Consider the following 72,089-nt stretch of genomic DNA (forward strand, 5'->3'; position numbering starts at 1 on the left):
AATTGATACTCAAGGAGCATTTTCAAGGTTTTTGGTAACCTTTGAAAATGAAATGGAATTATTATTTACTCCTTGAAAGAGTAAAATGTGCCTAATGGTGAAAAATTGATTTTATCTTAAAATGGCATAAATTAGGAAAACCTAGAGAAATACCAAGTTGGGATTTTGGTATTCTCTTAGAAATTTAAGGCAATCCGGGCCTTGATTTATGTGATTACTCTTGAGGAAAGATGGAATATGCCAACATTTGAGGATATGCTTAATTTTTAAGTGGCATAAACAAATCAAGAGAAATAGAAATGTCAATTTAGGTTTTGGCATTTCTTTGAAGCATTTAGGGCAATATAGGCTTAACGTTTTAAGTTAAAACAAGTGGTAAATTTTGAGTTAGCTAAGTGGTTAAGAATACTTAGATAGGTAATCTAGGTATATTTTATTTTACTTATGCTAAACCTTGCCATGATTGTTTGCTCACTATATGCCATGACATCATATTTAGTTTTGTATTTTGCACTCATGCCTTATTATGAAAACATAAAAAAAAAATATCATGTCATGACATACATACATCATGTAGCTATAGGAATCTTTCTTTTGAAAACTATTTCATTTTGATGTATGCCATAACATTATCATGCATTATTTTTAATTCCTTAAAATTAAGGACAAATGGCATTTACGAAGTGTATCAACAAGTGACATCCTAGGTGGATGTCCAATATCTACAAAATGCCTAGATAAATATGCATGATCCCTAGATTAGGGCAAAACCAAACTTTACATCTCACAAAGACCTATAAGATGACTTGTATGTGTTTTGTACACAATAGATACAAGTGAGATGTTAGGATGATGAACAAAACTTAACATGTTGATTTAGTGCATTTCTTTGAGTTTTAAGTTCATCAAAACACATAGTTATATGTTTTCCCATCATTGGGAAAGCTAATGTACAAGTCATGTGCATTAAGCCCAAGGAATGTGATGGGATATTGGTTTTGAAAATTATTTTAAAATGCTTTTGGAAAACCTTGGTGAAGGCTATCTTTTGCTAGTACTCACCATTGAATAGTTAGACACAAACTTGAAGAAAACGCTAAAGTTTTAGCAAGTTTTCAAGCTTGTGTCAATCTTTGAAAATATGATGTATTTTCATAGAAAACTATTTTTCCATGATAAAGTATGCCCTAAATAATTTCTACACGAAATTTCATGATTTTTGGATTTTTTTAGAATTTTCTAGGGGTTTCTGAAGTTGGCTGAATTTGAAATTCAGCAACTATCAGAGCTCCGATCGATCCATGGATCGATTGGAGTGCCTGAATCGATCAGCGGATCAATTCAGAAGGCAATTCTCGCGAGCAGAAGCTCGCTGGATCGATCAGCCGATCGATCTACACATCCTGAATCGATTAGTGGATCGATTCAGATAGGTTCAATCGATTAGAACTCAACTCCAATCGATCCAGGATGCTGATTTTGGCTGAGAAAGTCTGATTTCAGTATTTTGAATCTTATTTAGTCAATGTAACCATTCCAAACCCCTCAAAATACATTTGTATACATAAAAAGGGTGTTCTCATGTTGAAAACAAGGATGGATTGGTTAAGGAAGACTAAATTAAAGTTTAGGTTGAGGTTTGTTTCAATTTTTGAACATTTGAACCTCAAAACTTCTAAATTTGGGTTCCTAAAGGTTTAGGGACTCCAAGTCATTGTTGGTGTAATGACAGAAGTTACGGCCATGTCTTTAGGGGGAGGGACTCGTTAAAGACATGAAACATTATTTTTTCATGAACCTTGGAGGGTGGTTAACCTTCTTTAGAGAAAATGCTCATAAATGAGCATTTGAACTTGAAATGGGGAGTGGATATCCTCATTATTTCATGTGGTATTTCAAGTGGTTGAAAAATACTCAAGGTTGGGCATTTGTCTACATTGCGGGAGAATGTAGGGGAAATGAAGGGTATGGGACCTTCATTATGATGTTGATTACAACCTTGAGAAACTCTTCAGGGGGAGAGTTTTAAAAAAGGGATAAAGGTTCAACGAGTGCAGTTGTAATCAATGATGAGTATCTCTTCAGGGGGCGAGATAGTGTTTGTTTGATGTGTGCCAATAGGGGGAGAATGGGTGGTTTAAGTTATGCCTTCATTACCTATGGGGGAGGTCATAGGGGGAGAATGAAGGGAACCAACATTCATACTTTGGCATGAAGAGAGTTAAGGCTATGGGATTAGCTTAACTCAGAGTGGACCTAACTTAAAGGTATTGTCAAACATCAAAAAGGGGGAGATTGTTGTTGCAATATCCCTTAGGTCAAGGTTGACTAAGTTGACCAAGCTTGAGTCTTGGTCATAGTTTCGATGTTTGACAATACATGTAGACATATGGACAATGCAGGTGCAGTGTTTCATGTGGGGAGATTCTGATCAGGGACTGATCAGTGTGGATGAAGAAGAGTCAAGTAGATCAAGGATGATCGGATACCTGACTGGGAAGTCCTAACTGGAAGCTAGGCAGATGGAAAATCCTGGTGAGTGAAGCCAGGTGGAAGTCCTAGTGAGTGAAGCTAGGCAGATGGAAAACCCTAGTGAGTGAAGCTAGGTGAAAGTCCTGGTGAGTGAAGCCAGGCAAGGGAAAATCCAGATGGATCAAGGATGATCGGACATCTGGTGTTGGGAAGTCCAAGTAGGTCAAAGGATTGACTGGATACTTGGCACGAGGAAATCCAGATGGAACAAGGTTGACCAGACATCTGGTGGAAGTTCAAGTAGGTCAAGGGAGTGACCGGATACTTGACACGAAGAGAAAAGTCCAAGTGGGTCAAAGAGATTGACCGGACACTTGGTGGGGAGTCCTGGCAGGTCAAGGGAGTGACCAGATGCTAGGCATGATGTACCAACAGGTCAAGGTTGACCAGATGTTAGTTTGAGAGGCTTGGGACTTGGTTTTGGGCAAAAACCAGGAGCTGGATCGATCAGTGGATCGATCCAGGCCTTTCCCAGCGAACAGAAAGCCTCTGGATCGATCAGTGGATCGATCCAGAGGTCCCAATCGATCAGTGGATCGATTGGGACGCTGCTGCTTCGCGCAATAAGCGCTGGATCGATCCATAGATCGATCCAGGCGTTTTTCCATAGCACAGAGGCACTTTGGATCGATCCGTGGATCGATCCAAAGCCTCCCCGATCGATTGGGAATAATCAAATCGATTGGGATCCGACCGTTGCATCGTATTTGAGCCGCAGGCGAGCGTTGTCTTCGGCACTTCTTCACCGATTCATTTCAGATCTTCACCAGCTCCTCCACAGCTCTTCTCAAGCTCGAGATCGCCAGTTCTTGAAGGTTCTTGGAGGTTCTTCCAAGTCAAGAGGCGGATCAAAGCAAGGAGAAGAAACTAGGGTTAGGGTTTTTGCACTCATTGTAAGCTTGTAAGCTTGTATTTCATTACCTTTCCCTTTCTTCTTGTATTGAGTCTTGTAGGGCTTCTCCGCATTTGGTAGTTACCATAAAGGAGAAGTTTTATTAGTGGAGGGTGTGTGTGTAGGTGTGGATCCTTGGACTAGTCACCTCTTGTGAGGTGGATACCAAGTAAACCAACCGTGTTAGCGTTGTATGTTGTTTCTTTGTATTTTCGCTGTGCATTCTTGAAGAAACAAGCAACGACAAGCACACGACAAGCGTGAAGAGCTATTCACCCCCCCTCCCTCTAGCTACTTTTCGGTCCCAACAGTAAAACCCTAATAGAGTCTCCAAAGTTCAGAGCAATCTAAGAGTTCTTGATTGAGTTTATGATGAGGTTTCTCCATCGATAAGGAGGATTTAACTAGCCGGAATTCCAAGGACTAATCCATCGATGGATTGAGGGGTCGTCCATCTTACGGATAGTCGTAGAGTAGGAGTATCATCTCTGAACCATGTAAACAAATATGTTAGGGTTTGTTTTCTTTCTTCTTATCTCTAGGATTAGCTTTCATATTTGGTTGTGTGTATTTTTGTTGTACTAACAAGTATAGGAAAGCGAACAAAGTGGATGACGCCCCACACTCATAACCTCCTCAATAATGAGGCGTTACTTAATGTCAGATGTCTGAATATGTCGAGTAGTAGAGGATATACGACAACCTTCCTCTAAGCAGAGGAAGGTTTCATTGTGTGTATATGTCAGTAATGGAATATTCTCTGATAGGTTATTGCGATTATTTGACAATGTTATCTTTTAGAGGGAGCTCGATTAGCTTGGAGGTGACCAAGTTTAAGCTGAGAATCATGCCCGTGTGCTAAGTGGGGGTTGAGCCCCGTAGGTCCGATCGGCTATGTGGTCGTCTAGGTTTATGATGGAAGCCCTGTTCACAAGGAATGAGGAGCTCAGCCCCGTAGGTCCAACCGGTTCTGTGGTCGGCCTAGTTTATGCTGGGAGCTTTATTCATGAGGAGTGAAGAGCTGAGTCTCGTAGGTCCGGCAGGCTATGTGTCCAATCAGGTTTATATCAGGAGCCCTGTTCATGAGTGAGGAGCTAAGTCCCGTAGGTCTAGCCAGCTATGTGATCGACTGGGTTTATGCTAGGAGCTTTGTTCATAAGGAGTGAGGAGTTGTGTCCCATAGGTTTGGTCGGCTTTGTGGTCGCCCGGATTTATGCTAGAAGCCCTTTTCATGAGGAGTGAGAAGATGAGTCTTGTAGGTCCAGCCGGCTATGTGGCCACCCGGATGTATACTGGGAGCCCTGTTCATGAGGAGTGAGGAGTTGAGTCATGTAGGTCCGATCGACTATGTAGTCGATCGGGTTTATGTTGAGAGTCATGTTCATGAGAAGTGAGAAGTTGAGTCCCATAGGTCCTACCGGTTATGTGGTCGTCCGGGTTTATGCTAGGAGACATGTTCATAAGGAGTGGGGGAGCTGAGTCCTGTAGGTCTGGTCGACTACGTGGTCGGTCAGGTTTATGCTAAGAGCTATGTCCATGAAAAGTGAGGAGATGAGTCTTATAGGTCCGGTCAACTATGTGGTCGTCCAGATTTATACTGAAAATCCTGTTCATGAGGAGTGAGGAATTGAGTCCCGTAGGTCTAACCGGCTATATGACCGCCCAAGTTTATGTTAGGAGCCCTACTTCTGAGAGGTGGTTCATTCGGATATGTACACTCTAACTTTGACTACCACCTTACCTTGACTTTAATTGTGACATCATCTTAACTATCGACCCTATATTACCTTTGGGACCATTCATAACACGTTGTATCAATTAGGATTAAGAGTGGATCCTACAAGGCGAAAGGAGGTCCCTTTGAACTGAAGAAGCTACAAGTTGTTGTCGCCATGACACCAAAGATCGAACCTTTCCCATTTCTTCGTCAAGATCAAAACGACACTAGATCGAGCAGGAGAGCTCGGAAGGAATGGATAAGGGAGGAAAAAACATAGGGGATGGGGACTTGCAGGCACCCGACGACAAGAACGATGGGAGGGATTCGTGCCAGAAGCGAGAGAGCGATGGGAGAGGCAGAAGAGATGTGGTCACGCAAAGATAGGCGGGGATCGTGGTAGGGAGATGAACAGAAAGGGATTTGGGGATTTACATAATTCCTGTTCTGATTAATAGAGATTTAGATATTTAAATAATTAAATTAAATTTAAATTAAATGTTAGGTTTTTTCAATTTAACTGAATAAATCAAAATCAAACCAATTAAACTGATATTGTTTATAAAAATAAATAAAATTTTAAATTTACTGAACTAAATTTTTAATTTCCATCGGTTAATTCGATTTAATCGAATTTGTACTCACTCTTATCCATGACATCTTAAATAGTCATTTACTGATGACCAATGAAAAACGTCGTCCGTGAGACCTGATCGATCGCCCCAGATTCGACATTACCTAACTTGATTAATCATTTTTCATACGCTAATCACTATTCCAAAATCTAATAGTCATCCGTAATTTATCTCCTTCGTGTTGATCTTGAAATAAATTGACAGAGACACTAAGGATAACTTGGATAGTCATTCCTATCAGTGGTGTTTTGTTGTCAAATCTTGCATGATCCAAAGGATCAAGAGAAACATCAAATAGACATGGTGGTTAACACAGCATTGAAAATATGCATCAGCGTTCACCAGTGGAGTGTTTGATATCTCACTGTCTTCTCTTTTTCCCATTTGATCATTTCAATCCTTTTGAAATGGACCCATCGGAGCATTTGTTACGGTCACTAAGTGAAGAACGATATCGTTAGTTGCAAAGTGAAGAATGATAAAATTATAAAGAGTACAGAAGCAGACATCACATACGTATTGTTGGTAACAGGAGGCAAGTTGTCTATGACAATGAAGGCAGGCCAACATTCTCACTCTGATACAACTAAAAAGATCAGATTGAACAACATTCTTTCCACACTTCATGCCTACCTGTTAGTAATATTTCTGTGCAGAAAATAGAACATGATAACACTTATATGCCCACATGATGGGAGTATTGAACATCAATTGATAATCAGCGGATACTAAAAGGGAAAAAGAAAAGAAAATTGAACATCCTAAACATTTACAGACCCCTGTAGCCTTCTAACCACCGAGGCCTATCCAATGAAATAAATCGCAGATGACTGGCTGAAACAACGATGTTCACCCAAAAAAGTGATGTTCTTGCAGCAGCCTCACTTGCTCAGAAGCAGTTGAGTTTCACTAGGAAAGCAGGAATTTGAATACATCACTCAGTGAAATTATTCCTTCCACGCGCTTGCTTCCAGCCTCAACAATGATAACACGCCTCACCCCTGCAATCATGGGCATAAGATAGGAAACCAATTTGGTGAACTCAGACAAAACAAAAAAGAGAAGAATGCCGCTAACAAACAAAATTTACCAGGATTTGACAATCTTTCCATCACTTTCAGCAAAGGATCAGTGCGGAGGCACATCTGGCATCGCTGGCCATCAAAACCCCCTTGAGAAGACGGTGCATCATGCCCAAGTTGTAGTGCCTGATTTTGGCATAAGGATAAAAAAATAGTAAAAATCATTTAACATGTCATATATGTCTTGGAAAATAAGAGCAAATATTGGATTGAAATTATATATGCAATACAAAGCTAGATCTTCAATTTGACACCAGCTACCAGCAAGAGAATACCATCATACCACATCCCAGTTCAATGAGAAAACAGAATTGATAGGTCTAAAGCGGGCTAAAGCTTCACTAGGCATTATGAAACAACCAATTAGGTTCGCTGTTACTAACGTGTACCTTCAAAATGTCACAACAATCTTGCTCATTATGGCTTGACGGTCCCATCGAGCATTAATACACTAGTTCAGGCCTATGCACCATAACTTGCCCACCACTTGCATGAAAGCAAGGTTAGGGGTGTCAAATCCTCAACAATATACATATGGATTTCCAAGATAAAAGAGCCCCTCCTAATCCTATTGCATCACTCCCTTAGAGGACTTTTAGCTTTGAATTCAACTACATCTAAATATGGCCCTTAATTTCTCCAAAGATCCGAAGCTCTCAAATGGAAAGTCATTGATAAGATATGTATCTAGTTTAAATCATATCAGTCCTCCATAAACAAGACACATAATGTTGTATTGCAACCAAAGTTGTTGTTAGATCACTTGAAAAAATGTCCCTACTTAAGAGTAGCTAGATCATGGAAGGCGTATAAGAAAAGCTAGTCATAAGCATTTAGTCTTTTAGGTTAATAAGTACAAGGCCACTTTAAAATAATGGATGACAATGAAGTGTGATTGTTAGATTATCAATACCAGCTTTATCACACAATTGAATAGTATAACTGAGTGGTTACATGAATATCTATTCCAAATTAGAATTAGCACAGTTGTTGATAATTCATAGTAAATTAACCAAGTTGATTCTTTTGATAAATAAAAGTTCTCATTCATTACCTGCTGAATACTCATTTTATCAAGGTGTATTTGCGCATAAATTCTGTCTTTAGCTAATGCTGTGATATCACTGCAGATAAAAGTCATAAAAAAAATTCTGAAGTGCACTGGGAAGAAATGGGAAGAAGGTTGGCAACAAAGAACAGAAAGTCAGCTTACCTTCTGGAATATATATCCATGAAGGAGTCATTTTCATCAACTATGGGGATTGAACTAACCTTAGCTGCAGATAAACAGTAGTTATTTTTGTAAAACATCAGACATGTAAATGAAGCACAAGCAGTGTAGAAAAAGAAGATAGTCTCTGGTAAAATATTTTAACTGAAGATTGGAAGCGACATACAAAACTTCCAACAAAGGTACAATTGAAGAGAAAAGGCAAAATATCATCAAGGGCAAACATAGTTGGACAAATTAGAAAATATTATGATTCACATGGGCAGTCCTCAAAAGAAGAAAGTATAAGTTTGAAGCAGAAAAATATATGTTAAATTTTCAACAAAGACCCCAGAAAGTATTTCATTCCTCTTGAACTGATTTTATAAAGCCTAAGAATCAATTAAATAATTTTGTTTCTCTGCTTTGGCACTTTTCAATGCACTCCCAGCTTACCTGAATGCAGAATGCTAATTATTCCAGGCAAAAATTATGTCAACTGCATCAGTTTAAGATCTACAAATATGCACTGTTTGGATCTAGAGTAAATGATAGGCTAGAACAGGAATGAAGATGTCAGAACAGTGAGTTCCCAAGGTTATATTCACCCTCACAGAAGGGAGAGCATATTTTTCAAAGTCCTCTCCTTCATTTACCTTGGTAAGAATCCAGGTGGAAGGAGAAATGGCAGCATTCTACAAAGCAACTTGGGAGCTAAATCGCCAAGTCAACATGGGCTTTGAATGGAAATTGTGACAAAAAAAGTCATCTTTGCCCTTCATGGCCTTGGGAGGAAAGCATGATAACACAATATGTAGCTCTGACAAGGGAGGTTAAGGTTGACAGTGCTATGAATGCATGCAAGGTTAACAAGAGTGAAAGTGCTAGCTCAGTGGAAGGCAAGATAACCTTGACAAGGTAGCTCGAATAAAGGTGGTAAAGATCAATCAGGGAGCGGAAAGATTAGAAAAGATCATTAGGGGATGCAGGCTCAGACAAAGTTGACAAGAGGCAACGAGCATGAGCAGTGAGCTCGGACAAGGTCGACAAGGGTGAGATGCACTTGAGTGAAAATGCCATTAGACATGAATAGACCCTAAAACCTATTTTTGTACATTTTGGATACATGACATACCACTTTTACTTATCCAAAAAAAAACTTGAGTGAAAATGCCAATATGGTAGATTAGACAGGCTGATCAAGGTAAACAAAAGGTAGAAGACTTGAACAAAGTTAACGGAGGCGGTGAGCAACAATCATGGACCAGAGAGGGTGGTGTGGGAAAAAGGCAACGGTAATCCTATCATCCATCTCCTTTTCTACTCCTCTCCTCTACTTTCCATGAGGATAAACCATTGAGAGGATTTGTGTGACAGGGCAGGGGGGCAGGGCTGCAGGGCTACTGGAAATGGTACGAGAGGTATCTTTTGAGAGGATTTGTGCAAGAGGATCAAGGAGAATGTCAAGACCCATCAGGGTGCTCACAATAAAAGGGTACCCATAATAAGGATATTAGTGACCTCGCAACTAATAGTCCTCCTCACTAGAGTTTTAGCAATATTCACCAGCATAGAGGACAAATGAGGGAGATTCAAACTCCAGGTGGACGATTTGGTTGACAAAATGATGTGCAAGAGGCTCGGGGAGGCAAGATTGTATCAAGAAAAGCATAATGATGGACCCCACAAACAAGGATGGATGGTGAAAAGGCTTTTTTAATAATGTGAGGGATGTTATAGATGATGAGGATGAGATAGATTTTATTAGTGATGGATTGAATGATATACACAATAGGAGTGTCTTGAAGAATGGCAATGTAGGGATCAAAAAGGGCATCATCAGTGTTGTTCATGAGGTAAGTACCACTTGGATTATAGGAAGCAACTTGGCAACGTTGAGACAACTGGTACAGTAGCCATAGACAAAGAAGTAAGACTAGCCCTACACGTGGTAGTACCCTACTTGGTGATGTTAGTGATAAATAATTGGAATGTGAAAAATTATCACTGTAAAATGTAAAAATATAATTGTATGCTCTATTAATGAAATTAATTTTTTTATTTATGAAACTAGTTGAATTTGTGCAAATAGTAGACTGTAATAAAAATTCTAACATCATTAGTACTTCAGTAATACTGCTTCAGTGATAGATCATTAGAGATGTGAGATAATCCTAAAGCATGTTAGTGATAAATAATTGGAATGTGAAAAATTATCACTGTAAAATGTAAAAATATAATTGTATGCTCTATTAATGAAATTAATTTTTATTTACAAACTCGTTGGAATTGTGCAATTAGTAGACTGTAATAAAAATTCTAGCATCATTAGTACTTTAGTAATATTGCTTCAGTGATAGATCATTAGAGATATGAGATAATCCTAAAGCATGTAGAGATGCTTTCGAAAGTATCCCGAATCATGGTGATCTTGAGAATAGAATATTAACTTCATGGTACAGCTAGTACATTCTGTGTTTCTGTTACTAAATAGAATGAGACGATCGCACAATGATAATGTTTAAACAAGCATATGAATCTTTAGACTTGAGATTACTACTTATTTTACATAGAGCAACATAGTGTGACACTTGTTTGATCCCTTCAAAGGATTGTGTGAACACTTAGAATTAACATCTTATAGAGATGAGTAAACAAAAACACTAGTTATCACTTTTAATAAAAGGGAGAATATATGATATGGCTGATTTGATGAGGAATATTTGACTTAAACCTATATAGAATGGAATCTAATTAAAAGAATTCTCAAGCTAACATTCCTTCTAATCTACCATGGCCTATTTAATGAATACTTAGATGCACAGTAAGATAGACTAATCATCCTAGGAACTATGGAAAAGAGTTCTTAAGTTGACACTCCTTCTAACGAGGCATGGTTGTATCGAATGAACACTTGAATGCATCCTAATAGGGTAGACACTGATCCAAATCTTGTTGTGAACAAGCATTTATGGAACCTTCACTTACAAAATGGTGGATAGTCTTAATGTTATATTATAGATCAATCAAATCTTTTGAACCTAAACCAATAAAAGTTTTAGTGTGGATTCAATACGTATAACCATTTATATACACACTTATCATGTCTGGGAGTCTACTGAGTCATATGCACAAAGCATGATCCTGGCTTATAATTATATAATTATCAATTAATTATATTGAGTGATAAAAATTAACTCAAATAAGTAAAGAGTGAATATATTTAATTAAGTTTTGCAAAGAGGTAGTTGTAAAATTATAAGTTAATTTGTTTAATTATAATTTGTGGGATCAAATTGAAAATTTAAATCTAAGACCCATTTAATTTTACAAAAGTTATCAAAATTAATTTATATCAAAAAATAATTTTAGAAATATTTTTACAAGTGTCAAATTTCTAAAACATTTGAAACTTTTTAAAATCCTCCAAAAATTAATTAACTAATTGAAAATAAATAGGATTGAGTCCTAATTAATCTCTACTAGTTAGTTAACATCTCTAGGTTAATTAATTAGTTGAGAATAAATAGAATACAATCCTAATTAATCTCTTCTAGTAAATTAAGCTTCAATTATTGGCATTATATTTCATGGTCTATGCATATGAGATCCAAATTGAAATTTAATGAGATATATAAACAAGAAATTAAGTGCAAACATTCTAGTTAGATTAGAACCTATTATACATTATCCAATCTCTCACTTCTTTTTACCACTGACCACCTCAATGTTGTTAGCACCGACCAAATCAACTCTTTCCTCTATGCGAGGGAAGCTAGCACTTCCACACTCTAACAAGAGATGAAGTAGGGTGTGCGCATCCTAACACATCTATAATTCTCATGAAGGTATGATGAATTAGATTTATTTTTCATTTAATATCACCACCCACCCGGTGTTGTTAGCACTAACCAAGTCAACTTCTTTTTCCTTGCAAGGGACACTAGCACCTCCACACTATGACAGGAGATCTTGCTGCATAGACAAAGTAGGGTGTGTGCATCCTAAAGCATTTACAATTCCCATGAAGGTATAATGAGTTAGATTTATCTTTCATTTTATTATTATTATTATTATTATTTTAATTTGATCTAGCATTGCACGAATAAGACTTGGTTGTTGTTGTATTGCACGAAAAGCACACAAACTAAAAGTTGACGACTCTGCTATGTCAGTATGTTATCTTCCATTGTCATAATCCCAAAAGGTGATAGAGAGGTGGATTTGAAGGAAGTGAATTACAACTTTTGTTGCATCTTAATCTCCTTGTCACTGTGTTGCCTTTGGTTGCTGCTTGCTGCTTGCCTCTAGATGTGCAAATGCAACAATAATTCTCATTCATGGTAAAAAAGACCATCCAACACAGAACGTTACTAGTGGTGCAATTAACATATTGGTACTAGAGGAATGATGGTACATTAAGGGGTATGTATTGTAGAGAATAAAGGAGCAGGCATGATGTTCTAGATGTAGATTAAAAAATTCGATTGAATGTCGTATGTGGATGGGGTGGGTAGGTAAGGGGAGAGATTATGTTGCCATATCAAATCCCAACTTCAAGGAACTAAAAGAGTAAGCTAATAAGAGAATCCACTGCATCAATATGCAGTGTTAGACCTAACTATTTGATGGATCTTATTTCTCCATTGAACCCAATGTATGCCAATGTCATTAGTAGTACTCAAATATATTAAATATTTTTTTATCATGTTAATTCAAGTTCATTATAATATCTCTAATATCTACACCTCAAATTCTAATTGACAAAACTAGCCTATTAAACATCTTCGTCATCTTTAATTCGGCTATGCTACATTAACATATTTTCTGATATGTCGAGGCTAGTTTTGTTTCTTAAAAAACATATACTGCTTGACACGTCCAAGTGTGCTCTTATAAAATTATCCTTTTAGCATAAACATCACATGGCAATGACATATGACATGCTTATATATGCGTACCATAAGCTTATAATATATAGTATCTCATTTCCTAAAATTAACTTGTCTAATAATTCCGTCTCCAATTCTTTTAACTCCAATAGCTTCATCTTTATAATCTTTATCAACCAAATGCTTAGTACATTTTTTATGTTTAATTTATCCACTATATAATATTTAAATTATCACTTATTTTTCTAACACATTTTTATTTCTTTTAAGCATATTATTAAACTCTTCTAATCATTGTATCTGACAATTTTGATCCCTTCCTCAAAAATGTTTCTTATGTTCTAAGTTCCTAACTTTGCGTTGTAAGCATGAACTAGCTTCTTTATGTGCACTTCTCGGCAAGAGTTCTTTATTATTTTGTGTCCTTGATAAAACTGGGCAATGGACATTGAGAATGAACCCAAAAGACTAATGACCAAACCAATGTAAGATTAATATTAATTCTAACACCCACATATAATAATGACCTCTAACAATTGTAATCCAAGAATTTAGATCCATAATGGCTTGGAAAACAAACTATACTGCTGATGGTAAGAAAGCTTAACAGCAATTAGTGTACAGAGCAATGCCACTTTAATTTAAAAATTATCAAAGGTTGAAAATGAATTTGGAAATACAACAAGTACAACTATAGTTACTTCTATTATTTTAAGTACCATGATAGATATTTCCAAGAAAAAATTTCCTCACAAATTCCAGAGTATCAAATGAAGGTGACAATTCCATTAACAAAATTCAAGAAGTTCAGTTCCACACACATAGATCTTAAGAGATATTAAAACTATCTATGTGGTAATGTTATTGAAGGCAGATATTTAACTAAGATGCACTTGAAACCAAGACTACTAAGAAAAACATTTAAAATGTTGCAACCAAACAGAATTCAAGCAAATAATGTGCGAGCTATGCCACCAAACTACATAAAATCAAACGAGGCAGTGCAACGACTATGAGCTTCCATTAATTCAGCATAAAAATAATCAGTAAATGTTTCAAACTCATAATAAGAAGAGAACAATAAGTGGAACTAGTTTAAGATTTATGAACACAGAATTTTTGGATTTGCACAACCAAGGTTGTATTGCCAATCAGCTATGATATTCAATTGAGTAGTATAAAGATCCCCATGAAACATAACAAACAAAAATGAATTTCAATATCTACAAATCCAAGATAAAATCAAGAAAACACAGAAAATTGCAATCGTAAGGTAAGGAGAAAATATGGTAAGAGTTAACCTTGAATCAAAAGAGAAAGGGCCAAACTAAGTGACCCGCTTCGCCTTAACATCACTAATGGACGGCCACTTTGGTCCTCAATTCGTGGATCCCAAGTACCCAAAGGTATTTTACAAATAGGTTGTTGTAGAATAGGTAAAGAACTAATAGAGTGCCTAAAGTGTCTGCAAATACCTGAAAGTTAAAAAGGTTAAAAAGTGAGGCATTAACAGCTTAAACAAATGCATACATAGTTTCAACAAAAAAAAGGAAGGAACAAATATACAAAGCATTCAACTTCATAAATATCCAGGCACAATGTTTACTTACATTTCAGAATCCCTGAAAGAGAAGCAAGATGCAATAATTGCGGGAAAGAACCATCTTGCGCCGATGGGTGCATAATTGGAACAGTAGATACTTCATTTTGCAGAATCGTTACGGCTACATCTTTTAAGGAATCATAAGGGCCAACCTGGAGAGAGAGAGAGAGAGAGAGAGAGATCACAATATCAGTCTATTAAGCATTTCCATCAAACAAACTAAAATCAGAGGGCCACATGGATTTTTTTTTTTTAAATATTCAAGGCAAACAAGTTCAGAATTCACAGATAAGGTACTTCTTTTCTTACATGAGGGAAAAAATATTAACCAGGGCAAGACATAGCATCCATAATCATATCACATGCTAATGATGTATATAATTAGACCATACCACTCTCGAAGGACTGTCATCTGAATCATGGAAATCAGTTAACATACACTATTGTTGCATCTTTATCATTTTGTATTTTGCATTTTTCTCCTTTACTCTGTATCAATATGTACCAGTTTAATTTCTTGCGCATGTGGCACAGTTTGGAACTCAACCATTCAAGCAGATATAAATCAAGGTTGTTGTGAAGCCTAAAGCAAAAGAGTAATCACACTCCATGGTGACTCAATCTGACACTGTTCCTGTGCTATGATTGGAAGGCTATAGAATGGGCAAAAATTGTGGACAAAATTGGGAGTGATGAGTAAGTGTTGCAATGCACATTTCTAGAAGTCTATGCAGAACAATCTGATCTGATTGCATCATCATAATCATCATGCCATGTTTGTCCTAGCTACTTGGGATAGGATATCCCTTCATTAAGCTCTATGCTACGGTATCAGTAATATTTAAAATAATTAAATCATTTTATCCCAAACCCCCTTATAGGACGGGATTCTCTTTGTCAACCAAAGACCTGATACTAATTCAGTCAGGAGGTCTCCCTCCTCCTTTAGAATATGTGAGCCCCCCATCATTTTATTGTATTTGACTGCGACAATCATATTTAAAAACCGGTCTAAAATCTCGAGTCAGAGTTTTTATCTCTGACCAGAACTTCCAAGTTCAATAATATATTTTGTCCTGTTGGTACACTTTCACTACTTTTAATTAAATTATTAATGACATAATTAATTTTTAATTTAAGTTGGAACTTTTAACTGTCCTTATTGTAATTAATTGTTAATAATTAATTAGTTGTGAGCTTCTGTCTATATTTGTTAATCAATTTGATCACCTCAGTTTTCAACAAACAATTAAGTTTTATTTTTAGAAATAGCTTTGGTCATCTGTAAATTGTATAGTCTTGTTTGTTTTATAATGGTTTACACTTACAATTTATTCAACTTTTCCAAGTAAAATGTTAAAATAAGTTATAATTTATTTTAAAAGATTATGAATTGTTTCCTTCCCCTCAACTACTCTCTCTGTGTATTCTCTCCCTCCCTAATTTCTCTCGTCCTCTCACCCATACACAAACCTCCCACCCACCCATCACCTGCCCGTTGTTCCCACTGGTCGTCACCTATCCATTACCCATTCTAGTACTCCTCTCCTCCCCTTTCCTCCCTTCTCCCCCTTTCTACTCTCTCTCTCTCCTCTCCCTTTGTTTCGCCATCATGTCGTGTTGTCTCACATGTTAGTCAGTACATAGAATGATAAATTTCAGTCATACCAACCAACGCAGGTCAACACTTCATTCCATGTTAGAAACTACAATCATAATAGGCATGTTTCCTATAATAGTCGTGAAGTGCATGGGCACTAAATCTTTGTAGCTAAAGTTTACTCCAACAAGCCAAAAAGCAGGTTAAAAATACACCAGAAATTAGGTTGCATCCCATCAAACCCCATAGGTGACTCAAGGATAGGAGGAGTATCTATTGATTGCTTTGTATATAAATCCTTTACCCAAGGATTCACATGGGTTTTGTTTTAAATCTTCTCTAAAGAAAAAAAAGGGTTCATTTTTTGTTTCAATATTATAAAAAAAAAAATGTAAGATGTTATTTGGGAACCTAGAAAATTTTAATTTTCCAATTTCGTTTTGAAAGAAATAGAAAAGGAGTAAACAAAATTTTTTTGTCATAAAAATAAATGTCAAAGTAAAAAGGAGTCAAAACTCAATTAGATTTTAGAAACTCTCTATTTTCTAAAAAACACCAATAACCATGTTAACAAAATAATTGCAATACTCCAAAAACTTCAAAGACATTGATGAAATTATCAATTGTTTTTTATGATTATTTATATACTATTCATATTGGATAATAGAAAAAAATTAAGGAATGAGATCATGATGACCGAAAATCAATTTGGGTAGTCGACAATAAAAGTTATACATCTATTCAAGCAACTAATTGAAAAGTATCGAGAACAAAAGCAAGATCTACATATGGTATTCATTGACTTAGAAAAAATTTATAATAGAGTCCCAAGAGAAATTATATAAAAAAAGAGAAGTGTTAGCCATGTATTGAACTAATTAAGGATATATACGAGGATATAACGACCAAAGTGAAGACTTCAAATGGATTAACTAAAGCATTTTCAATAAAGATAGGGCATTATCAACTCTAAATCCTTATCTTTTTACACTAATCATGGACAAATACCGTGGTGCATGTTGTTTGCAAATGATATTATTTTGGTAGATGAGACTTGTGAAAGAGTAAATGCTAAGCTAGAATCTTGGCGGAAAACATTAGAAGTAAAAAAGTTTTAAGTTTAGTAGAGTAAAGAATATATGAGATTTAAGTTTAGCAATATTAGATCTAATGAGACAATTATAAAGATAAGAGATGACGAGTTATCTCGAACTAAGAGCTTTAAGTATTTATGATCATTTTTGCAAAACGATAGAGGGATGTCTTACATAGAATACAAACACGATGGTTGAAATAGAGGAGAGCATAGGATGTTTTATGTGATCCTAAAATGCCTCTAAAATTTAAAGGAAAGTTCTACAAAACAAAGGTTAGACCTGCTATGCTATATGGTGTTGAATGTTGGACTATGACTCGAGCACATGAGTAGAAGATGAGTTGTAGAAATAAGGATGTTAAGGTGGATGCGTGAACATGCAAGGATGGACAGAATAAGAAATGAGAACATTAGAGAGAAAGTCGAAGTTGCATCAATTGAGGAAAAACTTCAAGAGACACGTTTAAGATGGTGCATTCATGTACTTAGAAGACCAATAAATGTTCCAGTTAGGCAATGTGAAACTATGACAAATACAGTCATCAAACGAAGAAGAGGAAGACAAAAAAAACTTACTTAGCAACAATAAAATAAGATAAAATTTATTTAAATATAGATGATAATATAATAGGGAAAAAAGTCTGATAGCGTAGAAGGATCCATATAGCCTTATAAGACTGGTTGTTGTTGTTATTGTAGTAGTAGTAATATTCATATTGGATGCTAAAGTTAATTATATGCTAAATATAGAAAGGTAGAGTAACAAAATTTACATATATAATTAACACTAGTTATTCAATTGTTTTCTCAAAAATAAAACTCTACTCTTCTAATAAATATTTAAAAATTATCTCTTTTTATTCATACTAGGAATTTGTATGCATTGCACTGGTTCCTATAAGGAAACTTTCCCATTTTATTGTCACTGTTTTTTGTCTTTTATAATGATCAAGGATGGATAATTTTTTCTGACTTTTTTGTTCTCAATAGCATGGGTGGACAGTGAATAACATAAAATATAAAATTTCACTGTTAATATTTGAGGAAATAATTGCAAGGACTAGAAGTGCGTATGTCACACCTTTTACCATTATGTAAGATAGTGACTACAAGTTGTGGATACTCTTTGCAGTACCAATAATTTGGCATGTCTTGATAGGAGAACACTTCTCAGTTTAAAATGAAGGTTTCTTAACAAAGATTGATCATCTTAGATAAAATAAGTAGGCCTATGATTTCCCATTTTAACATGCAGAGATGTAATAAAAGCATCTACCTTGAAAGGCAAAAAATGAAACAAAACTAGCACAAAAGTTTACATGGATTATGTGACTTTGAAGTGGCCTGCCATGATTGTCTAACTGCCCCAAAAGCTGATGCTTCCCCTCTTTCCAAGCAGATATTGTATGTGTCTCCAGTTCTTCCTCTCTAAGATTTGAGCCTCGATTTCCAAGCTGCAAATGCAGGAAGATTTCCCTTATATGATAATTAAGAAACACCCAATGTAGAAATTATTTTAAAAAAAAAAATTAAATCCCTACAAGACAAGGGATCAGCAAAGTTTCAGCTAATTAAAGAGAATGTGCAACCTAATTGATACAAAAAAAGATACCACTTTTTCTACAAATTATCAACCTCTACTCATCTAGTATAGAACATTTCCAACCAAAACTGTATGACCAGACAACCACCATTATCTGCTCTCACTATTAAATTTGATCTACTTCATCACAAGTGAACTAACAATATTTCTGAAAGTATTCACAGTTTCACCTGCAACTCCTTCCCGCGGAGCCAACCACAGATGAAGCAAAAAATATAAGTGACATGAAGATAACTTCTTTAGGTCGTATGGCATGTCTTTCTTAGTTCATGAGTTGATTAACACAAAGTTTGAAGAATTATTGCAAGAGATCTATTCAATTAATACACGATCTCACATCTTGTTTTTTCTTCAAATTTTCTGATCGTCGATTAACACAAAGTTTGGAGAATTATTGCAAGAGATCTATTCAATTAATACATGATTTTCTGACTGAAAACACAACAATCAAAGCAAATGCAACAATTGCAGCCATATATATTCAGCACAACCAAAAGGCATTTCTAAAGATAAAGAACCACTTAAAGCAACCAACCTTAAGCATAGTGATTATGTTAATCAGTTCATTCTAAAAAAAAAGAGGCAAGAGACATATACATACCTCTTGCAGAATTAAAATAAAATCAAGAGCACTAAGTACTCCTACAAATTGACACCTCAGGGAATCCCAGAGCGGAGCTACAGAAATTCCCTAAATATTCATGGCAGAAACTTAAATAAGATAGTATTGCTGAGAGGCCATGATTAAAATAACAAGGACAACAAAAAAAAAGCTTCATAGGTAAATGATTAATGTTAACATATGCAGACGGCCAATTTAATGTTAAAATGAGGAAATAATATGTAATGTAGACATAAAAGAGAGTTATAGACATAATTAGATGGTGATTCAAAAATATCAGGTGTGTAAGGAGAGGTAGGGAGAACCAAAAACCTTCATTAGTTACTAACAATAACACGAGATTTAAATCCCTGTCTTTAAGCAAATGGATTCAATAAAAAAGGACAGCACAGTGAGTGCACGAAGCTCCCGCCAATGTGATTCTTGGGAAAAGAACTATTATACGCAGTATTACCTGCTTTGCATGAGGTTGTTTCTGATACTCAAACATGTGACCTCTTGGTCACATGCACCAAGGCTCTCCTTCAAGAAAATGGATTTAATATTACATAAAAAAATATATACAATCAACCCAAAGGTCCTAAACTAGTTGTGACATTACAACTTATAGTTGACACTTAAGATTTTGACATAAAATTTAATTGAGCCATTAAAGTTTATTGGAGTAAGAGCTTATCCAAGTTAAACATGAAAAGCATATACAATACCAATCAAGATATAGCAACATTTGAAAGATATAGATATGTAAGAAATACAAATATCAAAAGTTTGGAAACCTAGCATTAGTATTCATCTAGTGATTTAAGACAACTAATGGAATGATATTATGACAAAGAAGTCTAGGGCATTTTTCAACCTTAGTTGTTGATGTCGTTATTATGAGAACCTATTCTCCACATTATATTCTTCCACATTTTGAAGAGACAGGTATGCTGTGACATGCAGAAGCAATTTTGATTATTCAAAACAAAACAAATGGAATGCTGAATAACAATTATTAATCTTTATTGTTTATGCAAAGTAATTTTAATTGATGATTGATCCTCAGCATCATCTTGAAATAGCAAAGGACTATTTTTGGCATGACAACAGAAGGATTTCCTCAAACAAAAAGCACTATAAGGTGATGTAGCACAGAAATTCTAGATGTTTGACGTAACATGTTAAATTGACAAGCGTCAGACTGAAATACTACACGTCAATTTAAAGATTCACATTAACGAGAGTACCTGTTCATAGAGAATATGAAAGGCCTGCTTTACAGGCAAATTAACATCAAGTGCAATGACCTGAATTGTTGTGCAATATTAGATGGATGCCAAATGTCACCAGAATTATAATAATACAAGCTCAAGCTGATAAATAAACACAAGTTGCTTGTACCTTTCCAGAGTCAGGAAGTAAATCATAAGCTGTATGTGACGACAAGAACAGAGAAATACGAACGCGGGATGTTTTAATATCCTCCTCCGAAATCTTAGCAGAACCACCTTGTATGGTTCCTTCTAATAATGCTTCCTGCTTAACGCCAAAATACTGATTGAGCCATAATGATTATTATATGAAAAAAATGCACATCATGCTATGCATAAAATGCAAAAGCCAACTAACAAGAGCAGTTAAGTTTCACTACAGTAGCTCTACAAGGAACAAGCAAATAACTAATCACAGTACACCAGCTCAGAACAGAACACACTCATGCCAATACAGGGGCAATGCGAGTGTGTCAATAACATTAAACTATCCAATGACCGTTACGGCAGATAGTAATTTCAACTAGTTATTTGCATTAACTGAGACCATGATGTAGTTTTATTATATCTCACAGGTTAACAATGAATATGATTGCTGCAATATTGTCAAACATGATAAAGCCATTGCATGCAAAAAATGAAATTTCCAATATGTAAACTTACATCATGCTGAAAGGTTTCGTTGTCAACATCCATTCCCATTCTGACGTTAGGAGTCCCAGGGCTTGGTAATGCAGCCAGAGGATTAGCCTCAGGAAGTATATAGATAGTGTTGACTAGCCCGTAGTTTCCAGTTACGAAAGGTTGGTGTTCGTCATGCCTCCACTCACCATCAACATAAAACTTATACTGCATTAACATGACAAAGTAAAAGTGAGTCCAACCTAGCAATTGCACCCAAATCATTCGTACAAGCAGAAATGATCCACCATTAGTATATGCATAGAGATTTGCAATATCCCTTGGCTGAATGAAACAATGCAGGAATTTATATGTGTGCCAAAGTTATCATAAATTAAGATAAGCATATTTTAATAGCATATAAATCAAAACCAAGATAGGATGGCCAGAAGATATCCAACTAGGTGATAAAACATTAAAAAAAACCTAGTTTGCAATAAAAAATTTTAAATCAGCAATTCAAGAAAAAAGGGAAAAGCAAAAAAGTATACCTGATGTAACCCTGGTGACAATCTGCAAATGACCTGAAACACCGTAGGACAACCCTCCACGGGAGACATGGGTACATGTTCTGACCATCTGATGCATGTATACAAACTTATTAGATCATCTTGATTGTTACATCAACTACATGAACAGCAGTGGTAGCTTATAGTGCTCTCACGTAATTTGACATGCATGTAATAGACTATATAATTAACTTTAAATTTAGTCTAATTTTATCATCATATCAATCACATATAGACACCTAGGCAAAGGTGAATTTTTAATAAACCATCTCTAAGGTAGCTTTGCACAATGACATAAACCTACTAAAATAAAAGGATAGTTCTAACTCCGCAATAGTTGAGAAATAATGAATATTGTTGGATAGGACTGCAAACGAGGAAGAGGAAGACAACAAAAAACTTGGCTAGCAACAATAGAACAAGATAAAATTTATTTAAGACTTTTAAGTATAGATGATGATATAGTAGGAGATAGAGTTTAATGGCGTAAAAAGATCCATATAGCTGACCCCACCTAGTGGGATAAGGCTTGGTTGTTGTTGTTGTTGTTGTTGTTGTTGGATATGACTGCAAACGTTTGTTTGATTTGATAAATCATAGAATTCTTTGATTTAACCAATAAAATTACTTTTAACCTTCCATGGAGGAAAAAAACTAAGCTAAAATGAACAAACCAAGTACATGCACTGGTGCTGCTAGCACCAAATGATTCAAGTTTTTTTACTTCATATTAACATTGTAAACAATACTGAAAATTGTAAATTCAAAAGAAAAAACTGGTAAGTTAGTATAGATACACCTGAATCTCTCAAAATACTGTAAGTTTCTAGACAATAAGGGTTCCTCGATTAGAAACATTAATAAATATCAAAAGTCAAATAATAGAGCAGAACGACCAATGGAGTATCAGTGAAACGATAAAACTTTGTTGGTAACATATAAACAGTTGAATAATGGTTTCACAATGAAAATGCCAGGGGAAAAGGAAGCAATGTGAGACTGACCCTGTGAAAGAGCCGGTTACAAAGACCCTTCTCCCACCATAAGGCCACACAAATCGTGTGGGTGATAGCATACCGCCAGCAACACCAGCTCCCACATGAGAATTTTCTGTGATCTGAGAAATCATTTCTGCCCAAATCACTCAAACGGCTAGACCAAGGTAAACTAACCCCCCCTTCGAGTCCCTTCACCTCTTATACAATATTGCAATTTCCAGCCTTTGGTCAAACAACCAACTCTCACAATTCAATTTTTGTCTCTTCAAGGACGCGAAGTAAGCACGGCGCTAATTTAAGTTACCTCCCGCAACGGGATCCTCCTCCGCAACATAGAGGACCCCTCAGTGATTGGCCAGAGATAACATTTAACCACCGAAAACTCGCTCACGAAGAAGAAGATTCCTCTCAAATCCGTGTCTCAGGAACACGGCCAAAGACAACCAATATCGTCGACACCTGCCAGAAGCCGCTTCCAAATCCTCCTCAACTTTCAAATCCGACGACCATCAGTTCACGATTTCAACGAAGAGCCGACAACCAAAAGAAATCGATCCGATCTTCGACAATCCCTACGGTAAGAAACAAAACCGTAAGCTGGATCTCAGAACGCCGATCAGTAATCGAGCAAAGACAAAAAAAAAATACTCCAAATAAAATTCCCGATCCCAATTGAATCAAACTCTTCTGATATTTCTAATAGGAAACCCTAAATCGAGGGGAAACAACGGGTAACAAATCTCACCATGGAGGAGCGAGAGAGAGCAGAGAAGGAGGGAGAAGGCGACGAAAAAGGAGGAAAAAGAAGGAAGAAAGGGAAGGGCGAGACGAAAAATAAAAGGTAGAGGGGAGAAGCCCACCACAAAACTATGGGTCATGAGTTCGACCCCAAACCAGCCCATGTTTGTGCTAATTTAGGAAAAATACAAAGAATAATAATATCGTCCTTTTATGGGGGCGTTTTCAAAACTTTCGGTTAGGGATGTAAATGAACTAAGTCGTTCATAAACTATTCGAAACTGATTCGATAAAAATTCATTTGAGCTCGTTTAATGAAGCTCGTAAGATAAATAAACCAAGCTCAAGCTTCACAATATTCAACTCGTTAGCTCGTGAATATATTCATCAGTAAGTTCATGAATTAATTTTTAAATGAAAAAATAATATATTTGATATTGAATTTATATATTTTACACTCTATTTATGGAAACATAGATAAATATATTAAATTTATTTATTAGAATAAAATTATAAATTTTAATAAAAATATTATAATTTTTATGTAAATATATATTTAATTTTTAATGAATATTTAAATTTATAATTTATATTTATTAAGTTCATTTAGGCTCGCTAAAGCTCGAATAAGCTCGTGAGCCATAAATATATTTATTAAATAAAGCTCGAGCTTAGCTCGATTATAAATAAGTCAAACTCAAACATTCAAGAATTCAGCTCGGCTCGACTCAATTACACCCCTAGTTATCTTGTACATTTTTATATGGGTGATGGTGGGTGATAGTCAATGTGGCAAGTTGACATGAACAAAATTTAACATTTTTTTCTTCTCTTCAAAAAGTGCGGATATATTTTGGCTCTCTCTCTTCCTTTCCTTCCCTTTGTTTACGTTGCTGCTTTTCAAAACTAAAGTCCTAAACCCTCTTCCCCACTCATCCCGCTCCTCTCGTCCCCCATGTCAGACCCTAGACTCATGCAATCTTCTTCGATGATCAGCTTGCATGGAGTGAGTTAGGGTTTTCATCCAACTTGTACTGCTTATTGGTCATAATGCTGCCGACAAGAGAGATGAATTATCAGAATGATAAAAATACCCTTTCTAAAACTTTCGACTTTGATTAAAACAAACACTTTAATAAATGAAACTAAAATACATAAAATAAGTATGAGACAACCGATGTTACTTAGTTTACAACCGAGGAGGTTCTAATCCAAGGTAAATGAAGCTCTATATGTCGACTCCTTCAACACAAGTCGGAAGTGGAGAAGCCTTGTACAGAACATTGACAGCTCAGACAAATGAAGAACAGAATGGAAAACTCGATTACTGTGAGTGTTGTGTTGAATGAAGAAGACTAGGGTTCTATTTATAGCTCATTGGTCGAAACTAGTCGTTTGCTAACGTGGCAACTCTGAACGCCTGGATCCTCTCCGAGCACCCCTAGCGTGGCAAACTTTATCTCAACACTGTTGAAACCTTGACGTCCGCTAGAGGAGGAGTGAATAGCGTCTCACCCAAATCTATCGCTTCCTATAATGTTAGTTCACAACGGAAATACAAAAACAAATACTAATAAGAGAAAGCAAACTTAACACGTTGATTTAACGTGGTTCGGAGATAAAGCTCCTACTCCACGGTTGTCCGTAAGGTGGACGATCCCGATCCGTCGGTGGATGATTCCCCGGAAGACCTCCGACTAGCTCAAGCTCCTTGTCGGTGGAGAAACCTCGCCACAAACACTTGAATACAAGCACACCGATCACACGAAGGCTTGGGAGACTCTAATAGGCTTTAACCAAGTCTATTTCGTCAATCATGCCCAAGCACCTCGAGCTCTATTAAATAGAGCTCGAGAGGAAAACACTAAGTTGTTTTCCCGCTACCAGTCGACTGGTCCTTTAAGTGAAGCCGACTGTTACCCAACGTTCGGCTACCAGTCGACTGCTACATAAACCAGTCGACTGCTACAGTGCTGCTACAATGTCACAACATTACTGCTACAGTGTTGCTACAGTACTGCTACAGTAAATCATAAAACACATAGAATTTTGCCCTAAGTACAATCACTCAGCACTCGTCCTCGCCCGACCAACCTAGACCTAGCCTTCTAGCCTCCTCCATCAGCCTCGCGTCCCTCGGATGTCTCCCCATCCTTCACGTCTTGCCTTCTGGAGCTTCCTTCGGCCTTGTCCATATTGTCGGGTCTTCCTTTGCCAAGAGGCTCCTCACCTCCGGGACTTCATCCATTGTCAAGTCACACTTGGACTTACGTTGCCAAGACTACATGCTTGGACTCACCCCGCCAAGACTCATTCTTGGACTTTCCTCCTTTGCCAAGATCACACTTGGACTTTCCTTGTTGTACCTGTATCCTGCACACTTACAATGCATATCAAATACAACAATAAACTTAACTTAAACTTTTGCCCAAACATCAAAACCTAGGATACCTAGATTGCTCCAACAATCTCCCCCTTTTTGATGTTTGACAACCTGTTTAAGTTAGGGAAACATAAATGTAATACATATGCAAATAAATATGCAAATCAACTCATACATAAATAATGGAAGTTAAATCCCTAGGCTCCCCCTTCACCTAAGCTCTCCCTTGAGCTAGGATTTCCCGCAAAGGTAAACTTCTCCCCCTTTGCCTAAACAATCGCTCCCCCTTCACATAAGCTTCCCCTCGAGTTAGGATTTCTTGCAAAGGTGTATAGGTTTCTCACTTAAACCTAAACTTCTCTCCCTTTGCCATACATCAAAAAGAGCTCCAACAATATCCCAATTGTTGAAAACATGTCATCCAAATTGACCCTAAACTCATGTATTTATCCCCCATGGATCTCATACATTTAAATGAGTTAACAAGGTCAAGAACAATGTTGAAAAACACTTTTAGGCTGGTATCAGTCGACTGAACTAGGTACCAGTCGACTGCCCCCTTCGATTTCCACTCACAAAACCTTCTGTGTTCGAAATACACTGTTACCAGTCGACTGGTATCGGAACCAGTCGACTGGCCTCATCAAAATGAGCTTACAGAGACATTCTGTGCTCAAAAACATTGTTACCAGTCGACTGGTAACTGTACCAGTCGACTGGTACTCATTTTGGGTAAAAATTAACCTTTTTTACTTACTTTCAGAAATGCGCCAAAAATTCCACAGACCTCCAAAAAAATCCCAAATTTTGTGAAGAGGTCTATTTTATCCATGTCTACTTGGGAAAAATATATATATAAATATATTTATCACAGATCCCAAGATTGACATAAAATTCAAAACTAGCTAAATAGTTCAATTGAACATTGACCTAAAGTTCTAGTTTTAACTTCCTCTTGATGTATCTACCCATACTAAACCACAATACTTCCCTAGCATGGGTTTATATGACATCTATACATCAAAAATTAATTTTTATGCAATATGACCCTCAATGTCATATTTTATGCAAGAAACACATTCCAATTGTGCCAACCCACCAGGTTAGAGACTTAAGTCCGTCTCCTAACCACTTGGCACATTTGATAACCCATCTATCATGGGTCCCAAAAGCTCTTCCTATCCTTAGGAATCTTAACCTTAGTCACCTCTCTTGGTGACTCATCCACTATGGCTAGGCCACTTCGGTGCACCTCGGGTGACACTTGGCCTACTACACTCACCTTCTTAACCTTAGACACATTGTCTTTATTTAGTTTCTTCTTGTCCTTCACCTTGGACACCTCATCCTTGCCATAATTATATGTCACCCTAACATATTCCTTCTTATTGGTCTTGGATGACTCTCCCTTGTCCTTGGTCACACCTCCCATACCAATGTCATGTGCTACTTTAACACTTGACATTCTTTTGGTCTTGGAAAAGATTTTTATGTTTTTAAAGAGTAACTCCCCCTAAAAACATGGTCAAACTTCTATCATTGCACCAACAATGACTTGGGGTTCTTAAATAATTAGGAAAACCAAAACTCGAAGTTTTGAGGTTCAAAATTCAATAATGAAACTAAACCTCAACCGAAACTTCACTTTGGTTTTTCTTAACCAATCCATACTTGTTTTCATCATGAAAACTCATGTAGACATTATTTAGGGTATACTTTATCAGGGAAAAATAGTTTTCTATGAAAATACTTCCTATTTTCAAAGATTGACACAAATTTGAAAACTCTTGAAAGCTTCAATGTTTTCTCCTAATTTGTGTCTAACTTTTCAATGATGATTACTATCAAAAAATAGTCTTCACCAAGGTTTTTCAAAAGTATTTTGAAATCATTTTCAAAACCAATATCCAACCATGTTCTTTGGGCTTAATGCACATGACTTGTACATTAGCTTTCCCAATGATTGGAAGACACATAACTATGTGTTTTGATGAACCTAAAACTCAACAAGATGCACTAGATCAACATCTTGAGTTTTGTTCATCATCTTAACATCTCACTTATATCTAACGTGTATTAAAACACATACAAGTCACCTTATAGTTCTTTGTGAGATGTATATTTGGTCTTGCCCTAAACTAAGGGATCATGCATCTCTATCCAGGCATTGTAAAAATCATGATCATCCATCTAGGATGTCACTTGATATGATCCCTCTTGTTGGGACACTTCCATACATAATAAATGTCTTTTGTCCTTAATTACAAGGAAATTGACATACTGCATGATGATTAATGACATATATCAAAATAAGTAATTTTCAAAAGCAAAGCATGTTATAGCTACATGATGTATGTATGACATGACATGGTATTTTTGTATTTTTTATAATAAAATGTGAATGCTAAATATGATGTCATGGCATATGATGGGCAAACAATCATGGCAAGTTAGCATAAATAAAATTTACCTAGATTACCTATCTAAGTATTCTTAACCCTAGCTAACTCAAAATTTAACCATAGATTGCCTAATTTCATCAAGAAAATGTCAGACCCCAACTTGACATTTCTTTAATTTCTTTCTAAATTTGTGTCATTTTAAATTAAACAAATTCCTCAAAGTATGGCACATTTACTCTTTCCAAGAGTAAATGAAATCAAATTAAGACTTAGATTTGCCTTTAACCTTTTAAGAAAATGTCAAAACCCCAACTTGACATTTCTTATCATTTTCTAAATGTGTCAATTTAAATTAAGTTCAAAACCTCAAAGTTTGACACATTTTACTCTTCCAAATAGTAAACATCTTACATTAGGACCTAGATTTTCCTTTAATTACCCTAAGAAGATACCAAAACCCCAATTTGGTATTCTTATGTTTTTCCACATTGTGCCAATTTAATTCAAACATAATTCCTTAAGATTTAGCACATGTTACTCTTTCCAAGAGTGACAATTTGGATTAAGGTTTACATTTCCCTTAATTCCATAAAAAAATGCCGAATTCCAAATTTGACATTACTTTTGCTTCTCTCTAGTGTGTCAATTTAAATTATATTTAACTCCTAAAATTTTGACACATTTTGCTCTTCAAGGCTTTAATCACATTTGATTAAAGCACGAGTTTTCTCTTAATTACTTAAGAAAGTATCAAAATTCTAACTTGATTTTTCTTATACTTTTCTTAAGTGTGTCAAGTTAGATTAAATTCAACTCTTCAAATTTTGGCACATATATTACTCTTTCAAAGAGTAACCCTACAATCCTTTTCATTTTCAAAGGTTAACAATAACCTTGAAAATGCTCTCAAGTGTCAACTTTAACAAGTTTGGATTAACTACCCTTCCAATTGGAGTTTACACTCTGTAAACCTATCTAGGGTGCAGAGAATATGCTCATAGGAACTCACAACCTATTGGTGCTCCTTGGATACTCTAGGTACTCACTAGGGATGACTTCCCTAGATACCTTCCTAAGGAACTTTCTAGGCTTCTTATAAGCCTTGGTCGCCTCTACTAGGTCACTTCTAGGAATAACTTCCCTTGTAACCTTCTTTGTGACTTTATTAGGCCTTTTTGGAGCCTTAGTCACCTTTACTAGATCAACTTTAGGGATGACCTCCCTTGTGACCTTCTTTGTGACTTTGTTAAACTTCTTAGAACTCTTAGTCACATTTGTCTTGTCAAAAGTACTCTTAGGGATTCCTTCCCTAGTATCTTTGACTTGGCCTCTACACCTAGGGTTGGCCCCATAGCTATATGGAACCCTATGAAAGGAAGTCACATCCTCCTTGGCTTTAGGTTTGTATCCCAAACCCCTATTTCCATTGGATGACTCTTGTCTAGCTTTGCTTAGGTTATGCTCATTTTGACCCCTAAGCATGTTTTCCATTCTTGCTAAGGTCCTTTCTAAATTATCAAGTCTTGTCCTCAAGACTTGATTTTCACTTCATAAATCCCTAAATTTTGGTTTTTCATTTAATCTTTGAGCATTTCTATTTTTAGGCTTATATCTAAAATCCTTGGTGTTATTGCCTAAGTTGTTATTTACCTTCCTAACCTTAGGTGTGGTAAATCTAGCATGAGGAGGAATATATTTATCCTTAAGGTTATCATGCCTCCTATTCTCATGATAAATAGCATTAAGATGATAAGAGTTATTTCTAGCATGCTTTTTATCATGTGTCAACGGAATGGATTCATTAAATGATACCTTGGTTTTTACCTTGGAAGCTCCCTTTTTCTCCCACTTCTTCAAGTGCGCCAATTTCTTGAGCTCTCCTCTCCTTGGGCACTTTGTGTGGTAGTGACCACACTCACCACATGTAAAGCACCTAATATGCTTCTTCTCCTTCTTCTTCTTCCTACAACTCACATTAGTTTCTAAATTAACTTTAGTGAGTTTAGGGTTTACCTTCTTTACCTTCTTGAGCGAAGGACACCTACTCTTGTAGTGCCCTATCTTACCACACTCAAAATATTTGATGTGGTCCTTTGTGCTCTTCTTGGTAGTTTAGGTAGAGGATTGAGCTTCCAAGATCTCCTCTTCCTCGAATTTCTCTTCTTCCTCTTCACTTGAAGATGTGGACTCTTCCACTTCTTCATCTCTTGAGGATGTGGAAGATCTCTCCTCTTCCACCTCTTCCTTCTCTTTCTCTTCCTCCTCTTCCTTTTCCTCCTCGAATGTTGACCTCTTGTCAACATCGGATTGGTCATTCTCTTCTTGGACCAATGAGTCATTTCCTTGGGCTCTTCCACTCCTTGGATTTTTATAAGGTCTTCATGATAGGCAATGATATTTTTCCAAAGATCACTTGCATTTGTGGTTTCACCTACACTCAACAAAATATTAGAAGGTAGTAAATTATGCAAAATTCTCGTTACCTCCTTGTCCGCCTCCGATTGCTCTCGTTGCTCTTCGGTCCAATGTCGAGGTCAGAGGCGCTTACCCTTCTTGTCCGTAAGAGCTTCAAATGGGTCACTCAAGACAACCCATTGGTTCCAATCCATTTTGAACCATGTCTCCAACCGCTTCCTCCAATAATTGAAGTCTTCTTTGTCGTACGGAGGTGGAATTCGGATATCCCATCCGAGCGGTCCTTCGAACTCCATCTTCTTTCTCTCTTGGCGGTTAGTCCGTAGAAGAGCGACCTAACTCTGATACCACTTGTTGAGACATTGACGTCCGCTAGAGGGGGGGTGAATAGCGTCTCACCCAAATCGATCACTTCCTATAATGTTAGTTCACAATGGAAATACAAAAACAAATACTAACAAGAGAAAACAAACCTAACACGTTGATTTAACGTGGTTCAGAGATAAAGCTCCTACTCCACGACTGTCTGTAAGGTGGACGATCCCGATCCGTCGGTGGATGATTCCCCGGAAGACATCCAGCTAGCTCAAGCTCCTTGTCGGTGGAGAAATCTCGCCACAAACACTTGAATACAAGCACACCGATCACACGAAGGCTTGGGAGACTCTAATAGGCTTTAACCAAGTCTATTTCGTCAACCATGCCCAAGCACCTCGAGCTCTATTTAATAGGCTTTAATAGAGCTCGAGAGGAAAACACTAAGCTGTTTTCCCGCTACCAGTCGACTGGTGTATGCACCAGTTGACTGGTCCTTTAAGTGAAGCCGACCGTTACCCAACGTTCGGCTACCAGTCGACTGCTACAGTGTACCAGTCAACTACTACAGTAACCAGTCGACTGCTACAATGTCACAATAGTACTGCTACAGTGTCGCTACAGTACTGCTACAGTAAATCCTAAAACACATAGAATTTTGCCCTGAGTACAATCACTCAGTGCTCGTCCTCGCCCGACCAACCTAGACCTAGCCTTCTAGCCTCCTCCATCAGCCTCGCGTCCCTCGGATGTCTCCCCATCCTTCACGTCTTGCCTTCTGGAGCTTCCTTCGGCCTTGTCCATATTGTCGGGTCTTCCTTTGCCAAGAGGCTCCTCACCTCCATGACTTCATCCATTGCCAAGTCACACTTGGACTTACGTTGCCAAGACTACATGCTTGGACTCACCCCGCCAAGACTCATTCTTGGACTTTCCTCCTTTGCCAAGATCACACTTGGACTTTCCTTGTTGTACCTGTATCCTGCATACTTACAATGCATATCAAATACAACAATAAACCTAACTTAAACCTTTGTCCAAACATCAAAACCTAGGGATCAAAAAGGATTTTTGATGTGGGCCGACCTCGAAGACAGCTATCTGCATGCTTACTTCTACTAGATATACTGATCAAAAAGGATTGTCGGCTTGAGACTGGGACAAAACCTACACTGAACTCTTTTTTCAAGAAGTTAGTCTGCATCCTAAAAGACATGAGGCTTTATCAAGTATAACCAGCAATGCTGGGAAGAAAAATTAAGGAGTCAAAAAGTGGAATAATAAGAATAATAATATACATAAAAACAATTGTTTAGTTTCCTTCCACTTTCTTAACTTTAATGTTTCCTTATTTTTCCTTTTACTTGTCTTTTTTAAAAGAGATTAAAAAATGTGGGTGGCCTAGTGTATATTGACATGAATATGAATGTAAAGAAAAATGAGAGATGTGGAGATTACATATCAATCGGCAGCTAACACCAATAACTACAGCCTGTGAAGTCATTGTTTGCATTGCATCAAGCAAACTATAAAGTAAACGTTGTTTCCCCTGCATACACATGTATCAAAAAGCTCAAAGATTTAGAATAAGGCAAAGGCCATTGCATAATGAGATAAAAATGGAACAACAAAGGAGGATTGACAAGGGAACAAAAGCAAGTAAAGAAGTACTTGCACAGAATTCTGTAAGTGGCTAAAAGTTACTACACGTACCTGAGCAAAAAGATCAAACTCATCCAAGACAAAAATTATTGATTTGTGAGATAATCCACACTCCCTGTCCATGGCAAAATACAAATAGATGAAAATTCAATCAGAAGTTCAGAATGCCAAGGAAAAACTTCTCAGACTTTCAAGTTTGAACATGAAAAATACAAGTTGGTGGAAACCTGTACTTACTTTAACATATCAATCATGAATCCAGCATTGTCATATGATGAAGCCTAGAAAACACAATGAGATCTAGAGTTCATACCTTGGATGACTATAAAGTAAAAAGCAGAAATTATAAAATTATACAAATTCAATAAGAACTATTTTGCGGATAGCATGCACTCTTCTTGTTGTGCAGCTGCCGACCTAACCAGTTCCTTGGACATGACTACTACCACAAAGTCTGCCGAAGTAAAGAAGGAAAACACACATGGAGTAGAGAATTTATTTAAGGATTTAACATCTTCATTGCAACCTTTGACTCAAATCAAAACCTAGATAGATGTAACCAGTCCCTTGGAAAACCGTACCAACGAAAATGCTCAAGTAAAAAATGAAACCACACATGGAGTTGAGAGCCTAGCTGAGGATCCAACATGTTTTTTTAATCCTTCAACTAAATGGAATCCTGAAACAGTTGTGAAAGATGATATTATGAGCCTCTTTGAAATGGTAAATCCTGTTTTATTTTATGCTTCTGTTTGTTGCTACAAATCCTTATAATTGGAGTAAGTCATAGAAAACACATATTATGTGGATCCAATCAGACAACAAGTAAACTACTATTAGCAGTCCAAGAGGAAAGAAGGAGAAAATTTAGAAACTTACTTCACGGCATCATGTAGCTCACCTTTTCAATTTTTCACTTTCAGCATCCTAATTCACAATTTACAGGATAATACTTTCACTGTATCATGATAAAGCTAAAGCTAAAGTATTTGCCAGTTACACTAAAGCATCTTCCTTCTCGCGAATCTGAAATCTCCATCTTAAAACCGAAAGACACATACCGGGCTCAATCCACGTACTCGAACTCATCCTCCTTGAGATGAGAGATGAACTTGATTGGGCGGGGTTGCCCTTCGACCTCGATTTTCCGGAGCCTTCTGCATGTGGTAAACCTTCAGCGGCACGATGACGCGAACCCTTTTCCCGATCTTAGCCGCCGCCAGCTGCTCCTCTTCCTCTATTTCGGCAGAAGAAGAGACGTCAGCGGAGAGGACGGTTTGGCACGTGACACGGAGTCTAGCCCTAAAAGGGAGGATGATCGCGGTGGGGCAGGGGCGGAACAAAGAGGGGCGAGAAAGAGGGGCGATTGTAGCGGCGGAGGGGAGGGACTGGAGGAAGAGCGACGAGGAGAGGGCAGCGGCTGCGGCGGTCGCCAACGTCGGCATTATCGGGAATCCGATGTCGAATCTGGACAAGAGCGGGCAGAGAAGGGATAAGCAAAGAGCTCCACAATTTTAGGCGATCCACATAATATGTGTTGACGGAGAGGAGTTCAGAGGAGTGGTTCACGGAGAGGGGTTCGCCAAAGAGGGGTTTGTCGGAGAGGAGTTAGATGCAGAAGGCCGCGTGAGATGAGGAGTTGGGAGAAGGGTTCGGGATAAAAAACGATCGGAAGATAGGAGTTGGGAGAAGGGTTCGGGTTTTCTACTCTTTACTTAGATCCAATGGTTTGTATTAATCAAAATTTAGATGAGAACTTAATAATAAACAACACTTTTTAAAAAACGTTGTCGTAGACACTAAAAAAAAGTCTAATAGACAACGCTTTTTACGAAGCGTTGTCTTTGACCCGTAAAAATCACTAATAGACAACGGTTTTTAAAAAAGCGTTGTCTATTAATAAGAAAATAATGAAATAGACAATGCTTTTCACTAAAAGCGTGGTTAAAAAAAAATAGACAACGCTTTTTATAAAAAGCGTTGTCGTTTAAGTGTTGTAGAATCTCAATTTTCTTGTAGTGTCCCTAGCTTGTTCTGGAGTTTTATTCACCAAAGCTCCCCCAGCTGTCGCATCTATCATACTTCGGTCCATAGGCAATAATCCTTCATAGAAGTACTGAACTAGTAACTGCTCACTAATTTGGTGCTGAGGATAACTTGCACATAACTTCTTGAATCTCTCCCAATATTCATAAAGTGTCTCTCCCACCACTTGTTGAATTCCACAGATACTCTTCCTGATAGTAGCGGTCCTTGAAGCTGGAAAGTATTTCTCTAAGAAAGCCCTCTTCATATCAATCCAAGAGGTAATATATCCCGGTGGCAAATAATATAACCAATCCTTTGCTACTCCAATTAATGAGAATGGAAAAACCCTTAGCTTGATATCTTCTTCTGAAATACCCTGTGGCTTCATGGTTGAACACACCACATGGAATTCATGCAAATGTCTATTTGGGTCTTCTCAAGACAACCCTTGAAATTTAGGAAGTAGATGAATCAACCCTGATCTCAACTCAAAATCTCCTGCTAAAGTTGGATAAGTGATGCATGAATACTTGAAAGCCTCATCAGGAGCTACAAGCTCCTTCATGGTTCTATTATGATCAGCCATGGAAATATCTGAATATGATAAGGTATTTTCAGATCCTTCTGAAGCTTTCTCTTGAATTCTCAAAGCCCTGAAAGTCCTCTCAATCTCTGGATCTAGCTCGAATAATTTGTCCTTCGAAGTCCTGGTCATGACATCAAAAACAAAATGAGTATTCAGATAAGTCCAATGAAAGCAAATAAAATGCAAAACAAGGTAATCAGAAATTTCACAATCTAGAAACAATCACACTCTTCTAGTGTTTCCCCGGCAACGACGTCAAATTTGGTGTCATCCATATTGCATGTCACGTGGTGCATCAAATTAATTAAAATTGGAACATTTCAAAACTAAATATAAAAGATGTAGTATGGAGTCCCAAGTCGTATTTTTCCGAAGTTAACTAGAGAGTATGCTTGTCTAAATGTGATCTTCATTAATTTGTTCCTTTCTATTGGATGAAAGCTTTTATTATTACAAATCAGAATTGAAAGTACTAATTCTATAAAACGAATGTAATAGAATGGAAGAAATGCATGCTCACAAAATCAGTTATAAACAAATTACTTGCTGCCCGGAATAAAACTAATCTAGAATTAAAGACTCATAGCTTCTATACTTAAACTTGCATTCAACCTAAACCTAAACAATTGATACGAATTATTTGAAACCTAACTGAGCTCAACTGCCAGTTCCTACACAAATCAGAATTCAAAGTTGCAATGGATTATGAAAGAATCGAATTAAGGAAACAACACTTATCAACAATCATAAACTAATTGAGATCTTATAATCAGAAACTTCACTACAAAATGGAAACTACACTATGAATTAAGAGTTGTTACCTAATTGAGAATTAAAACCCTAACTCTTGTCTCTGATTTCAATCTCAAACTAAACTCAAATCTACAACAGAAATTCATTCATGAAATCTAACAGAACACATTTCCAATGGGTTTTGATTGCAACATAAAGTAAAACAAATCAAATGAAACAATAGATCTATGGATTTAAACTAAAAACAGAACAAATGAAGAAACATCTTCATCTCAGATCTTTGATTCAAGTTCTGTCTCGCTGCCAAAATTATAGAGAAACTCTCGAAATCTCCCGTGAGTAATCACCAGATCAGATCAGAGTCTCGGTGAAGAATTGAGATGTGTGCAGCTGGTAGAAACCTCCCTACAAGCTTACAATCTCATCCAAAATTTGCTACCCGAAGAACAGGGGAAGATAAATGAATCGCGATCGACATACAATCGATCAGATCAATGCCAAAATCAAGAATGAATTGAAGAACAAGTATGAATCAGAAATTTTGGAAAACCTCCTCCGTAACTTCTGTTTGCCTGATAGAATAACTCAGATCAGAAGAACTCCCTGAATCCGAGCTCCTCTGGTACGCGTGAGATGCGAAGATCGCGGCAGAAGAATCTCTTTCTCTCGCAATCTGAAGGTCGGGAAATGATCGCCGGTCACTCTTAATCAATCTGGTGATGACAGATCTTGAATCCTGATTGAGATGTTGATGGGAGCGTCGACGTCGCTAAGGTGGAAGACGGTGAACAGAGCATTGTCGCGAGGAACCGAGCTCAAGGACACTGTAGCTTCTCGCGGGTTTTAAATCCTCCTCAGATCTGATCCAACGGCTCAGAATCGTTGAGGCTTGATCAACGGTGGGAAATAGCCTAAAATCCGATCCAACAGTGCCGATCCTCATCTACGGTCTAGATCTGCTCCTCATTAGGTCGGATGTATCAGATGCTTGACGGATGGCTCAGATCTCTCCAATCTTCAATGGAGGGTCCAAATCGACCCAGAGCTTGATCGCCTCGTTAAAACTCCGATCCAAACGCAAATCTGGTTCCAATCTATCCCATCCGAGACCATTTGATGCCTACAAAATAACAATCAAATATTAGCATCAAATTAACCCATAATAAAATAATTTACAATTAAGTCCAAATTCGATACAATGAATAAAATATGATGTAAATATGGGTTATATATATGAAAACTACATCAAACCATGATTGTATGAATGAGAATAGCGTAATAAAAACATGGTTATCAATGACATTTCCTCATTCTTCTCCTCCTCTTCGAAAGTTGAGCCCTCGTCATCTTCCGGTTGCTCCAACAAAATCTAGATCTAAACCAGAACCTGAAGATAAGTCTAATCCAGACTAAGACGATGAAGAATACCTAGTGAACTTGGTAAGAAAGATGTTCACCATAAGAAAGAAGAATTTCACCAAAAAGGACTTGCAGAAGATCAAGTCAACTTCTAATTCCAACAACAACAAGACAACTTCACTTGCTTTGGATGTAACAAGAAGTGTCACACCCCGGGGGAGTCCCAGCAAGAGGAAAAATCCGGCAGCATCTCCCCTGTACACGTGACAATATAAAGCATTTATACATACAAAAATATACATCAGCCACACATGGCTAGAATATATACACAACCACGTAGTTTATACTCAGCCCACTCGGCTGGAACAAAATATTCACAATCACGCAGTTATATATATATTAATTAAACAACCCACTCGGCTGTAAAAAATCAAAAACACAGCGGAAAATGATAGAAACAATTACAAATAAAAAATAAGACTGCTAGCCGGCTAGGCTTACACAACACAACAATCAAACAAAAATACAACATAACAACACTCCGGAACCAAAACCTAAATTTTACATTGCTAAGTAAACCAAAAACATAGAGCAAATAAAGTACAAATGAAAACCAGAAACAGGTCTTCGGATGTGACATGGGAACCGACAGACAGGATACTCCAAGCGACTCCAAAAAAATGTACCTACTACCTAAAATAGAAATAGCTCAACGGTGTGAGTTTAAAGAACTCAACGGATATCAAGTTGACATGCATTGTAAAATATAACTATCAGTAATAATCATGGAGTACAGTCTTCTGATCAATAATAAGAAGAACTGTACTCACCAGGACCTCCTATCCAGATGTAAGGGTCGTCAGACCAGATATATAATGTCTCATGTATGCATGTCAATCATATGCAATCACCAAAATGCAACGAACAAAGTACAACAATCATAAATAATAAATGCAATCAATGCATATGATACAAAAATGACATGTGTCACCCCTAACGCCAATCAACCATCTCACACACGATGGTGAGACTGAGTGGGTAGAGTCATGATAACTGTGCACTCTGCCATCACTGCTCCTGAGTGACTGAGTGGGCAGGATGTTGTCGGAGTACACCTATCCTCCTACCCCAAACAGAGTGGGGGAGCGCAATACTCTCATCTCCCTAAGATAATCAGAGGAGGGATCCCTGTCGTGCTACCATGCTGTGTCACGCTACCCATGAGTGGATCAGCGGAGCACTGGCAAAGCAACTACACACATCCTGTTTGATGTACCACTAACCCATGAGTGGTTGTGTGTGCAGATCATGTAACTAGCGATGTGCTAAACAATAATGGAGCCGACAATCGCACAACATGCAATCATGCAAGATGGTGCATGACACTAAACATGTAAATCCTAACCATAATCACCTCCACATAATATGTACCAAACAGGAAAATAAATCATACCATGACCTAGGTATCACAGATCTAAATACACATGCCAGATAATAAAATCCAGAAAACTAGTCCTATACTCAGTGAAGCCTAGTATGTCACTTCCTCTAGGAACTAAGGTACATACGACAATAATCAAGAGATATAAATATGGATACATAACAGGCAACAAACAGAACATACTATAGGGGTCAAATAGTGACATACCAAGGGCAAATCTAAGAATGATCATTGCTACTAGCTAAATTTACTATGCATATCAAAGTGACAATATCATAAAAGATAAGTCAAGAGATACCCGCCTCAAAATGAAGATCGTATCAAACAACCTCCACGTCAAGCGGCTCGTCTCAAATCCAAAATCCTGTGATCACATAATATACGATTTAGCCAATCACGTATACGACAATTAGCTAAACCCAAAACCCATTCCTAATTCAATTAGGAATCATGTTTAATTCCACCTAATGATCCAAATCCAATAAGATGATAAGTTCATCCTTAATCCAACTCCTTCTAAATTCAAACATAATCCATAATCTATTAAACATAAGGTAATCAATCCATAACACAACTTACCCAAATCGAATTGCTCCTCCATCAACTCATGGTCGGGAATATTCACTGTCAGAACAAGATAGCCGGAGCAAGGTGACGAGGCAGCCTTCCAAATCAAACAATCCTAATCAAATCAAAATACATAATCCATTAACCAAATGAATATATGAAAGATGGATTCAATTCAATAACTTCCAATTCTAATCACAACCCCCCATTATCACCTAGTTAATCCATCTAGTACCAAAATGAACTCAAATTTAATACAAGATCCAAATAAAACTAAGCTTAGTCATCCTACTAAACTGGTCAAATTGATTTATTACCTCAATCTAGCAGGAATTAACTCTCTTGATGATGGCTCACGCGATCAGCGATGGCACATAGGATAGGTGCAGTGGTTGGTGACGAAAGCTGGGAACAATCGCAACGATTGATGAAACTGGGACTACTTCCAAAATCTATTCCCGATCGGAAATGGAAGACAAGGAAGCTACTACCTTCAGAACAACGGTAGCCTTTGGTATATCCATGATCGCTGGTTGATCGTGGTCACTTTGGCGCTGGTCGCGGCTGCGACTTTCTCTTGCCATGGTCAGTGTGACAGAGTCATCATTGTTAGGATCCTTCGTACGGCTAGAGAGGGGGTGTGAATAGCCGACCCCAATCTTTCGCGTTTCTTCCTACGATTGGGTTAGTGCAGCGGAAATACAACGTAGAAAGAAAACAGGAGAAGAAAGACAAACCATATAACGAGGTTCGGAGATGAACTCCTACTCCTCGGCGTGTCCGTAAGGTGGACGAAGCCTACCAATCCGTCGGTGGATGAGTCCCCGGAAACCCGGCTAATAGATACTCCTTGTGGGTGGAGAAACCTCACCACAATCTTTGCAACCAGCAATAGGAGTACAAATAGGAACAAGAAAACAAACGAAGCAACTGATGTTACTGATCCAAGTCTAGAGCAAACCGTTGTGGAACCTGTGACGAAGAGCTCAGTCGTTCATGAACCCAACAAGGAGCTCAAGAAGCCGAAGCTTGATGCCCAAGAGCTCCAGATATGCGTGAAGAAATTAGTCCATATTACTGCGAAGGAAAAAAAGTTACAGAACTTGCAGATAGGCCAGGTAATAAATGAACCACCAAATGAAGATTCTTACGTCGACTGTACTGTTGGAGATGGAAGGGAAACTCATTTAGGCCAAAAGCATGTTGAAGAATTACAGAGGAAATCAAGATGTACCAGAAGTGGATCGGTCTTAGAAGCTAATCAGAATGATGGAAGGCTGAGGGCGAAGAAGAGAACAAAATCTTCATGTCGATCGGTCACCAGACCGATCAGATACCCAGCGTATCGCTGGATCGATCCACTGATCGATCCAGAGCTTGGGTTTTGCCCAAACCAAGTTCCAAGTCTTCCAAACCAATATCCGGTCAACCTTGACCTATTGGTATCTCATGCTTAGCATCTGGTCACTCTCTTGACCTGCTAAGACTCCCTACCAAGTGTCCGGTCAATCCCTTTGACTCACTTGGACTTTTCTCTTCGTGTCAAGTATCCGATCACTCCCTTGACCTACTTGACCTTCTCAACACCAGATGTCCGATCACCCTTGATCCATCTGGATTTTTCCTTGCCCGGCTTCACTCACCAGGACTTTCACCTAGCTTCACTCACTAGGGTTTTTACCTGGCTTCACTCATCAGGATTTCCAATCTGCCTGGCTTCACTCACCAGGACTTTCCAATTGCCTGGCTTCACTCATCAGGACTTTCTAACTGCCTGGTTTCACTCACCAGGACTTTCCCACTGCCTGGCTTCACTCACCAGGACTTCCACTTTCACCTAGCTTCACTCACTAGGATTTTCACCTGGCTTCACTCACCAGGACTTTCCCACTGCCTGGCTTCACTCACCGGGACTTTCCACACTGCCTAACATCCCAGTTAGGACTTTCCCACTTGCCAAGCTCCCTGCTTGAACTTTTCCCGTGCCAAGCTCCCTGCTTGGACTTTTCCAGTGCCTGGCTTCACTCACCGGGACTTTCCACACTGCCTAACATCCCAGTTAGGACTTTCCCAGTGCCAAGTCTCCATACTTGGACTTTTCAGGTCAACCAGGTCAATCCTTGACCTAGGGTTGGACCAATAAACTCCCAACCATCTATTCTTGTCTCACATCAAGAATAGAACTCTCTCACGAGTGTCAAACATCAACATGCAACTCAACTAGGTCAACCTTGACCTAAGGTTGCACCGACAATCTTCCCAAGTCAAACATCAAAATACAACTCGAGTCAAGTCACCTCGAGTCGGGTCAACCAGGTCAACCTTGACCTAAGGTTGCACCAACAATCTCCCCCTTTTTGATATTTGACAAAACTCATAATCAAGTTAGGTTAACCCGATAACCTAACTTAGGTTTTCCACTCATCTTCCAATGTCCAATGTTCTTTCCTTGAACATTCTCTGGACATTCTCCCCTTAGGTTAACCCGATAACCTAACTTGGGTTCTCCAATAATTCTCCCCCTTTTTGACACACATCAAAAAGAATTCCAATGTTCTTCCTCGAACATTCCTTGACATTCTTCCCCTAGCTTAGGTTAACCCGATAACCTAACTTGGGTTCTCCAATAACTCTCCAATGAACACTCTCCCCCTTTTTGACACACATCAAAAAGGAAAAGGAGGGTATCAAGGTCAAAAGTTTCTTCCTGATGAAAGTCACATACCTTTCATTGAAACTCTTAATTTCCCCCTTGATACTAAACTCAACAATCAACTTAGTGATAATCCCATATCACTAATCCTCAAAAGTCTTAAGGAGTAAAAACTCCCCCTAAAAGTCAACTCCCCCTTTGACCATTGCACCAACAATGTCTTTGAGAGTTCCAAACCTTTAGAAATCCAAAAACACCACTTTCATAACTGAAATTTCAGACAACAGCTGAAAAATCAGAAATTCGGCACGCCCTGATCGGTCCCCAGACCGATCAGCCCTTCACCAGATCGCACTCGTGCTACTGGAACTCACTGGATCGGTCTGCAGACCGATCCACAATACTCTGGATCGGTCCGCAGTCCGATCAGATCTTCCCTGGATCGGTCCCCGGACCGATCCAGCCACTGAAATCAGAGATTTCTGATTTTCTCTCCGGGAGAAGTTCAGAAACTCACAGAAAATTACAGAAAATTCCAAAAATTACGAAACTTTGAGGATACATTCCTCATATCATACACTATCAAGGAAAAATAGTTTTCTAAGAATATAGTTTCCATTTTTCAATCTTGATACAAAGTTCAAAAATTTTGAAATAGTTCAAGTTTAACTCAACTTTGTATCACAATGTTCAATGATGAATGCTATCACTAGGAAAGCTTCATCAAGGTCTTTCAAATCAATTTTAAAATGCTTTTAAAACCATTTGAATTTAGGACCATAATCTTAGGGCTAGATGTACATGACTTGTACACAAGCTTTCCCTATGATCCTTAATTTCTTGAATTAGGGCCATCTAGGTACAAGGACAATGCACCTTGATCCTAACTCATGATCCTAATATCTCACACACATCTAAGGTGTATCAAACCACATTCAAGTCAATTTGATGTGAGATATGGGTTAAGGTCAACTTAGGCTAAGTTCTCATGCATTTTCTAAACACCAATTTGATCTCAATATCAAATTATATGTTTGTTCTCAAATCAATTTCATTGATTATAATGCAAGAGATGATGACATGGCATATAATGATATCATAAGTAAAAACATGTGCCAATGTCATGATGTCATGGCCTAAAGTTTGAAAACTTAAATAAAGCATGACATATAAACTAGCCTAAGCATTATCATGACATTTCAAATGATAATAAAATGAATATGATGTCATGGCATGACATATGGCAACCAATCATGGCAAGTTAGCACAAATAAAATACCTAAATTCCCTATCTAAGTATCCTTAGCCTTAGCTAACTTAAAATCTAACCCTAGATTGCCCATATATCCCTAAGAGAACACCAAAATCCCAATTATGGTATTTCTCTAGGTTTTCTTAAATTGTGCCAAATAAGATTAAAATCGATATTTTTCAAATATGGCACAATTTACTCTTCAAGGAATAAATAATAATTCTTTTTCATTTTCAAAGGTTATCAAAACCTTGAAAATGCTCCTTGAGTGTCAATTTCCTCAAAGTTGGGTTAACTACCCTTCTAATTGGAGTTGACACTCTCTAACCCATCTATGGGATAGAGAAGATACTCCTAGGAACCCAATATCTATGTGAGCTCATTGGGTTCACTAAATATTCACTAGGGATGACTTCCCTAGCAACCCTCCTAATGACCCTCCTAGGCTTTGAAGCCTTGGTCATTTGGGACTCATCAAGATCAACTCTAGGGGTGACTCCCCTTGTGACCTTGGTGGTGGTCTTCCTAGCCCTAGATTTTGCTCCATAATCGAATGGAACACTATGATAAGTGGGCTTGACCACTTGAGACTTAGGTTTCTTGTCCTTGGACATTGGTTTTTGACCCTTAAACCCTAGAGATGACTTCTCCAAGTTCTTAAGAGCCTTTTCCAAAGTATTAAGTCTTGACCTCAAGACTTGATTTTCCCTCTCTAATACCTCAAGTGTTAATTTATCATTTTTCTTTGAGGTATTCCTAGGCATATGTCTAGATGATTTGGGATTTCTACCTAGATTTTCCTTAGCCTTAGATGAGTTAATTCTAGGGTTGGCTTTCCTAGTGTTATCCTTATCTAGGCTCACATGTTTGGCACCTAAGCATGTGTATCGATTTCTATAATTAACATGCTTATCATTCTTGACAATAGCAATAAGGCTACTAGCATGCATCCTACTAGAATTGCAAGAATGTGCCTTAGAGATTACCTTAGGGTTTGCCCTAGCTCCCCCTATACATGTGCTCGATCTCTTGTCCTTGTGAGATTGCCTCCCTCTCGGACATTGGCTCCGATAATGTCTCCTTCGCTTGCATTGGAAGCACACCACGTGCTTCTTGCCCTTGCGTGTTGGTACTCCGGCTTCCTTGACCTTTGGTGCCGGTGGAGTCTTTCTAACCCTCTTTGGACATTTACTCTTGTAATGTCCATACTCCCTACACTCAAAGCACATTATGTGTAATTTATTTGAAATTGAAATGCTTGAGTTACCTAGGGTTGAGGTGGGATGTATGCTTTCTTCTTCATCCCTTCCGGAGATAGAAACTTCTTCCTCTTGCTCCATTCTTGAAGAAGAACTCTCCTCCTCTTCTTCCTTATATGTTGAGTAACCCTCAACTTCTAATTCCTCTTCTCCATGATGTGAGCTACTTGGCTCACTTGACTCCTCTTCATGGCTTGAAGTGGAGTTCCCCTCATGGAACTTAGCCAAGTTGTTCCACAACTCCTTGGCATTGTTGTATCCATCTATCCTACACAATATATCGTTAGGTAATGAGAATTCAAATATTTTCATTACCTCGTCGTTGATTGTGGATTGGTGGATTTGCTCCTTCGTCCACTTCTTCTTCTCAAAAGGTTTTCCTTCTTTATCCATCGGAAGAGTGAAACCTAATTGTACACAAGTCCAATTTTCAATGTTAGTCATAAGGAAATACTTCATCCTTACCTTCCAATACGCGAAGTCGTCGCGATCGTAGAAGGGTGGAATGGTGATGTCTTCTCCGAGTTGATCCATCTCTAGCTTTGCTCCCACGGGTGTTGATCCGATGAAGAGCGACCTCGCTCTGATACCACTTGTTAGGATCCTTCGTACGGCTAGGGAGGGGGGGTGAATAGCCGACCCCAATCTTTCGCGTTTCTTCCTACGATTGGGTTAGTGCAGCGGAAATACAACGTAGAAAGAAAACAGGAGAAGAAAGACAAACCATATAACGAGGTTCGGAGATGAACTCCTACTCCTCGGCGTGTCCGTAAGGTGGACGAAGCCTACCAATCCGTCGGTGGATGAGTCCCCGGAAACCCGGCTAATAGATACTCCTTGTGGGTGGAGAAACCTCACCACAATCTTTGCAACAGCAATAGGAGTACAAATAGGAACAAGAAAACAAGAACAGAAATGTAAACAACACTTGCTTGCCTTCTTGAAGTCAGCAGGAACCCTGGTGAAGCAGCAGCTTCTCGGATCCAAGCCTAGCTAGAAAACCAGCAACAGGAAGAAGCTCACGCGAAGCTTCGACAAGGAGGAGCTCAAGCACAACAGCACTTCGCAACAGGAAGGAAGAAGAAGAAGAAGAAGGAGAGCGTTCACCAAGTCCTGTAGCCCTCTTTTATACCTGCGAAGAAGAAGAGCAGAGAACTAGCCGTTGGACCGAGCAGGCTCCAACCTGATCGGTCCAGAAGTCCTCGATCGGTCTTGGGGACCGATCGGGACCTGTGCTGATCGGTCCCGGACCGATCAGCACTCTTCCTGAAGAACTCGCCCAAGTTCTCGATGCGTCTCTGATCGGCGTGGACCGATCGAGGTGCATGGATCGGTCCACGGACCAATCCCTCCTTTTCTCTTTGCCTTATGTTCGCTTTCGATCGGTCCGCTCGAAGTAGCAAAAGCGATTTCGCGATGTCCAGAAGTTGGGCATTTGGATCGATCCATCGATCGATCCGAGCTTGGATTTTGCCCAAACCAAGTTCCAAGTCTTCCAAACCAATATCCGGTCAACCTTGACCTATTGGTATCTCATGCTTAGCATCTGGTCACTCTCTTGACCTGCTAAGACTCCCTACCAAGTGTCCGGTCAATCCCTTTGACTCACTTGGACTTTTCTCTTCGTGTCAAGTATCCGATCACTCCCTTGACCTACTTGACCTTCTCAACACCAGATGTCCGATCACCCTTGATCCATCTGGATTTTTCCTTGCCCGGCTTCACTCACCAGGACTTTCACCTAGCTTCACTCACTAGGGTTTTTACCTGGCTTCACTCATCAGGATTTCCAATCTGCCTGGCTTCACTCACCAGGACTTTCCAATTGCCTGGCTTCACTCATCAGGACTTTCTAACTGCCTGGTTTCACTCACCAGGACTTTCCCACTGCCTGGCTTCACTCACCAGGGCTTCCACTTTCACCTAGCTTCACTCACTAGGATTTTCACCTGGCTTCACTCACCAGGACTTTCCCACTGCCTGGCTTCACTCACCGGGACTTTCCACACTGCCTAACATCCCAGTTAGGACTTTCCCACTTGCCAAGCTCCCTGCTTGAACTTTTCCCGTGCCAAGCTCCCTGCTTGGACTTTTCCAGTGCCTGGCTTCACTCACCGGGACTTTCCACACTGCCTAACATCCCAGTTAGGACTTTCCCAGTGCCAAGTCTCCATACTTGGACTTTTCAGGTCAACCAGGTCAATCCTTGACCTAGGGTTGGACCAATAAACTCCCAACCATCTATTCTTGTCTCACATCAAGAATAGAACTCTCTCACGAGTGTCAAACATCAACATGCAACTCAACTAGGTCAACCTTGACCTAAGGTTGCACCGACAATCTTCCCAAGTCAAACATCAAAATACAACTCGAGTCAAGTCACCTCGAGTCGGGTCAACCAGGTCAACCTTGACCTAAGGTTGCACCAACAATCATCAGCGTCGGTGGCTTCGGGAAACTAAGGCATGATGCAGCAATGGGCCGAGCACCCCAGCAACGGTGAGATTGGGAGAGCTCGTCAGTTGCCATCGTGTGGGAGGAGACGGTGTTGCAGCTTCGAGGTCGCGAGAACAATGCCGGCTGAGGACTTCACCGGCGACGATCGGAGCTAGGTCCCGAAATAAACGGGATCAGGAGAGGGCTCGGGTTCTCCCCCTTTCGGCTGAAGATCTTCTCATGGAGGTGATGAGGAGCAGAGAGGAAGAAAGGAGAAGGGAGATCGGGAGAGGGGCACTGTGCAGCGGTCGGAGTCCGACGTCAAGCCATGGTGGTCTGCGACGGTGCAAGGATTGGGAGAGGAGAGGTCGGTGTGAGAGGAAGAGAGGAAGAGAGGAAGAGGGGAATCGGGAGAGGAAGAGAAAGAAAAATAGGGACTTATGGCTTAATTAAATACCTAGGGTTAATTAAATCTATCAACTCCCACTTTAATTGGGATATCCAAATAGGCTTTCTTTTAGCCTATAAATTCACCCCTTTAAACTCGTCATACGAGCTCCGAAAAATTTTCAGAAAATTCTTAAAAATTTCGTTAAGGTTATTCGTCCAATAAACCTTATTATTTTTATTATTATTTTATTACGATATTTTACAAGAAGGGGCATTACAAGAATGACTGTTCCAATCTAAATAAGAAGAAAGCCCTCAAGGTAACTTGGGACGAATCATCCACAGAGGAATTGGATGGTGACGAACTAAAGCACACCAACTATCTCACGTTGATGGCATACGGACTAGAATTGGAAAGTGAATTGGAAGACAGGTTCGAACCCGAATTGAGCCACGAATCCGTACTCATTTCCAAAGGTCCCGATGAGGTACAATCTACCTTAAGCAAAAAGTTTTTTAAAATAATTGCATGTTTACATAGGAAATTAACTATATCTGAAGATTAAATAAACGAACCGAGCAAAGAAAATAAAATACTTAATGAACAACTAAAAATAAATTTGACAACTGAGCCGCTTCTAGTTGAAATCCCAACTCAAGTTACAAAATTTGAGGAGGACAATTCCAGATTGAAAAGCAAAATACTTGAATTAAACAACTACTAGAAAATTTCATAATTAGATCTAAGTATCTTGATATGATACTTGAATCACAAAGAGTTATGTACAATAAGTTTGGACTTGGATACAAGTTCAGCTCAACTAACAAAATATTTATATCTTTAGTCAATTAACATAAAAAATCAAACCAAACCTAGGTTCTGAAAGCGCGCCTAACCACGCAAGTAGGAATCAATCAATACTACGTACCTAAAAATAAAATACACTATATAAAACCAAATAAATCAACTTTAATCTTAAAAATTAAACTCTTTAAGCTAAATTCAGGAAAGTCAACCAAAGTAATAATTAAACCTAATAAAAATAAAATTAATCTAAATGTAAACTATAACTAAGTCTATTATAACTATAAAGTAAATCAACACAAACTCAAAATCTAAAACCGAAGTTTAATAATTCAGGGGGAGACTCCAAAGTAGTTGACACCTCTAAAACCCAAATTTAACTTACCCAGGTGGGTAATTATAACTAGTCTAAAAAGGGACAAAAGTTTAACTTGATAAACGGTACTAGTGAAGTTTTAGATGATAGTAGGTTAGGGAATCTCTGCCTATGCATGTCTAGGAAGATATGACTTTGACCCAGTGCATTTGGCTTAGTGGGACTAACAAAAGCTACCCCTTACAAATTATAACTGGTTAGACTAGAGTTTTGTATTAAGTTCAGTAGATAGAACTATTTGAAAAATTTTGAAGGTTGGTTCCTCTAATGATGTCTAGGTAGGTGACTCACCACAGCTTAGAAGTTTATCCAAAAAATGTCTGTTTGTTGAACCCAAGGCTAAACTTGAATTTAACACAAAGGTAAACTAAACCTTGAAATCTAACTTAACTCATCTCACAAAATCATAAGATTCTTTGATTGAAAATATAGATCAGGTGGATGCTAAGGATAAAATTCAAATTCTAAAATATAAATTCAAAAATACAATTTCAAAACTAAAATTCTAATTGAAAATTAAAAATCCAAACTCTGAATTCAAATTCAAATCAAAATTAAATAAGATTAACCTCCTAAATTATTTTCTAACTTAACTAATTATGAACTTAAATTAATTTGGAACTTAAACTTGTATCTTAAATTAATTTCTTAACCTAAATTAATTTTTAACTCAAATTAATTCTTAAATAACTTAATCAATTTTTGACTTAAATCAGTGTAGTTAATAATGACTCCCACTTTGTATAGGAATTAAGTGGATATTGGACAATGGTTGTTCCAGACACATAATTGGAGATCACACCAAGTTCACTCAACTAGCATACAAAAACCTAGAACAACGTGGGATGCATAAGCAAATTACCTAGACTTAAGATGCTTATATCAGTGCATCATCACAAGTCTGAGCGAGAAATACCAAATTACAGTGATCAAGTTAAGTAATCCATCTTAATCAAATACTAACTGGATACATGTACTTAACTTGACTAATCAAGTAAATACTTCTATTTTTTGATAGTCAGTTAGTAATTATCGGTTAGACATTTAAGGATAATTTTTAGATGACTATTTTCCTTAAATAATATCAGGTTCAGGGGAAAAACACATTTAATTTTTTTTTTAACTTTCACCATTAAAAATGGAAATTATGTTTTGTTTTGATTTCTTTTACTCAAAATAACTTCAAATCATTTTGAATTATTTTGAAAGGCTCTTTTGAAGACATTTTTTTGTTTAGTTAAAGGATTTTTTGCAAAAGTCTTTCGAATTCTTAAAAATTTTCTAGGACTATTTTGAAAATTGTTTTAGAAATCTTTACTTAATTTTTTCCCCAAAATAACTTAGGATATTCTTATTTAAAGCTTTTTGAAAATATTTCTAATTTATAAATTCTTATTTAAAATTACTTTGAAAATATTTCTAAGTTAAAATTTCTTGTTTCAAAAATATTTTGAAATTATTTCATAGTTCAGAATGTGTACTTAAAATTCATGTTTTAAGGTTATTTTAAAAATATCATAAAAGCATCCTTGAAAACTTCAAAATTGTGATAGTTTTAAAAAATCAGATCACTTTTTAAAATTTGAACAATTATTTTGAAAATTACTTTAAAAATATTATAGAAGCTACTTAAACTTGAAACCTTAGTAGTTACTTTGCAAAAGTTAGCTTTTAAAATCAGTTATAAACCTTGTTAGACTTCTTTCAAATTTAGTGAAATTTTTTTTAACCTGAAAGTTAAGTGAAATTTTCCAATAAACCTAAAAATTGTGTACTTATTTTTGCCAAAGTCTTATTATTAGCCAAGTGTGACTCCTTTGCGCATGTTTGGTACTTAGTACACATACAGACTATAAATAAAATATCAAGTCGATTGACAGTCAGGTATAGTAGACTTCTTATGATGTTTCAATAATATTTGAGATCTATGAGTTTTCTACTTGGATCACTATCTAGGGTCACATTGGTGGTCATTGGAGTTTTAATTTTCTTAAAAATTTTCATACCAAATTTCTTAAGTAATTCAAGCATATATTGTTGTTGATAAACATTAGTTCCTTTATTTGTTTGTTTGATTTGAAACCCTAGGAAGAATGTTAGTTGTCCTACTAGATTCATTTCAAATTCTTGTTCCATCAATATTATAAATTCTTATAGGAGTTTTGAATTAGTTGACCCAAATATTATATCATCTATATAAATTTAGGCTATAAAGAAATCTTAATTAATTGTTTTGATGAATAAAGTTAGGTCTATTTGACCTTGTTTAAAGCTTTTTGAGATTAAGTATGTGGTCAACCTCTTATACCAAGCTCTAGGAGCCTATTTTAGACCATGGAGAGCTTTCTTTAATTTAAATACATGGTTAGGATGTTCTAAGATCTCAAATTATGGGAGTTGACCTACATATACCTCTTCTTTAATGTCCATTTGATATAATTTAAAACCCTTATGGGTCGCATAGCTCAACAACATTCTAATTGATTCAAGTTTAGCAACAAGGGCATATGTTTCATCATAGTCGAGTCCCTCGACCTGACTAAATCCTTTCACTACTAATTTGCCTTTGTTTCTAACGACTTCCCTTTTTTCATTTAGTTTGTTTCTAAAGACCTATTTGTTCTTATTAATTTTTTTATGTTCTAGTAATGGAACTAGATCCTATACTTCATTTCTTTTAAATTGGGGCAGTTCCTCTTGCATGGCTAAGATCCAATCTGGGACATTTAATGATTCTTCTATTGTTTTGGGTTCGATGTTAGAGATTAATACTATTTGGCTTAGGTTTGTAAAAGTTGATCTAGTTTGGACTCTTAGGTCCAAGTCACCAATTATTTGTTCAAGTGGATGATTTGGGTTAACCCTTGTGGTTCTAGTTTATTCGTTTTCTTGTGGTTGATGTTCTCCTTTGTGTTCTTGACTTAAGTTTTCACTTGCTCCCCCTTGACTAATGCTACCTGTAATAAAATCAATTAGTTGAATCTAAGTTTATTCTAGGTTATGGTTAAATTCTTCAAATTTTACATTTATGATTTCTTCGATCCTTAGTATATTTTATTAATACTTTGTAACCTCTACTATTTAATGAGTAACCTACAAAAATTTCCTTTTCTACTTTTGAGGTAAATTTTGCTAAGTATTCTCTTGTATTTAGTATGTAAACTGGGCACCCAAACACTTTAAAGTATTTGATATTAGGTGTTTTATTATAATAGAGTTCAAATAAAGTCTTGTTATAATTTTTATTTATTATAGTTCTATTTTATACATAGCAGGTTATATTAACAGCTTATACCTAAAAGTATTTAGGAAGTTGATATTCGTTTAGTATTGTCCTGGAGGCTTTTAGTATGGTTTTATTCTCTTTTTTTTTCAACTATTCTATTTTGTTGGGGTGTTTTAGGGCACAAAAATTTGTGATGGTAGCCATTTTCTAAGCAAAATATATTGAAATTATTATTCCTAAATTTACCTCCATTATCACTTCTAATTCGTTTGATTTTTTTGGCCTTTTTCATTTTCATGGTTTGTTTGCAAAAATTACTGAAGACTTCTAATGTTTCATCTTTATTTTTTAAAAATTTTACCCAGGTGAATTTGGAGTAATCATCTATTATTACTAGACAATAGAGACTCCTATTTATTGATTTGATTCCATGAGAGTCAAATAGGCACAGGTGTAACAGTTCTAGTATAGAATTTGTTTGAGTTTGATTTGTTGATTTATGAGTTAATTTGGTTTACTTTCCTTGTTGACAAGCATTACAGATTATTGAATATAAGTTAGATAATTTTGGCAAGCCTCTAACTAAGTCATTAAATTTTGTTAGGTTTCTAAAATTTGTGTGTGGCATTCTTCTATACCATAATCAGGTTTCTTCTTTCAGTGTCAAGTGACATTTACGTGAAGAGATGGTTAGGTTAATTGCATAGATATTGTCCTTTCTAAACTCTTTTAGATTTATGTTAGGGTTATCTATGTGCTTAATTGAGCATTCAAAAGATAGAAACCTGACCTTATATCTAGAATCACACAACTGACTAATGCTCAGTAGATTGTATTTAAAATTATCAACAAGTAATACCTTTTTAACAATAAAGTCAATTTTGAGTTCAATATTGCCTATCACAATTACCTTAAATTTGTCATTGTTTCTAAAGGCAACCGTTTTTAGGCTTTTGTATGTTAGTTGAGTAAATTTGGTGTGATCCCGAGTCATGTATCTGAAACAATCACTGTCTAATATCCACATGATTTCCTACAAAATGTGGAAGTCATTAATAACTATTTAATTAAGTTTTAAATTTAAGTTAACTGAATTTTAATTGATTTAATTTTTTGTTTAATTTAGATTTAAGTCTTAATTTTATTTAATTAAGTTAAAAATTGATTAAATTAAGAAATTAATTTAAGTTAAAGATTTATTTAGGTTAAGAAATTAATTTAAGTTAATAATTAATTAGGTTAAGTTAGAAATTAATTTAGGAGGCTAATTTAACTTTAATTTAAATTTTAAATTTAAATTCTTATTTAAATTTTGAATTTGTATTTTGAATTTTAAATTTAAATTTAAATTTTATCTTTTGTCATCTCACCTGATATATATTTGCAATCAGAGAATCTATGATTTTATGAGATGAGTTAAGTTAGATTTCAAGGTTTAGTTTAACTTTGTGTTAAATTTAAGTTTAGCCTTGGGTTCAACAAACAGACCTTTTTTGGATAAACTTCTAAGTTGTGGTGAGTCACCTGGACATCATTAGATAACCACACATTCAAAATTTTTCAAATAGTCCTATCCACTAAATTTAATATAAAACTCTGGTCTAACCAGTTAGGATTTGTAAGAGTAGCTTTAGTTAGTTCCACTAAGTCAAATGCACCAGGTCGAAGTCATATCTTCCTAACATGCATAGACAGAGTTTCCCTAACCTACTATCATCCAAAACTTCACGAGTACCATTTATCAAGTTAAACTTTTGTCCATTTTTACCCACCTGGGTAAATTATTGATTTTGGAGGTGCCAACTAGTTTGGAGCCTCCTCCTGAATTATTGAACTTGCATTTTAGGTTTGGGGTTTGTGTCGATTTGCATTATAGTTATAATAGACTTGGTTATAGTCTGAGTTTAGATTAATTTTATTTTTATTTAATTTAGGTTTAGTTATTGCTTTATTCGACTTTGCTGAATTTAGTTTAGAGGGTTTAATTTTTTAGATTAAGGTTGAGTTATTTGGTTTTAGATAGTATATTTTATTTTTAGGTAGGTAGAATTGATTAATTCCTACTTCCGTGGTTAGACACGCTTTCGGAACCTAGGTCTTGATTGGTTTTTTATTTTGATTGACTAGAGATATAAAGGTTTTGTTAGTCGAGTTGGACTTGTATCCGAGTCCGGACTTATTGTAAATAATTCTTTATGATCCAAGTATCATATTAAGATACTTAGATCCAGTTATAAATTTTTCTAGTAGTTATTTTAGTTCAACTACTTCGCTTTTCAATCTAGAATTGCCCTCAAGTTTTATAACTTGAGTTGGATTTTCAGGTTGAATCAGCTCAGTTGTTGAGTTTGATTTTAGTTGTTCGTTAAGTATTTTATTTTCTAAACTTAGTTCGCTTAATTGATTTTAAGACATAGTTAATTTCTTATATAAACATGCAATGATTTTAAAATTTTTTTTGCTTAAAATAGACTGTACTTCATCGAAACCTTCAAAAATGAGTGCAGACTCATGGCTCGATTCAAGTTCAGACTCGTCTTCCCATTCACTTTCTGATTCTGGTTCGTATGCCATCAATGCGAGGTAGTTGGTGTGCTTTGATTCATTGCTATCTGATTCCTCCGCGGATAATTCATCCCAAGTCGCCTTGAGGGCTTTCTTCTTCTTGAGATTCGGACAGTCGTTCTTGTAATGTCTCTTCTTGTTGCATCCAAAGCATGTCACGTTTGATCTTGATTTTCTATAGATCCCTTTTGGTGAAGTCTTTCTTTCTCCTAGTGAATATCTTCCTTACTAGGTTCAATAGGTGTTCTTTATCATTTGAGTCTGGGCCAGACTCATATTCTAGTTAGGGTTTAGGTCTGGATTTTTCTTTTGACGATCCTATAATAAGAGCAATACCTTTCTTAGGTTTGATGTTAGTCTGTTCGTGCAACTTTAATTCACACAAGAGTTCATCTAATTTTAATTTTGACAAATTCCTCAAGATTTTGTAGGCATCCATGATGGATGCCCACAGTGTATTTCGAGGAAATGTATTTAGAGAATACCTTATCAGATCTCGGTTCTCCATCTAATGACCGATTGTGTAGAGCCCGTTGATGTTGTCCTTTATCCTCGCGTGCAACTGACTGGTGGACTCTCCTTCCTACATTTTGATGTTAAATAATTTATTTAAGAATAAGTCCCATTTTGTTTCGTTGGTTCGCTCGTGTAGTTTTATGAGCTTGTCCCATAGCTCCTTTGCGTTCTCGTGTGGGCTGACACAGTTTAGTTCTTCCTTCGTTAGTTCGCACTGGATTGTGTTAAGGGTTTTGAAGTCGATATGAGCCTTCTTCTTCATCTCCGGATTCTAATTTTTTGGGTTCATTGGAATTCTGGTGTTGTGGTCGACTGGCGCCTTTTATCCTTTGGTGACGCTGAACCACTGGTCAAAGTCGGTCTTTAGGTACACTTCCATCCACTTCTTCCAATATGAGAAATCGTCCCTGTTGAATAGTGGTGGATGAACGATGTTATAACCTTCATTTTGGGCTATTTATCACTGTAATAAGGAGCTAAAGGAAGGTACTAAGACTAGGTCTTAGATTAGCAGAGTTTAAAAAAAAATATCGAAGAACTCGAGTGGTGTTGCACTAACTTCGAGTAAAAACCAAATGAGAAAGAATTATTTAAAGAGGTAAGCTTTTACCAGTTCAAATAAAATATAAAAAACTGAAATATGAAAAGAACATAAAATAATTCCCCCTGGCTTAATTGATGGTTGCACCAATTTAGAGCAGAGTTACAACAGGAAGACGGAGCAGTCGGAACCTCAATTAGACACATAGAAGCTTGTATATGAGTTGTATATTGAAGCTTGGTTGAGATGCCCTTATAAAGAGTGTTGCCTCTAATGATTAAAGGCACCTCATAAAGGCGCCTTCCATATGATTAAAGACACCTCTAATATGAGAAATCTGATCTCGAGTTTGTTGCTCCTTATTGCCGACGAATTCTAAACTTTATCCTGCGGAAGGCGCCTTCCATGAACAGTGTGAAGGCGCCTTCCACTACTTGAAGGCGCCTCGGACATTATTTATCTGAGACCTTTTGTGCTCATTTTGCCCTGTAAAAAGTGTTAGTCCAATAACCTGCAAGACAAGTGTTAGTACAATAATAATGAATAGTAATTAAACTTTATCTCCCTGAGACCAGGATCTAGTAAATGTCTCAATTTAGGGATCCAAAATGGATCTAAACTAGACCGATGCCTACTGTCCCTCCACCAGAATACGTCCTCACCGAGTCACTTTCCTTCAGTGACTTACCTTCACTTACCAACTTGTAGTCAGTTAACTAGCTTCTTGACCCACCAGGTCTTCATGCCATTTGTCAGGTCCACAGATCCAACTAGATTTCTACCAGTTGTCAGGTCCCGCCAGACATCAAGTTGGCCCTTTGACCTATTTGGACTTCGCACAAACTATCGAGTCCCGCATACCTAGCTGGATTTTAGCCTGGTGTCAGATCCTCCAAACCTGTCAATGTCTGCACACTTGGTAAAGTAATTAGATCAAAAGATACCTAACTTAACTCACTTGTCAATCATCAAAACCTGAGTTAAACTGTTAGTGCTAACTGCACCAATATAAGGAAGATGTAGTTAAACAAAAAGATGCTTCATCCCAAATATATTCTGTAGTATGTCTGAAAAGAAAATCATTTACTTTCAATTAGGTCAATAAATATTATAAACTGTAAATTTTTATACTTGTCATAAAATTAAAATAATTGTATAATGAGGGGTTGAAACTAGCATATTTTAGCTTTTCCAATGCATTTAACAGATAGGTCACATATTCATCTTATTTTTTTTCTTCTTGGGAGTTTTAAATTGTTTCTTCGGATACTACCACAAACAAAAAAATTTTGTAATTAGTGATTGAAATCAAAGAACTAAAACCAATTGATGTGTACATACAAGCTTAATTACTACAATGTCTTACATTCTCATTCTGTTAAATATGCCAATTCTTTCAACCTCCTTCCTGGAATCTTCTTCAGAATTTACTTTTGGAATTGATATAAACTCTCCCTCTTCTTCTCTATCATCCATATCAATTTTTTCTTTTCCCCGGTCAAGACCAGCTGTAGATATTATAATGTTCTCCAAAGGTTTGTTGATTTTATCTTGCTTCTCTTCTTCAAAGGCAATAGCTTTATCCACGTAAGACTATCAATAGAAGTGTCTCTATAATCATAGTGACTTCGATCACAACCTCTCCTAGTCCTTGTTCTAGAAGCAACATGTTCAGGATGATGATCCACTACAAGGCCGCTTGATTAAGCCAAGATGCCTTGATTTCTAAGTAATTATTTCACTCTTTCTTTTAGCTCGTTGTTCTCCATTATTAGCTCTTTGATTCAGTTTTGATGAATAATACATTTAGGGCATTCACTGTCAGTTGGGCAACGACCTTCTATATCATGTACCGATGATGCCTCCAATAGATGTGGAGTAACATAGAGCTGAGAGAGATTTTCTACCAATGTGTTTTCATAAGGGGTAGAGACTAGTTCACTAATAATCTATCAAATTAGAAATAATTATTTAACAATTGCAATATGAAATTAGATGATAGTATTAGATATTATCTCTTCAGGTGATACTTGTTTCAACAAGCCTCTCACCTTACTAATATGGGAAAGAGTAGACCTCCACTTATTCATTCTTGTACCTTTAGTATTATATGGTTTTTGGATTAGGATATGCTCCAAAAATCATGCTTATGCATCTTACATGCATATATAATAATGTCCATATAAAAAAACCATTTAAAAAAAAACTTACAGCTAAAAGACCAGAAAATCACTTGAGGTATGAAATTGAAGTAGTCGTATGGGATGTCAGACTTAATACAAAAAAAAATCCCCGATGGTAGGTAATTGGGGAGCAATAAATTGATAAATCGCTTCAACCCAATTGAATCTACCTAGATTTTTAAAATTATCTATCTACAAGACCTAATGGAACCCTATATATACTAGACGAAAATAAAACACAAACAAATATATATAAAATGTATAATTTATAAATACTAAAACATCATAATCTACTTCATCTTTATAAGAATAGAGTTTAAACAACTCCTCAATTCTTGATCTAGTAGGTTCTTTTTTATGGGAAAAGTGAGCAAGAAAGAGGTCACACGATGCATTAGTTGAGTTCATAGGAACAAAAACACCTCTATCTGAATTACCAGGCAACATAAATAAATCTCTTCTAGTGAAAGCTACTGGAACACCTAAAAATTTTAAATTGATTAATTTTCTATTATGCACTTCTAACTTTCAAAACAAAAAAATGTACTTGAAAATATAAAAGTTTGAGATGCTGAATTCCAACTTTAAAATATATTCACTAGCAGACCACGAATTTGTTGAATATCTTATATGTCCAAAAAAATAACAAAAGGGGCCTATTTAATGATCGTTTTGTGCCTATCATGTAAACGAATAGAACCATGATCTTGTCCTTTCATTGTTAGACGGAAAAAATCATTAAAATAACCTAAAACACTAGTCCATTGGAGTTTATGACCAACATCAACTAATAATTGGAATCCCATGGCAAAATATCAACTATTAACATAAATAAATAAATACAAAAAATAATATTTCTATGATTAAGAAAAATCATCACATACTGTGCTGGTTTTTACAAATTAGTACAATGTTGTAGCTGGTATTGAAAAAATAGCATCATATTGTAGCTGGTTTGCAAAAACCAGCACCAAGGTTAGTGCTGGTTTGCAAAAACTAGCTACAATGTGACCATTTGAATAAACCAGCATATAGAAACTCGATTTTTTGCAAAACAGCGGTATGCTAATATTGGTTTTTGAAAAACACCACCTATGTGTCTATTTTTGAAAATCATCACCATCATGTTCCTTCGAAATCAACCACTAAACTGTATCTCGCAGTGGTTTTTAAGCAGCTGCTTCTTATAAACAATGATGGATAAAAGAAAAACACTCAACATATCTTATAAACTTTCGTGGAATGCACCATTAAGAAACACGAGTAGAAAAAAGAAGAGAAGGAAGATGAGCAGTCTATGTTGGACGAAACTCTAACTCACTCCATGCGAACTGATCGTTGAAGAAGATGGCCTGAGTCTAGGATCTGATGGAGGGGAAGAGAGGAGCGGGATGAGAGGGGAAGAGGGTTTAGGGTTTTGGTTTTGAAAAGCAGCAACGTGAACGAGGGAAGGGAAGAGAGAGAGTCAAAATATATCTGCACATTTTAAAGAGAAAGAGAAAATGTTAGATTTTTTCCGCTCAGCTCACCACGTTGGTTATCAGCCACCATCCTCCGAATTCGTGCGTGCCCCAAGCATCTTCAATGCTGATCCTGTCCGAATCGCCGAACCAAAGGACGCTGAGCACGTGGTGCTTTCCTAGTCGATGGCGCAGGCCTCCGAAGCTCCGGCGATCCTGCACAGAAGTCGGGCCGGTAAGGGGTTCCCGGCGGCGACCCTCCGACGCTCAAGTCAGGCAAAGCTCAATAGAGAGAAAGGGGTTCCAAAACTCGTAGAGCGCGTACCTCCGGCGAAGTGAGAGGTTCTTTATATAGAGTGGTGAAAGAACTAATGCACGTCCACCGAGGTGCATATGTGTCTGCAGCTCATACCCCGGTATGCACCTGTCAGAGAGCTTACCTGACGCCATACTGCAACAGTCCCATTGCGCCTTCGATGGGACAACAGGACACCCCGTTGTCAGACTAGGAGTATGACCCAGCCATATGACTTGACGGCTGTCAGAAGATGCTCCCCCTTCTTTACTGCTCATAATCCGGGGCGTCCGACCGGCTGGACGGCAGTCACCTCGCGTCCGGCCTGCCGTTGACATTGGTGTGCTGGGGAAATTTCTAGTAGGCGCTATGTAGAGACTGTTAGCAGTGTCATTTTCTCCTGGTTCTTCCGCTCGGCTCTTAACTACTGTTTCGACAGAGCGTCGGAACCCCTACCCGGTCAGGGCGCCTTTTATTACCGAATGTCCCTTGGTCGGCCGATCGGTCTTATCCATTTCTTCCAAGTCCGGACGGCTCACCCTTCTCCGGCGGGCTACTTGGCCATTTGACCTCCACGTGGCGTTGACCCCTCGTTAGGGGGTCCCGGGCTCTTACCACCGGATCACTTGCCTTCCCCTCGAGTCTAGTCGAAGGAGGCGAAATCTGACTGACTGGACTGCCGATCTGACTGAACAACGATCGCTGCATTGGGCCGCTCGGCCAGGCATAAGGATGCTCGTCCGTTCGGCGGCATCTTGTCCGTGCCTTGTGTTTTCTTGGAATCCATGTCCGATGCTCTCCCCTACTATCCATCACGTGCGCTGCGCACGGTAAGGGGAGCTCATTAAATGCGGCCAATATCCCGATGACACGTGGCGATCGTGCGTTCGTCAACGTATGGCGGTGGCGTCACTTCCGATGGGACAGCCGCCGTTTGAAATGAACGGCTGGATGACGACCTTGATATCGGTGACCTGCATCGGACGGTGGAAATTGATGGCGGTCGCCCATATAAAGCTCCCGACCCTTGCTCTTCGCCGCACTTCGACCTCCTCGTTTCCAGACATCCCGCTGCTCCTCCTTTCGCCGGCGACCCTGCGTTTCGGCTTTCCGGCGACCATACAGCGTCTTCAGACCGTCTTCCTTGCTCGTAAGACCTTTTTTCTCGCTCCCAGTGTTTTCTTCTTTCTGTTAATCGTCTCCTTCAGTCGGTTTCCATCCATTCCTCGCTTGAACCTTCCCCTTTTGTCCCGCATTCTTGTCTTTCGATCATGACCAGTACTTCGCAGTCGACCGGCGGTGCTCCGGGTCTTTGGTATTCGGCCATGGAAAGCCGGTTCGACGAGGAGGACGCCTTGCGCCTTACTCGAACCTATGACCTGCCGACCGACCACCAAATAGTGTTAGCCACACCGGCCGATCGGCCTCATGAACCGCCGTCCGGCATAGTTCTTTTCTTCCGAGACCAATTTCTGGCCGGATTGCGTTTTCCACCCCACCAATTTTTCTTACAAGTTTGCAACTATTTTCGCATTCCGCTCGGCCAGGTAGTTCCCAACTCTATTAGGCTCCTGAGTGGAGTGATAGTTTTGTTCAAACTGAACGGCATCCCCTTAGACCCAAAAATTTTCCACTACTTTTTTTATCCCAAGCAAGTCGAGTGGGGCACCTTTGTTTTCCAGTCTAGGATAGGTTTCGTCCTCTTCGATAACATGCCGAGCTCCAACAAACACTGGAAGGAGCATTTTTTCTATATACGTTTTCCCGAGCGGCCAACTTTTCGTACCAAGTGGCAGACGGCGCTGCCGGCGCAACCGGAGCTCGGCAAATTTAGAGGCGACGCGGCCTACCTTCATGCAGCCGAACGGCTAGTTGGTCAACGCTATCATATTGACAAGTTGCTCCTTCCGGGAGTAATGCACATATTCGGCTTGTCTTCTACCCCAGCCGATCTGCCCTGCAGCATGAGTAAGTTCCCTTATCCTCCCGTTTATTTTGTTCTAACTGATTTATTTCTTACTTCTGCAGCTGAAGTCATGTGGCGTGCTAAGGCGACCGAGAAGCTCAAATTGAAAGCCGCTCAGATCGAGGCGGTGAAGAACAAAGAGGTCGCCGAGCGGGGCTTGGCGGCTCCAGCTGATCCGGCCGGCGAAGAAGGTGAGGGGACTCCAACTGTCCCCGAAGCCCTAGACGCCCCTGCCTCTCACGATGAGGTCGTGGGCGACATAGCACCTTCTACCGAAGCCGAGGTGGAGGGCTATTCGGCCGAGGATGTGCCACTACGCACTCGGAAACGTCGACGACCGGAATCCGCATCTGCCTCAACTCCATTTGATGAACCACAGCCCGAGCGGGGCGCGGATGCTCCGGTGTTGTCCGGGACGGTTTCCCTAGAGAGTACCCCGACCCCACATGGCTCTCCGAGGGCAAGCTCTGCGCCGTATCAGGCGCTTGGGCGAGCCTCCCTCCTCGTCCACCGGTGGGCCGTCCGGTAAGGCCGACGCTTCTCAGAGCGAGCCGAGCAGCCATAATTTAATTAAAACTGTTCCGCGCCTTCCTTCGGAGGCGTACATGGCTGCTGCTGATCGGCCAATGGTTCCCGAGCAGCAGATCACCTTGACGGGCCCTCTTGCCCAAGCTTGGGTGGACGCTCGGCGTCGAATAGCCAAAATGACTCCCGGGCAGCTCGGCGACAGCAACCTACAACAGGCCACCGGGATATGCTCTGTTTCTTTGTTTACGTATTTGAATTATGTTTTTAACCTGTCCACATTTGCTAGCTGAACTGGGTGGAGCAGATCGCCATTAGCGATCGATTGGCCGAACTGGAGGACGACTTGAAAAAACAAAAAGCTGCAGGGGGTACCGGGCCGTCGACGGCCGCTCTGGAGAAGGCCAAAAAACTACTAGATGCCGAACGGAAAAGGGCTTCCGATCTGGCGAGCAAGGTCGTTCGGCTTGAGGCGATGATTAAGCAACGGGATAAGGAGATCAAGACGGCGACCACCCGGAAGCTCCAGGCCATCGATGATATGGACCGCATGAAGGTGGAGATCCGAGGGCTGGAGCAACGCATCAAGGATCTGGATGCTCTGCTGGCTACCGAGAAGGAGAGCCGCTCGGCCGATCTCCAAAGATTTGATGGAAACTTGAAGGATCTCCAAGCCGCCAGCGACGCTGCCCACGCCGCGCTCAAAGAATATCAAGAGGGGGAGTCGGCCCGTTCGGACGAAGTGAGGAAGGCGTATCTCCGCTCGGAAGATTTCGGAGAGAAGTTTACTGACAAGATATCCCTCACTTTCGAAGAAGCGGTCAAGGCGGCGGTAGATTACCTGAAGACCAAGGGCCACCTGCCCGCCGAGCTGGCCATCCCCCCCGAAGACCTCGCGACCGTGATGGGCGCTATCCCAGATACTCTTTTTGACTTTGACGCGTGATAAGTGTTTTTTGAACTTTTTTGTATTCCAGCCGTTCGGCTCAACTTATTTTTGTAGTAACTTTTTTGGTTCACCCAGTGCATAATAGATAATCTTTTCTGTTCCTCCAACTTCTATTTTGACAAGAAATTTTTCTTTCTTCACATTTTAAAGTATTCTTTATAACTCCTCCGCTCGGCTTTACGCTATAACGTGGACTCAAGCCGCTTGCCTTTAATAACATCTTTCGCCATGCAACTAGGTAGCCGCTCGGCGCTCGAACGTCATTCGTTCACTTGCTCACATTTTTAATTCTAATTAACCCTCTCTACCTTTGCGCCTTATATCAAAGGGGTTTGCACTAGATTCTTGCAATGCGAGCCGCTCGGACGTTTATAGACGTCGGCTCGTCTCTCGATTTTTAACGTTGGAGCTCGACGGTCTTCCGCTCGGACGTTTATAGACGCCGGCTCGTCTCTCGATATTTAACGTCGGAGCTCGACGGTCTTCCGCTCGGACGTTTATAGACGCCGGCTCGTCTCTCGATATTTAACGTCGGAGCTCGACGGCCTTCCGCTCGGACGTTTATAGACGCCGGCTCGTCTCTCGATATTTAACGTCGGAGCTCGACGGCCTTCCGCTCGGGCGTTTATAGACGCCGGCTCGTCTCTCGATATTTAACGTCGGAGCTCGACGGCCTTCCGCTCGGACGTTTATAGACGCCGGCTCGTCTCTCGATATTTAACGTCGGAGCTCGACGGTCTTCCGCTCGGACGTTTATAGACGCCGTCTCGTCTCTCGATATTTAACGTCGGAGCTCGACGGCCTTCCCGGCTAACTTTTAACTGATTATATACGCCCTGCGGAGGGGCGAGGGGTCCTCGTTATCGATCGTGCGGCTCGTTTAATGTACCTCCGGCCGAATGGTCCGGGGCCTTCGATACTAAGCCTTTGGCTCGGATACAATTCACACTGCCGAACGGCGCGGGGTCTACGTCATCGAGCGTTTGGCTCGTATATTTGTACGCCCCGGCCGAACGGCACGGGGTCTTCACGCAGTAGGCCGTTCGACGAATAATGCTCAATGCGTTTTCATCTTTTTGCTTCCTGCATTACAAGGACATAGGCGACTAGCATATACACAAAAATGAATTACATTCGTGCACCTTTCACCCAGCTCGATAAGGCTGGAGATGATTGGCACTCCACGGTCGATCCAGCTGCCGTCCGGCTTCATCCTCCAAATAATATGCGCCTGAGCGGAGCTTTTCAATAACCTTGAAGGGCATTTGCCGACGTCGCCGACTGGCTTGACTTTCTTCCAAACAAGATCGCCGACCTGGAATGATCTGGGGATTACGCGACGATTGTAATTTTGCTTCATCCGTTGCCGGTACGCCATCAGCCGGACGGACGCCTTAGCTCTTTCCTCTTCGACCAGATCCAGCTCTGTGTTCCTCCGCTCGGCGTTGCCCTCATCATAGCTTTGGATCCTAGCGGATTCGACTCCGACTTCAACAGGAATGACCGCTTCGCTGCCATACACCAAGTGGAAAGGCGTGACGCCCGTCCCTTCCTTTGGAGCCGTTCGGATGGCCCATAAGACGCCCGGCACTTCATCCGCCAACTTCCTCCCAAATGGTCGAGCAGAGAATTTCCCGATTGGCACTTCGGCTTGACCGTTGCTTTGGGGATAAGCCACGGACGTGAAGTGTTGCTCGATGCCGTAGCTTTTGCACCAATCCTCTAGCATCTTCCCTGTGAATTGCCGCCCATTGTCCGAGACCAATCGACGAGGGATGCCGAACCGGCAAATGATGTGTTGCCGTATAACCTTCTTGACCATCTGCTCGGTGATCTTGGCCAACGGCTCGGCTTCCACCCACTTGGAAAAATAATCAACCGCCACAAGCAAAAATTTCCGCTGCCCGGTCGCCATTGGGAATGAACCAATAATATCCATTCCCCATTGATCGAACGGACATGAAACTATTGATGCCTTCATTTCCTCCGCCGGTCGGTGGTTGAAATTATGGTACTTCTGGCAGGACAGGCACGTTGATACAGTCCGAGCGACGTCTGCTTGTAAAATTGGCCAAAAGTACCCGGCCAGCAGGATCTTCCTTGCCAGCGATCGTCCGCCCGGATGTCCTCCGCATGATCCTTGATGAACTTCTTGGAGAATGTACGTCGCGTCCTCCGAGTTCACACATTTCAACAGCGCCCGAGAGAAAGCCTTTTTATAAAGCTGATCGCCGATGAGTGTGAACCGACCGGCTCTCCTCCTTAGTATCTGGGCTTCATACTCATTTGATGGTGAGGCGCCTGAGCGGAGGAACTCTATGATGGGCGTCCTCCAGTCGCTTGGAAATGTGAGGCCTTCCATCCGGTCGACTGCGCTACCAACAGCGATTTTTCAATTGGTTGCTGAATGGCGGCCGGTGTTATTGAGCTCGCGAGTTTGGCTAACTCATCACCGCTTGATTTTCCGCTCGGGTATCTTCGGACCATAACTTCTCAAAATCGATTTGATTTCTCGAAGGCTTCAGCGTAGAGCTTGAGCTTTAATCTGGGAGAGCTGGCGGCTGCGAATCCGGTGGGCGTTACCGGCCGGCTCCCACATGCCGAGGTTGACTATGAGGGCCTCATACTCCTCATTGTTGGTAGCCTTATAATCCAGCCGGACGGATAAGTGCATCTTTTCTTCTTGAGGGGAGAGCAACAATATTCCAATCCCGCTTCCGAGCCGAGTGGACGACCCATCCACATATATTCTCCACATAGCTTCCGGCTCCGGCCTTTGCACCTCAGTCACAAAATCGGCTAAGGATTGCGCTTTGATCGCCGAGCGGGGCTGGTATTGGATGTCAAATTCACTTAACTCCGTCGTCCATTTGATGAGCCACCCGGATGCTTCTGGATTCAGTAACACACGTCCGAGCGGGCTATTGGTCTTGACGATGATAGTATCTGCCAGGAAGTATCGACGGAGGCGCCGAGCGACGAAGATCAGAGCAAAAGCCAGCTTCTCGAGCCCAGTGTAGCGAGATTCAGCATCTTTTAAAATATGACTAAGGAAATACACGGGTTCTTCTCCGCTCGTCCTCACTAAAGCCGAGCCGATTGCATGCTCGGTTGAAGATAAGTACATATAAAGTGGCTCACCAGCAGTCGGCTTGGCTAATACTGGGAGAGAGTTCAGATAGGCCTTCAAGTCTTCGAACGCCCGATCGCATTCTTCATCCCAGTGAAACTTTGTAGCCTTGCGTAAGATCTTGAAAAAAGGAAGGCTCCGGTCGGCGGTTTTGGAGATGAATCTGGATAGAGCAGTTATCCGACCGGTCAAACGCTGCACTTCCCTTGTATTTCTTGGAGGCGGCATATCTTGCAGAGCTTTCACCTTGCTGGGATTTGCTTCGATGCCTCGTTCGGTCACTATGTACCCCAAGAAACGCCCTCCTTTTGCTCCAAACAGCCACTTCTGGGGATTAAGCTTGACTCCATATTTGCGTAGCGTTCAGAAGGTTTCTTCCAGGTCGTTGAAGAGATCAGCCGCTCGGACGGACTTAATGAGAATGTCGTCCACATAAACTTCTAGATTCCGCCCGATCTGCTCTCTGAATACTTTATTCATCAAACGCTGATATGTGGCCCCCGCATTCTTCAATCCGAACGACATCACATTATAGCAATAAGTGCCGTCGGCCGTCACGAAGCTGACTTTTTCTTGATCTTCACGGGCGAGCGGCACTTGGTGATAGCTCAGATTAATTCACAGCCGGCCGTAGAGTCCACCAGCTGATCTATCCGGGGCAGAGGATAAAAATCTTTCGGGCAAGCTTTGTTGAGATCCCGAAAATCTATGCACACTCTCCACTTGTTGCCTGGCTTGGAGACTAATACTACGTTGGCCAACCAGCTCGGGAACTGCGCCTCGAGTATATGGCCGGCCTCCAGAAGTTTTTCCACCTCCGCTCGGATGATGGAATTCTGCTCGGCGCTGAAGTCCCTTTTTCTTTGCTTCACCGGCCGTGCGTCTGGCCGGACATGTAGCTCATGCTGCGCTATGCTAGGCGAAATTGCAGGCAGCTCATGCGTCGCCCAGACGAAGACATCATGATTTCTTCGGAGGCATTGGGTCAGCTCCTCTTTCTGCTTCTCCTCTAGATCGGATGCAATAAAAGTCGTGGCCTCCGATCGGGTTGGGTGAATCTGTACCTCCTCTTTTTCTTCATAAATTAAAGAAGGTGGCTTCTCAGTGATGGCGTTTACCTCGATCCGGGGCATCTTCCGAGCGGAGTTGGCTTCTGCTCGGACCATCTCGATGTAGCATCGCCGAGCTGCTAGCTGATCTCCCCGTACTTCTCCCACTTTGTCCTCCACGGGGAACTTGATCTTCTGATGGAAGGTTGAGACGACCGCTCGGAATTCCCTGAGCGCCAGTCGTCCCAGAATGACGTTGTAGGACGAGGGAGAGTCGACCACCACAAAGTTTGTTGTCCTTGTCCTCCTGAGCGGCTCTTCTCCCAACGAGGTAGCCAGCCGGATCTGTCCGACCGGCTGAACTTCGTTACCCGTAAACCCGTAGAGCGGAGTTGTCATGGGTAACAGCTCGGCTCGATCAATTTGCAGTTGATCGAACGCCTTCTTGAATAAGATGTTGACTGAGCTCCCTGTGTCAACAAATACGCAGTGAATTGTGTAATTGGCTATTACCGCTTTGATGAGCAGAGCATCGTCGTGGGGTACTTCAACTCCTTCCAAGTCCCTTGGCCTGAAACTAATTTCCGGTCCGTTCGCCCGCTCTTGGCTGCAGCCGACTGCATGAATTTGGAGCTGCCGGACGCTTGCCTTTCTAGCTCGATTGGAGTCTCCTCCGGTCGGCCCGCCAACAATAACGTTGATCTCACCTCGGGAAGTATTGCTTCTATTTTCCTCTTCCCGAGCGGAAGGTCGGGACCGTTCTCTGGACGCTCGGCGATTCTCCTGCCTTGGAGAACGATGTCGATCGGGAGCCTGTTGCTGTGGCCTATCGGTTCGTGTCCGTTCGGCGTCATGAGTTCTCTGCCGCTTGTCGACTGAGGGAGACCGTCGTCCGACATTCCGGGGCACGGGATGAGCCACGAAGGGAAAACTTCGACAATCTCTTGTATTGTGCGTATCCGTCTGGTGGAAGGAGCAGAACATCGGGGTCCATTTCTTCTTTGACTTTGGCCGAGCGGCAGCTACCTCTTGCACGTGGGATCGGACGTGGGGGGCTCTGATTGCTTCGGCCCTCGGTCCTCTGGGCGGCTGATGAGCGGCATCTTGTTTCCGCTCGGACGGAGGTGGCCGCTCGGCTGGAATTTCTTTTTTCCTGGCCGCTTGCGCTTCTTCCACGTTGATGTACTCGTTAGCCCGATGTAGCATGTGATCATAATCCCGGGGCGGCTTTCGGATGAGCGATCGGAAGAAATCTCCATCCACTAGGCCTTGTGTGAAGGCATTCATCATAGTTTCCGAGGTGGCCGTTGGAATGTCCATCGCCACTTGGTTGAACCGCTGGATGTAACCTCGAAGCGATTCACGGGCTTCTTGCTTGATGGTGAACATGCTCACGCTCGTTTTCTGGTAGCGTCGGCTGCTCGCAAAATGGTGGAGGAAGGCCGTTCGGAAATCCTTGAAGCTCGTGATGGATCCGTCCGGCAGCCTCCGAAACCACCGTTGAGCCGACCCGGAGAGGGTGGTGAGGAAAACCCGACACTTCACCCCATCTGTGTATTGATGTAGGGTTGCCGTGTTGTCAAACTTACCCAAATGATCATTTGGGTCGGTTGTCCCATTATACTCGCCGATCGTCGGAGGCACGTAATGCTTGGGCAGGGGGTCTTGTAGAATAGCCTCTGAGAATTGGCGATTGATCCGCTCGGGAGATGCGTCCGCTCGGGGGGCTTTCCCCTTTCTGTCATCTCGTCTAGGCATTTCATCCGAAGAAGATCCCCTATCTCTGTGAATGGGTGCGGGGTGCGGAACAGGGCTCGATGAAATGCAGCGGTGGTGGTGGTGGTGGCGCTCGGCCGCCAGAGATTATCGTCGGCCATCGCGCGTGGCTTTCTTTTTTGCTCCACGAGCTTGGCGGCCCTTATCTCGATCAGAGCGTCGAGTTCCTCGAAAGCGTCACCGTGTGTTGTCGTCCACCTCGTCCATTGTTTCGATCGGATGGAGGCGTTCCCACGGCGCCAAATTGATTCTGTCCGGAATCGACGCTGGGCACGTGGTGCTTTCCTAGTCGATGGCGCGAGCCTCAAGCTCGGCGATCTGCCACAAGTCGGGCGGGAAGGGTTCCGGCGACCCTCCGGCCTCAAGTCGTGGCTCAATAGAGAGAAAGGGGTTCCAAAACTCGTAGAGCGCGTACCTCCGGCGAAGTGAGAGGTTCTTTATATAGAGTGGTGAAAGAACTAATGCATGTCCACCGAGGTGCATATGTGTCTGCAACTCATACCCCGGTATGCACATGTCAGAGAGCTTACCTGACGCCATACTGCAACAGTCCCATTGCGCCTTCGATGGGACAACAGGACACCCCGTTTACTGCTCATAATCCGGGGCGTCCGACCGGCTGGACAGGGAGTCCGTCCGGCCGGCCCCTCCTCCTTTTACGCGCTGGCCGGACGGCAGTCACCTCGCGTCCGACCTGCCGTTGACATTGGTGTGCTAGGGAAATTTCCAGTAGGCGCTATGTAGAGACTGTTAGCAGTGTCATTTTCTCCTGGTTCTTCCGCTCGGCTCTTAACTACTGTTTCGACAGAGCGTCGGAACCCCTACCCGGTCAGGGCGCCTTTTATTACCGAATGTCCCTTGGTCGGCCGATCGGTCTTATCCATTTCTTCCAAGTCCGGACGGCTCACCCTTCTCCGGCGGGCTACTTGGCCATTTGACCTCCACGTGGCGTTGACCCCTCGTTAGGAGGTCCCGGGCTCTTACCACCGGATCAAATGCATTAAAGGCGCCTGTGAAATTTTTTAAACAATGTTGAGGCACCTGGATCAAATCCAGGTACCTCATTTTTTTTATTTTTTTAATCTTTTCTTAATCTTAAACCCTAAATATATATATTATATCTTAAGTACTTTTTCCTATTTTGTTTTTTTTTTATTTTGAACATTATAACCCAACCTTTAAACCCTAGAATTAAAATCTTATTGTCTTAATCCTAGAGCTAAAAAAAAATTATTAGGTACCCTAAATATATACACCATGAGCATCTAAAATTTTTTGGCTCGAACACTATAATCCAACCCCTAAACCCTAAAAACAAAATCTAATTGGCTATATATTACACCCCGTGAGTCCTTTTTTCTTTTAAATTGTTTACTTTTTAGCGTGAACACTATAATCCAACTTCCAAACGCTAGAGGTAAAATCTAATTGATTTAATTCCAGAGTTAAAAAAATAAAAATATTATTAGACACCTAAATATATATTCATTATAATAAAATTATGATTATATAATACTTACAAAATATATATTTTTTTAAAATATTATTTTTTTACCACGTTTATAGTAAAAAATGTTGTCTATATATATATATTTTTATTATTAAAGATAATGTTTTTTAAAGTAAGCATTGTTTGTTATTTTTTTTTTAGTGAAAGATAACTTTTTTTTTTCAAAGGTATTATCTATGAGCATTTTTTTATTTACAACAACAATTTTTTAATTAATGTTGTCTATGTACCTTAACCTCCTCCGCCGAAACCTCCCGTTCGTGAAAACCCTCTACCAAATCCCTCCTCTGCGCCACCCGCACCTAGCCTCCTCCACTCCTCCCTGCCCGTCTAGCTTTCTCCTCCACTCCTCCACTCCTCCACGTCGCCTGCGACCTAACTTCCTTCACACAAAGGGGTCTTGCCGTTGCAATAGGTTTCGTCGTTCCTCGCCGCGAAGCTGTCCTTCGCACAAAGGGGTCTCGCCGTTCCTCGTAGATGCACCGTTCCTCCTTGCGACGCCGTCCTTCGCACAAAGGGGTTCGCCCGTAATTAAGAAGCTCCTTCAGTACGAGAATAGACGTTTGCTTTTCCTTTTCTTATTGCGATTCTGGGTTTGTTTTTTTTTATCTGTGTTATAGCTGGCACGGTTAGCTAATTCTGTTATTGTTTGCCTTCCTCCTCGTCTCCGTTGTTCTCGCGTGGACCTCGCATCCCATCATCAGAGCTAACTGTCATCTGTCATCTCCATCGCCCGCAACCCTCGCGTGGCCATCGTCGACGTCAGGTAGGTGCACCGAACGCATATTGCCTTCAGATCCATTTCAATCGGATCGTGGAATGATTTCGATTTGCCATGGAGTGCGGCAGGGACTAGGAGAGGAGTTACGACGCCCACATCGCAGGGTCACTTCGCTATGCTAGCGGCACCTTCTCGGAGAGGATGTCGGATCTCCTCCACGCTGTCAAGGGCAAGGACACCCTAGTCTTTCATTGCGCCCTCGCCCAGGTCGTCCCTTTTCTTCTCTTGTCAATTGTTGTGGCTTTTCGCTTACCTAGTCCAGATTCTTTCGCATGCCAAATGATCTGGAGATTCTTGATAATAATTATATGGCCTGGTAACTTTGAGAAGGGTTGGTATCTGCTTAGACATAACTTGATTGTTTCTGTTTATTAAACTTGCCTGTTGTCTTGTAGCAAAGCATAAGCTAAGTCAATGTTGTTTTATCATTCCATGATACATATCTGATAGGCTTTGATGTAATCTTAGAAATTTTCAGTTTATTGTGTAGGCGTATGTTAATATACTACATCTAGTTTTTCACCCTGTTCCTTTGTTGGCATTTAATCATGAGAGATGGTTTTTGTGTGAATTGAATTTTCTTAGTACTTATTAGACTCTATTTTGGCATGCTTTTGACAAATGCTCTTCTTATGTAGGTTAGACACCTCGTCTTATGCTCCTCGTGACCTGTGGCTATGGAAATGCCCACTAAGTGCTTCTAATCAGGACATGCAACAGGTATTTTGGTCTTAGATTCCTTGCATTTGTAATCTTTGTGTCTAGTATTTCTTGATATTCTAGTCTGACCATTTGACATGTCTTTTTACTAAATGATTAATTGTTTAGCAGACTTAATTTATTGGTTGAATTTAAAATAATGAGAGTTGATG

General features: G+C 39.5%; 1 protein-coding gene and 2 long non-coding RNA genes across 9 annotated transcripts in view; 1 reads left to right on the forward strand and 2 right to left on the reverse strand.

Annotated features, from left to right (window-relative positions):
• Nucleotides 1-6,354: 6,354 nt before the first annotated feature.
• Nucleotides 6,355-23,806, reverse strand: LOC122046324 (sucrose nonfermenting 4-like protein). Of its 3 annotated transcripts, none has more exons than XM_042606958.1 (14): nt 23,671-23,806; nt 22,932-23,497; nt 21,910-21,997; nt 21,401-21,586; nt 20,868-21,002; nt 20,714-20,773; nt 19,464-19,553; nt 18,579-18,713; nt 14,571-14,715; nt 14,262-14,435; nt 8,072-8,135; nt 7,913-7,982; nt 6,867-6,984; nt 6,355-6,777 (listed from the first exon to the last, which is right to left on the reverse strand). In XM_042606958.1, the coding sequence occupies exons 2-14, from the start codon at nt 23,054-23,056 to the stop codon at nt 6,686-6,688; spliced, it is 1,482 nt and encodes a 493-aa protein (XP_042462892.1). In that variant the 5' UTR covers nt 23,057-23,497; nt 23,671-23,806; the 3' UTR covers nt 6,355-6,685. The 3 variants fall into 3 exon arrangements, with proteins under 3 accessions (XP_042462892.1, XP_042462891.1, XP_042462893.1); XM_042606957.1 differs by having other exon boundaries at nt 20,868-21,005; XM_042606959.1 differs by lacking the exon at nt 19,464-19,553 and having other exon boundaries at nt 20,868-21,005.
• Nucleotides 23,807-32,640: 8,834 nt separating this feature from the next.
• On the reverse strand, nt 32,641-34,237 carry LOC122049278. Of its 2 annotated transcripts, XR_006130905.1 has the most exons (3): nt 33,078-34,237; nt 32,892-32,955; nt 32,641-32,727 (listed from the first exon to the last, which is right to left on the reverse strand). It is a non-coding gene; the product is annotated as an uncharacterized LOC122049278 (long non-coding RNA). The 2 variants fall into 2 exon arrangements; XR_006130904.1 differs by lacking the exon at nt 32,641-32,727 and having other exon boundaries at nt 32,889-32,955.
• A 36,424-nt stretch (nt 34,238-70,661) lies between these two features.
• LOC122046325 overlaps nt 70,662-72,089 on the forward strand; it is a 3,853-nt gene continuing 2,425 nt past the window's right edge. For 3 of the 4 annotated variants that reach the window (XR_006130258.1, XR_006130257.1, XR_006130256.1), the window contains exons 1-4: nt 70,662-70,983; nt 71,141-71,202; nt 71,286-71,424; nt 71,856-71,937. This is a non-coding gene — a long non-coding RNA (uncharacterized LOC122046325). The remainder of the gene's footprint in view (nt 70,984-71,140; nt 71,203-71,285; nt 71,425-71,855; nt 71,938-72,089) is intronic. The other variant, XR_006130259.1, reaches the window with a different exon arrangement.

The sequence above is a fragment of the Zingiber officinale genome, chromosome 2B (genome assembly GCF_018446385.1).
Source record: "Zingiber officinale cultivar Zhangliang chromosome 2B, Zo_v1.1, whole genome shotgun sequence".
Lineage (NCBI taxonomy): Eukaryota > Viridiplantae > Streptophyta > Magnoliopsida > Zingiberales > Zingiberaceae > Zingiber > Zingiber officinale.

What these genes read in the sequence shown, in the direction of transcription:
- LOC122046324 (XM_042606957.1), bottom strand. Translation starts at nt 23,056, where the DNA reads ATGATTTCTCAGATCACAGAAAATTCTCATGTGGGAGCTGGTGTTGCT. An exon ending in CCTTTCTCTTTTGATTCAAG is followed by an intron (nt 8,136 to 14,261) that starts GTTAACTCTTAC and finishes GTTTATCTGCAG; the next exon opens with CTAAGGTTAGTTCAATCCCC. An exon ending in ATAAAATGAGTATTCAGCAG is followed by an intron (nt 6,985 to 7,912) that starts GTAATGAATGAG and finishes TGCCAAAATCAG; the next exon opens with GCACTACAACTTGGGCATGA.